Source organism: Perna viridis, chromosome 11, assembly GCF_037379345.1.
Source record: "Perna viridis isolate PV_CMFRI_1.1 ecotype Kerala chromosome 11, ASM3737934v1, whole genome shotgun sequence".
In the NCBI taxonomy this organism is placed as follows: Eukaryota; Metazoa; Mollusca; class Bivalvia; order Mytilida; family Mytilidae; genus Perna; species Perna viridis.
In genome coordinates this window covers 9,246,432-9,300,370 of record NC_142455.1, presented here as the reverse complement: position 1 = coordinate 9,300,370, position 53,939 = coordinate 9,246,432, and the positions used below count along the sequence as shown (strand labels likewise).

The 53,939-nt window shown below is 32.8% G+C and overlaps 3 protein-coding genes across 6 annotated transcripts; 1 reads left to right on the top strand and 2 right to left on the bottom strand.

Moving 5' to 3' along the window:
* Window positions 1-4,455: 4,455 nt before the first annotated feature.
* On the bottom strand, window positions 4,456-9,979 carry LOC148602896 (uncharacterized). Of its 3 annotated transcripts, none has more exons than XM_088551786.1 (4): window positions 9,837-9,976; window positions 8,822-8,887; window positions 7,745-7,915; window positions 4,456-4,573 (listed from the first exon to the last, which is right to left on the bottom strand). In XM_088551786.1, exons 2-4 carry the CDS (start codon window positions 8,883-8,885, stop codon window positions 4,506-4,508), a joined length of 303 nt encoding a protein of 100 aa, XP_088407912.1. In that variant the 5' UTR covers window positions 8,886-8,887; window positions 9,837-9,976; the 3' UTR covers window positions 4,456-4,505. The 3 variants fall into 3 exon arrangements, with proteins under 3 accessions (XP_088407912.1, XP_088407913.1, XP_088407914.1); XM_088551787.1 differs by lacking the exon at window positions 9,837-9,976 and adding an exon at window positions 9,693-9,832; XM_088551788.1 differs by lacking the exon at window positions 4,456-4,573 and adding an exon at window positions 6,093-6,160 and having other exon boundaries at window positions 9,837-9,979.
* A 4,764-nt stretch (window positions 9,980-14,743) lies between these two features.
* LOC148602895 (uncharacterized) lies at window positions 14,744-16,614 on the top strand. Of its 2 annotated transcripts, XM_088552368.1 has the most exons (2): window positions 14,744-15,266; window positions 15,333-16,614. In XM_088552368.1, exons 1-2 carry the CDS (start codon window positions 15,062-15,064, stop codon window positions 16,586-16,588), a joined length of 1,461 nt encoding a protein of 486 aa, XP_088408494.1. In that variant the 5' UTR covers window positions 14,744-15,061; the 3' UTR covers window positions 16,589-16,614. The 2 variants fall into 2 exon arrangements, with proteins under 2 accessions (XP_088408494.1, XP_088408492.1); XM_088552366.1 differs by having other exon boundaries at window positions 14,744-16,614.
* Window positions 16,615-23,761: 7,147 nt separating this feature from the next.
* On the bottom strand, window positions 23,762-30,994 carry LOC148602894 (uncharacterized). The gene is made up of 6 exons (XM_088551783.1): window positions 30,811-30,994; window positions 28,831-28,862; window positions 27,280-27,384; window positions 25,763-25,988; window positions 24,721-24,793; window positions 23,762-24,146 (listed from the first exon to the last, which is right to left on the bottom strand). The coding sequence occupies exons 1-6, from the start codon at window positions 30,871-30,873 to the stop codon at window positions 23,914-23,916; spliced, it is 732 nt and encodes a 243-aa protein (XP_088407909.1). The 5' UTR covers window positions 30,874-30,994; the 3' UTR covers window positions 23,762-23,913.
* Window positions 30,995-53,939: the final 22,945 nt, after the last annotated feature.

The window sequence follows — 53,939 nt, the reverse complement described above, 5'->3', positions numbered from 1 at the left end:
AGCCTGACAATCCCATCATGTAACATGCCAGGGGTACCCCGTTCCACCGCCTGGGCCACACATCCCATTTGCTCTGTTGGCAGAGTGCCTAGCCCCCGGTGCGGTTTCTGAGCACTATTTAGTCATCTTTTACAACAAGCTTAGTGCTGCTGCAGGCCTATTCGTTTAACATCCGGACCTGCATGGGGCCAAAAAAACACATGTAGGAGTAACTGTTTATTTAAAATTGGTGTATGTTTATTTCTCATTTACCATATATACTCCCCGATAGCTCATATTCTTTAACAGCTTGGAAGGGTTCCGACTTATAGGTGAGATCTAGCTTATGAACTAAGATTTTCAACTTGAAAATGTCAAAAGCTTGATAATTGATAGGAGTGTGCTGTCAAGATTGGACAGCCAGACCGGCGACGTTTACCCCAATGTTATAAATTGCAAACGTCAGTTTTTGGAAGATTGTCATTATCTTCTTCCTTTTACAACTAAAATATAGTGCAGTAAAAGAATATTTACTGTTTAGTCTATTTTGTAACAATACTGGCTTTTTATGATTTTTTTATTCGTATTTTCCACTCTTTTTTGTGTATTGATTTTCACCTGTGCTCACTCGAATAGCCAAACACCCAAAGGTGTTATAGAAACATGACCCAATAATGTACCCTAATTTGTGACGAAAAAGTTGTCAATATTTTAGTTGGTTATGACAATTATTGTTATAGAAATGCCGGGTGTCCGTCCCGCGTTTTCCGCACTTTTTTAAAATACTTTTACCAAATAAGTTTGTTTTTGGTGTGTGGCCTTATGAAGAGTTGCAGATTAATTTCGACTAGTATACGGATGAATGATTTTTACAGAAGTTATTGCCCTTGGACTTAGAAAATTTCAGTGAATTTACAGTTTTTAACACTTTTTTGTTATGCTTTCACCAATTGATTTTATATTTTGTATGTAGTTTTACTATGAGAAGTTACAGATTATGTTCGACTTGGTTAGGGTCAATTGATTTTTATGGAAGTTGTGGCCCTTGGACTTTTAAGTGAATTTACAGTTTTCCACACTTACTTTTCGCAGGGAAAATTGGAACGCTGTTCTTTTATTTCTATGAATTTCTCCAAGATGAAACCTATTAATTTACTGAAATATCTTCAAAAATGAGTTGTTAGAGTATCATTGACTTTCTGTTATATACTTTGTTCTATATATTTATGATTTTAATTTTCGGTTATTGGTCGTATCAAAATTAGAACGAATGAAAATAGCCGTATGAAAACGATTCATATGGTTTGTCAAGAATTTGATAACTTGCTACTATAAAAAACAACTCTGGCTTTTATTTCAACATTGATTGAAGTTATCAAAATAAACTGATATACTCCTTGTAATTAAGGAATGTTATCGATGCTGGTGTCAGAAGACGGACTTGTAAGCGGGTCAAGGCTAGGTTCCAGAATTTTTTTGGCGGATCGACTTTTACTAGAATATTTACGGTAATTTTGACAATCTTTTTTTTGAATATATTTTTTACCAATTTTGTTTCAAAAATATTTAACAGATTTAAATTTTTTGTCGGGGGGGGGGGGGTCTTAAGCTGGGCCACACCTAAATAGAAACTTATTCTGGTCTGTTTATGAACAAAAATTCATTGGATTCCTTTTGGAAATCCCTACCGCAATTTTTCAATCAGAATTTGAATATATCTCGCCGTTTTTTTTTTGTGTAACAATCGGTCAAAAGGGCCAAAAACATCTTTTTTAAAGGTTATTTGAAGAAATTTTCATCTGAGTTTAATTGATTTCTTTTGTAAACTGTTCCTCTTGGAAAGGGCTAGCATGTTTACTTTATTGTATTTTAGATAATGGGGTACAACGTGATCCACGGAAGCACACTGAAATCAAATGTAATAATTGTGCAATATTGTATCCAGATCAGTTGTGTCCATAATGAACTGTCAGCCCTTATGTTTAAGTGTGTCGAAACTAGAATTGTGTCTACACTTGCCCGAAGTGAAAAAGAGTTCAACTGGCTGCAATCATATTATGCTGCGTTCGGCAAAGCTTTTTATTAGTATATCTATTTGTTACTTACAATATATTGATAATGTATGCATAGAAATTGAGACGTGACTATTTCCGATTTCTGGAATACATATTGTTCCCAGGCCACTTTCTATTGTTTTTTCTAGATTTGCAGGTGCTGTCTGTGGTTGAACAAACTTATTTAGATCTAATGAGTCTGTCATCTATGTTGTCCTTATTGATAGACAATTTTCGATCAATACCTTGAGTAGAAGTTAATGGGTTATGGTGATTATTATAATTTTTTTTGAATAGCGGTATGGTGCTGTCGTTGTTATCTGTAGACACTCGGTTTTCAAACGATTAGTTGGATGGTCTTGATATATTTTATAACAAGGGTCCAAACCACAATGGGAAGGTTAATATTGATTTTGGGGATTATGGCCCAAAAGGAATTAGAAGCCAAAAACTATCATTTAAAAAAACTCCGTAAAAGTGTATGCATCTCTGTCGTACCACGCTCAGACTGATTGGAATGGCAAAAACAAAAAACGAAGCATTTTTTTCTGATTTCTAAGCTATAGAGAAGTAAAACTGCATGGATACAACGTTCCATAACAGAAAAGTCTTGATCTGTATTCGCCTTTCGTATTAGGGAATACTGTTTTCTGTCTATCCCACTTACATGTACAATAATTCAAAATTGGGTCCCTTTTGATTTTTATAAAAACCTGAACTTTCATTTTTTTGGAGTTTTGGGACTTTATTCATAAAAAGGGGGATTTCCTATATCTGCACTATAACCTTTTAAAAGGTTAATTTCATTTAGTGTAAGTTACCTTTTGATTTAGGTCTGTTTTTGATATAATTCATTTATACAAATACAGGACACTATCCTTATTTTGGGCATGAACTCGAAAACGCTTCCAATTTATGCCACGACATTGTGAAATGTTTATTTCTTTTGATCTAGAATTTTAATTTTTGAGTACCATACCTTACAAAAAAAATTCTAGTTTCTAGAAAGCACTTTGTCTGTTCATGTCATCTTTAAAAAAAAAAGTATTTCATTTATTTGACACTTCTATTCAGGTCACAATTTGATCTAAACCATGATAATCAAAATTGAGAGCTGTATCAAGCTTGAATTTTGCGTCCATATATGCCCTATCTGTTCAGGGTTCGACCTAAGCGGACGTATTTAGCTGCGTTCCGCGAATCATTTTATTGAGGTTACAACTATTTAGGAATAGTGTCCAGACACCAGCATTTTATTAAACTTTTCTCCATAACTTGGGATCTCTTTGAAATTGTATTGCAAGGTTCCATGCCACCAAAGTCGGGTTGTGATTGATTCCTTAGTGTAACCATAACGGGACCAATTTCTGGACAACAAAAGCGTATAGATCTGCATGGAACTGCACTTCTAGACTCCATATTATCGTCTTTCGTGTCGTCGCCCGTAGGTAGATGATTTCCGTTTATAGTTCTATTGAATATTAGTTGGTAGTTCTTGATGGAATTTTACAACAAGGCTCCAGACCACAAAAGAAGGTTGGTTTTAATTGAGTTTTTGTTTATTGCTCAAGATGTTTTGGAATTAGTCGCCTAAAAGTGCTCAAAACCAGGAAAGCTGCGAATGAATTTGGTACCAGGAAAAAGGGGCCAAGCATTTCATAAAACAAGTATACATTTATATAATTCATTATAATCTTGAATCGCATTGTTGTACCGTCCTATAATTCCAAAGTTGTTAGTAATGATTATTGGGGGTAATTATATTCATGAAGGAATTAAGGGTCCAAAGCTAGCATTTTTCTGGTTTCAGGCGTTTTAGTAAAATTGAATGAATCTCTTTAAAACAGTACCACAAAGCAATTTTTAGATGTTTTTACTCGCCGAAATGTTTGATGTTTCTTGTAATGAATTGTGAGAGTTGGCTTCATTGGTATGTTGCGGGTATTTGTTTTCGATGAATTAGTTATCTTTCTTGGTATACGAATAGGTGGATATCTTTGAAAAAAGCTGCTTTTAATCAGGTACATAAAATTTGAATTTTAAGTTTGATCTGTTTTTCCTGTGTGATGTTTGATAATTTAGTATGTGTTCATATTAAATACAACGCAACGTGGTTTGGGTATAAAAATGTAATACCCCATTAGATGCCCTAATTGAAAACCATAATGAAAAAAAAAACAACTTCCGACTGATGATTAGACAAAAATAAGATCAAACTGAAGTGTTGTACGAAAAAAACTCCTTTCCTGAGTTACTGCTATAAATGTAAAACAATAAACAATTAACATTTTTTTTGTAATTCAACGTAGACTGAACTTGTTTCGTTAGCAATATTTACCCCCTTTGAACCATTGTTTAGTGTTATGTCCTTGTATCAAATGAAAGACTAGGGACTTTGTGATAACATTCAAGTAAAAATGTCTTGATGTTGTAAAAAGATTTATTATAGTTAACAGATAGTCTTTATTATCACTATAAATCAGGTTTTGGCATCGTCTCATTAGGATTGAAGCCAACATCATACAGGTTTGGATCAGTGTCTACAAAGAATACAGAGATTTTAAGTGAGAGTTCAGCGAAGAATTAGCTCAAACTTTGTATATAAAATGTGATCGCGTGAAATTCGAATGTTTTCCCTCGCAACCTCTAAATTGATTTAAATTATTGGAAATAAAAAGACTGCATAATATTCACACGATGTAGCAATCATGTGTAGCATTTTTAGCTTTATTACATGTAACTTTCGTTATCCAGGGTACCTATAAAATCGAAACGAAATAAAACGAATCGAAATGAATCTATGAATTGCGAAACGAAACTGTAAAGTACGACGAAACGAAAAGAAGAAAAACGTCAGGAGGCATCAAGGCTGGATTATTTTTGTATTGTCCTTCGATTTGACTCAGTACGATACTGCTTGTAGCGTCGGGCAAAATAAATAAGCCAAAGTAAAAATCTTTAATCAATAACAGAAGACATTTTATTATTTTTTTTCAAGAATTTTGGTCACAGCATGAAACATAATACACAACTGAGGTTGATTAGTATCCATGGACGAAGTCACGAACGGACATACGGACGGCTACTAAAGAAAATACTGTGATAATTTTCATTCATTCAAAAAAACTTCAAAAGATATCTAATGACGACCTCAGAGAAATATTTTTGAAGGGTGTATCTTGTTATATTGCTATGTGTGAACTGTGAGTGGGTTCCTGGTGTAAAGAAACAATTTCAAATGAAATCAACTCCTGACCATTTAACCTGGGAAAATCTAAAGGCCGTCGGCATGATTTTATAGGGTTATTAAATGGTTATTTTCATATTAATCCTGTATTATGTCCAAGTACAATCGTATTGGGTTGAGATCACTTGTATTGGCCCCATTTTATGATCCCTTTATTAACTGACGACTTAAAATAACAGGAGTTATCTGTACAAACCTTTAAATACAGCTCAGTATGACATATTTCCTATAGTCTGTTTCAAACAAAATGGCGGACAAGTTACTTTTATACAGGGCCAGAATTAATACAGGGCATGTGCCCTGTATTAAATTATTACAGGGCAATTGCCCTGTATAAATTATGGTTGCTAAAACCTCCTGTTGTATTAAAGGGGCAATTTACATTGTATTTTAAGTCATCAGTTAATAAAAGACCATATAATATCTTAAAATGTCAACAGCGGGAAATTAGAATTTCGGTATTACACAGGTCGTTCTTTTGAAGCTTGAATGGTAGGTTTATTCAATGATGCGTTCATCGTGATTTTAATTTTTAATGAATGAAATGGTTTCGATTGGTCAGCTATTGACCAACGAAAAACATCACGTTTTATTCAAACATATAATATCCAAATACTTAACGTTCAAAAAAAGCTTTATCTATATCATATTCATTATCTTTGTAAAATGTACCATTTAGCAAGGTATTCGACATCCGTGCGTTAAAAATGACGCATAGTATATTATGAATTCATTATATTATAATTCAACAATATCAAATTGTTGTTTCTTACATCAACGTCATACCTAGATGAAGCATAAATAGGTGATGCAGAAGAAACCATTTTCTATGCATACAGTTCTGTAAGTATCTTAATAGATTTAAGAATCATTTCTGTGTCTGAAAAATAAACTCGATAGATAGCCTAAATACTTCTTTGTACTTTGCCCTACTGAAGCTTGTATAGGGTATATTGGGAGACTGAATATTTCAAGTGCCTTTTTTATTTGAGGGATATGGGATTTTAATAAAAAGATTACTGGGTATGGGATATTTCAACTTTGAAGAAGAAGGAGGCATTCACTCTGCTATGGACATGAATAAGAATAGTACATACTTACATACATACATACATATACATACGTTAATCTTGGTTAATCCTTTTTGAATATATTTATCGCTGTACACATATAAAGCTTGATTTCGTTTCTTTTCTATTTCGTTTCGCATTTAATAGTACCCTCGTTAATGTAATAATAATCAATATTAGTTAATATTAATTTCTTTTTAAAAAAATTTTTTAGCAAATAGTTCATATGGTACAATGTAATATATAGACCGGTTTGTCGCCTCTGAAAAAAAAATATAAGAACCAACCTTCGACCTATATCACCGACCCGTGCAGGTCCGGGTGTCAAAAGAATACGCCTGCAGCAGCGCTAAGCTTGTCGTAAAAGGCGACTAAATAGTGCTCAGAACCCTAGCCGGGGGCTAGGGCGCTCTGCCCACAGAGAAACTGGGATGTGTGCCCCAGGTGGCGGAATGGGGTCCCCCTGGCGTGTTACATGGCTATAATACGGAAAACCTTACCGCAAACCATAGTGGTGCACCGTGTTGGGAAAGGTGCCACGTTCCTCGCAGTTAAAAACCCTACTGTGGTATTATCCCGGAGTAGGAACCATAGGGCTCCGCCACAGGAGGCTAAATTGCCCGACCCTACCCACCTCTCCCTATTTCCAGTGGCAATCAAAATTTCTCGACCCCACTGTCCTTGTGTCCCGTTCCATTTTTCATTTCATCATCATTTCATGTTCATTTTATCATCCACTTCATGTTCATCGCCTTAATATAGCTGGAATATTGCTGTTCGGGCGTTAAACCCCAACAAACAAACCTATATCACCTCTCGGGTGATATAGGAGTGTCGGGTTGATGCAGATTTGTCATGTAAAATTCAGTATATATCGACCGGAAGCTATATCAAACTCGAAGCCATATGTCCCCCGCCGCCGCAAAAAAAAAATAGTTTCAAAAAGTGAATCTGTAGAATATGTCGATTCAAAATGGCGGCGCAACATGGGCAAACTACGTATGGTGACTAACAACCCTACAAAATTCTAACAAAATCTGTTGAGCGGAATCTGAGGAATTGTATCCACAAGTGTGAACGGACGGACGCACGGACACCAGTATTTCTATGTCCCTTTCTGCGTAGCGGCGGATGACGGAACTCTTAAAACTATAAGAAAGCTATATTTTCATATAGTCTAGCTGGCCCGAGTGGTCATAGATGTCACAGATGTATGAGTTCGAGTTCCGCGGTGGAAAAGACAAGAAATTTGTTAGCAAATTTGACAGTTGTAACATCGTAGAGAATTTTCAGACCCTTCTATGCTTACATTATCTTCCCTGTATAAATTTGATTCGCAAAAGTATTTGCTCATCGATTAAATTGAGCTCTTTTGACGGAATGCTTTTTCGTACCCTTTAGATATTTGATACATTTTCTCTCTTTTAGATCCATCGCTTTTTTTCCGTCTCTATATAGCTCTTCTCCTACTAGCTCCTCATCTCCTTCACATTCCTCCTCAGGGGAAATAACTTTTTCACAGTGATCTTGAACATGTTTCCAGCCTTCTTCACATTGCCCCGTAGCTATTTAATGAAAGAAATATTCTTAGATTGATGAAAATTCGTTACAGCGACAACTAACCACGTGTAATTAGGAGGAGGATAATGTAGTAATTCGAAAAGCGATTCAGGAATAGATGATAAACAGTATGAAAACGTGGACATAGTTGAAAACCATTAATATGGTTACACGAAAACTATACCAAATATTGGTTCTACGTGAAAGACAGACCAACATAAATGATAATAATATGGATTTATTTGAATAATAACACCATTGACACATCGGAATGATACAACCTGTAAAAATTCAATGTGACTGTTGCATTGTTGCGTGAAGTAAGCTGCGCGATGTGGAAACTGACATGGCACCTTACGATATAATGAAATCATCCAAAGATGTAAGTTGCAACGAATATTAATCAAAGTACCCAATCAAATGCCAGGATTTTATTATGTTGTGAGGTATATTTATAGTCGATCTTAGGTTCCAGGATGCACGATGTATGTTTCCAGTTATCTCATGCAACGATGCATCGGTAATAATGAATATCAGGTTTTAATAATATGGATATATCTGAATGATAATATGAACAATTCTGAACGATACGATATGAACATGATTATCTGAATGATAACAACATTGACGTAACTAAATAATAACGAAGTGGACAAGTCTGAATGAAATAACAATATGGGCACATTTGAGTTGTAACAAAATGGGCAAGTCTGAATGGTATTAATTAAATAGGGGCATGTATGAATGACAGCAATACGGACACATTTAAATAATAACAGAATGCACACATCTGAATAATACAACATGGATAATAATGATAAAAATATGAACATATATGAAAGATGGAAATATTGACAAATCTTAAAGCGATTACAGTAGAAATAACTATGGGAAAAGAATAATCGTGTTACCTTCAATCTCTACAAATGGGAACACGAGTATCAGGACACTCCATAACAAGATAGTGGTTCTCATATCTAAAATAGATACAATGTTATTAATATTCACCATCCCGTTTTGTTAAGTATTGGTTTTATTTTACCGCAATTTTCCTTCTAACTTTAGGCAAACCCGAGTACTTGGGGAAAAAGGACTTTGGCCAATATGCATAAGTTAATTCTGTATTTAGGATCTTTAAATACGTCACGAATCGAGTTGACATTTGGCCGATTGTAGAATCCCGGGACATTATGATAAAATAGACGAAAACAGTTACCGAAATTTATAAATACCCTTATTGTAATGACATTTTGATCAAAAATACAAAATGAAAATACCAAGCCCAGGGGCGGATCCAGGATTTTAGATTGGGGCGGGGGGGGGGGGGTAAGGGACACAGTTAAAATTTTTTTAAGTTAATTTTTTTAAATATTCTTCTAGAGTGGGTGCAATGTAGATATCTTTTGTGGTAAAATTAGCGAGAAATTAAAGTTTTAACCTAAAACCGCCTAAATTTACCCCTGACAACTCAATTTATATGTGTTTTGTCGCTGAAAAGATCATGTCGCTCAAATTAAAAAAATGCAAAATGTCGCTCAATTCATCATCTCCCTGTATCACCTTCTTTATCATGTTATCATCTTTACGTTTTTGCGTCAGAATAAAATTGAGTTCTAGTCAAAATGTATCATTTCCACCCATCCTGTGTGGCATTCTAAAATACTTGTCTTTTAAAACGTTTTTCTACGTGTAAAACTTTCGCTTATCTGCATGTCCAAATTTTAAAGATTTCTGATTAAGAACACTGTACTGACATGAGTATGGTTTGACTGAAACTCTTACTTGACCATGAGAAAAATTATTAAAAATCCACTTTCTAACACCCAAAAGTGAAGATAAATTTTATAATTCTAAATACAACACAAGCTTAAATTCCATAAAAGACCACCAACGGCCCGAAACGCGTGAAAAGACAAACATACATACCGTCAGGGCGTCAGATGATACCTCACATATGTGACAAAAACTCAGATATCACCTTCAATTCTTTTTTCATCTTTTTGTACAGTTGTTGTAAAGGCGCGGTCTATGACGTCCAAATCTAAAAACAAATCTATCGAACCTATAAGCTTTTTATTGTAAACAAATTGATATTATCATTACCGCCTTTTCTTTTCTTACTTTTATGTCATTGTGATGATATATCTGTGTTTAACTTATAGAGATACAGATGTTCTGTACTATTGTTACTGTGTGGATAAAGTGACATTCGAAATGTAATTAATAACGTCCTCAAAACTGAAAACCAGTATCAATAACATCATATAACAAATCCAACTACTTAATGTATTGATATGGTATGCAATATGATATAATAATATATCACAAGGAAAAACAAATTGATTAAAAAAGTATATGTTTAAGTGTCAGTTTTGTAAGTATCAGGCAGTGGGTGAAACATGGTATGAACAAACCCATCATTTTGATAAGTGTAATTTGACAATTTACATGATCAGAATCAAGGGAAAAAAACAAGATTTTCCATATCGTGTTGCTGCGTTGAAATTGAAATGCACTGTAAATGAACATTTAAAGGGCAGATAACTCTGTCAAAACCTCATTTTTTTCTAACATTTTATTGAAAAATTTACGAGCAAATCCAATGATGCAGAGATCAAATAATGGTCTTTTCAAAGAAAGAAAGCATCCTTGAGCGATATTTTATTGTTAGATCGGTGGGGTTTTGACATGCATGTTTTAGATCTTTCTCATTGTGCCTGATTCTCACAAATACTTACACTTAATAGACTCAGTACATTGAACAGCATCTTAAAGTATTGGTTGATCAACAGACCAGTTGTTTTTATAATTTCATTTTGATATCGACTTGAAGACGTTATACATGCAGTGTTTAAATACAGGAATCTGTAAGAATCAGGCAAGATCGAAAATTAAACGAACAAATTCGACAATTGTAGGCACATAGTTTATGGACTGTTGAAGACGATTTGACATTTCGTTGTCAATAAAGCGAGTTCAAAGTTGCAATAGAAGGGTATGGTAAAGTCAGTTATCTCCCTTTATTTGATGATGAACTTGCAATTCATTTACATGTAATTTATACTTTAATTTTACCAAATTTAGCCATTTTTTTTTTGTTTAGATATCACCACTTTACGATTAAAATACTAAATTTGTGAAAAGTCCGATTAAAATAATGTACTTTTTTAAAACTTAAAAACTGATATTTCTGTTAATCTACGAGATTATTTTCCAAGATTCAGACGTAGATCTTTTAAATGACGCTTTCCTGAAAAGAAGTCATCAGTTTTCCTTGTGATTGACCCCATGCTCAATGTGCTAATTTTCCAAAACTTTTCGATAAGCGCATTGGTAGCAACGGGTTTACCAAAATGGTCACACAATTTAGAGTGATCTCGATGATGTATAGGTTATACTATGCTTAATAATGGTATATGAAAGAGAATTATCGAGGCGAAGCCAAGGGATTTTTTTTTCATAATCATGGTTAACCATGGTATAAACACTTTAGCCTGTACTTCATTTTCGATTGGTTTTTGATGATCAGTGATTGGTGAGTAAATGGGACAGTGACATGTTGAAATAGTTCACTGTGGAAAACATTCATTTGAATGGGAAATATTGTTGTACATGTATTCTTGCATTGAGCATGAAGAGTTAGAGACGATCGTTTGATTGAGGTAAATTAAACGTTCTTTATGTAGGAAACTTACATTCCGATTACAGTATGCTTTGAAGATTTTTATTGAAACATTATAATTTGAGCTATTGCCATCACTTGGCGTCCATTGTCGTCCGTCGTCGTCGTTAACATTTTTATAAAAGCTCTTCTCGTCTGACACTGCTTGACCGATTGAAACCAAATTTGGTAGGAATGTTCTTTGGTGTATCCTGCATAATAACGATGTGAAGATTTTTTATTCGTCGAAAAACATGGCCGCCGTTACTAAAAATAGAACATAGTGGTCAGACAATAGTTTTTCGCATATATCTCCAAAACCGTTAGACAAATTCTGACATAGGGTAAAAGTGTTCAGCATGATGAGGTCTATATGTGGTCAAATTCGTTTTAATCATAGCATATCATAGCTGGGAAGGATCCAGGATTTCAGGATAGGGGGCGTGAATAAAACTGAGGGCCGGACGAAGCAAGGCAAGACAATCTTTCGGGTAGAAGTTGTGAAAAAATAAAGATTTCATTTTACCTCAATTTATAGTCGGGGTCGTCCCATTTGAAAGCTCACCCTAACAGGAGCGTAATCAAAGTTTTGAAAAGAAGGAGGGCAACATGTTTTTCATGCTTCTTCTGTCCAAATTTTGTTTGAAATTAGCAAAGTTTTCTAAATAGAGGGGGTTTAACACGGGACTCATCTGGATCTGCAACTGCGCATGAATTCATTTAAAATGGCGCTTTGATATAGTTGTATCACTTTCAGCTATATCAATGTGCATTTGATTGTTAGCATAAGTAAGTTATATTCCAGATTTGCCTTCATTACAGTCTGAAATCTATTTTTAATTCAAGAAAGTATCATCGGGTTGATGTGTAATTCAAGAAAGTATCATCGGGTTGATGTGTAATTCAAACATTGTATCATGCGGTAATATGAGTTATATCTCAGCTTTTAGATAAATTTCGAACATACTTATTCAGATTCCCCTCTCAAAATGATATTTAAAATACTCAAGAAAAAAAAAACTGAATAAAAACTTAAGTCAAATACCACTCTCCAGATCAAAAGCAAATGCAAATCAATTATTTCCTTTATGGCCAAAGTGTCATAGGATTGGGTGAAATCATATACAATTACAACAAAATGTAAAGCTTCAACACTTTCAAAACTGTATTGCTTTAATTTTAGGGGATTAGAGTTTTGTTTTTGTTTTTCTTGAAAAAGGAACTTATTTGATTTTCTCCATGTTGATTGTTATTCTGTGTTGCTACAACGGATCTACAAAAAGGTATCATTTATAACAGCGAAGTAAATCCGTTTGGACCGTTACGAGTCATTGGATCTTCTTGTGACTTCAGAAAAGCAGATATACAGTGACGGATCCAGATTTTTGAAAATTGGTTACAGATGAGTTCCAGGCTGTTGTTTGCGCACATTTGTCCCAATTTTTCGCAGAATTTTCCCAATAATAGGGGTTCCATCGCCGAATCCCCTGGATCCGTCACTGAAATAAATGTATGTCTAGGGAATTACATGCACATTTTTTCATGTAGAATCCGAAATTCTGGCTTTCCTTAAATTAACAGTCTCAGATTAGAATATTAGAGCTATCAATGAATTATATGCAGATACAGTTTTAACTTTGATAAAATTTTCTTTTTTTTTGTTCATTTTCATGTTCCAATTTTTTATACCTTTAGGCTTCAAAACGGCAATATCTGATTATTTCTGGCATCAATTTCACAAAAAGTCGTAAGTGCAAAGTTGGTAGTAAGTAATGACGTCATAACAGAAAATAGCATTGTTACGTCATAACTTACGATCAATTTTACACTTACGACTTTTTGTGAAATCGACGCCTGATTTAAATACAGGTTATGCTATGGTTAATCCATCCTCCCAAGTCAGGGTTTTGAGTTTACCTGACATGTTGAAACAGTACATTGTGAAAAACATCCATTTGAATGGGGAATGTTGTTGTATTATTGCAAATGTAGAGGCTCTACATTCCATTTTTTTTAAATTTGCGTTTGACCTAACCACAAAAACCACGAATATCGGTATCCCACGTACAGTAGATTTCTTGCAGTACGTATACAAGTATTGTTGAACTGAAAACGATGGTGTGGCATTGAACTAACTACAGATGATTGAGTGTAGGGTCAGTTATCTGGGTCTTTAATATAGGTCCAAATTGAAGGCCATTGAATGTCACAGTTTCGTGGCTAGTAGATAAGAAACATTTACAGACAGCATGGCGGTGTTCACAGTTCTCCTGCTGACATGTATTCTCCCTTGCATCGTAAAAGGTGATGGTAAGAACCTACTATACATGTACAAACTTCATAGGCGGACCCCCCCCCCAAAAAAAAAAAAAAAAAAATTGGGGGGGGGGGGGTAATTTGTTGTTAATAATATCGGAAATCAATTGATATCACTGAACCGGGCCAGTCTTTGTCCAATAAGCCTCTTACTAGCCTCTTTCCTGTCTGAAATTCTGGAACCGCCACTGAACCACTGAATTTTGTTTCAATTCAGAAATATTTATTAACTATTCCCATCAAATCACAACGTCATCATATCAATCACCACTACTTGTAATGGTGGATCCAGAGATTTTGGGGGTAGAAAAAGCGGTTCAAAGCTATTATTTGCTCACTTTTGCCCAAATTTTGCGAGAAATAAAAAAAATCCAACAAATAGAGGGGGAGTCCACGACCACCAGAGTCCTCCCCTTGGGTCTGCCAATAACGTAAATATGTTGAGAAATATAATCTTCATGCATAATAAACATAATACTTGTAAGTCGATATAAACCAGACATCTTGACAAGATAAATACTACTTCATCAATTTTAAGACAAACCACAATACGACTAAATGAACATTGACTAAAAATCCAATTACTTATAAAAATAAAATTCATCAATTCAGTCCATCTGTTAACTTAATTAATCTAATATAATATAACTGTAAACTAGTACAATCTCTATAAACAGACGAATTCTTCATTTTATATCATATCGACTTAATATCCATTTTAATCCATTCCCCATCACCATGCAAATAAAAATTCTCTAGAAACGCAGACGCGATCTGGTCCACGACTCCATAGCAATTGTAATGACGTAGCCGTCTTTCCGGTTCCTGTCAACGATTCTGTTGTTTTTACTTCGTGTAGCTTTGTGACATTGCTTTAGATGTTATTGTCGGTACCCTTCTTATTACTTTGCTATATAGAAAACGTTTAGCGAAAATAACTGGTCCTAGTCTTTGTAGAACAAAATAGAAACGATAAGTTTTTTGTTTTATCAAAAAAGCTGTTGATTGTTTAATATAACCGATAGTTCATTAAAATACATTTTGTCTGGTTTTAGGGGGCTTCGATCCAAACACGTTCGACCCAAACGGCGCTGGATTTGGTAGTAGCGGTTCCCAGTCTTCATCATCGTCTAACGGAGGATCTGGATTCGGAACAGGTTCAAACAGTGGTGGAATGACGGGTGGATTCGGCAGCGGTAGTTTTGGTTCGAATTCGGGAAGTGGTGACAATGGATCTGGTGGCTTTGGTGGCAGTGGTTTCGGAATGGGGAGCAGCAGTGGAAGCGGAAGTAAAAGTGATAGCTTGACTGGAGGCTTCGGTGGCAGTGGTTTCGGAATGGGATCAAGCAGCGGAAGTGGGAGTGGTGGGTCAAGTGGAGGTTTCGGTGGCAGTGGTTTCGGCATGGGTAGCAGCAGCGGAAGCGGAGGTGATAGTTCAGGTGGAGGTTTCGGTGGCAGTGGTTTCGGAATGGGATCAACTAGTGGAAGCGCAAATGGTGGATCAAATGGAGGCTTCGGTGGCAGTGGTTTCGGAATGGGAAGCAGCAGCGGAAGTGGAAGTGGGTCGAGTGGAGGGTTTGGTGGCAGTGGTTTTGGAATGGGATCAAGTAGTGGAAGCGGAAGTGATGGGACAAGTGGGGGCTTCGGAATGGGAAGCAGCAGTGGAAGCGGAAGTGGTGGGTCAAGTGGAGGCTTTGGGGGCAGTGGTTTTGGAATGGGATCAAGCAGCGGAGGCGGAAGTAGTGGATCAAGTGGTGGCTTCGGTGGAAGTGGTTTCGGAACGGGAAGCAGCAGTGGAAGCGGCAGTGGAGGTGGTGGATCAAGTGGAGGCTTCGGGGGTAGTGGTTTTGGAATGGGATCAAGCAGTGGAAGCGGAAGTGGAGGGTCAAGTGGAGGCTTCGGTGGCAGTGGTTTCGGAATGGGCAGCAGTGGAAGCGGCAGTGGAGGTGGTGGATCAAATGGAGGCTTCGGGGGCAGTGGTTTTGGAATGGGATCAAGCAGTGGAAGCGGAAGTGGAGGGTCAAGTGGAGGCTTCGGTGGCAGTGGTTTTGGAATGGGCAGCAGTGGAAGCGGTAGTGGAGGTGGTGGATCAAATGGAGGCTTCGGGGGCAGTGGTTTCGGAATGGGATCAAGCAGTGGAAGCGGAAGTGGAGGGTCAAGTGGAGGCTTCGGTGGCAGTGGTTTTGGAATGGGCAGCAGTGGAAGCGGCAGTGGAGGTGGTGGATCAAATGGAGGCTTCGGGGGCAGTGGTTTCGGAATGGGCAGCAGCAGCGGCGGCGGTGGTGGTGGCTCAAGTGGAGGTTTCGGTGGAAGTGGTTTTGGAATGGGAGCTAGTAGTGGAAGCGAGAGTGGTGGGTCAAGTGGAGGCTTCGGAATGGGATCAAGCAGTGGTAGCGGAAGTGGTGGGTCAAGTGGCAGCTTTGGTGGCAGTGGCTTTGGAATGGGATCCGGAAGTAGCAGTGGTAGTGGGACAGGAGGTTTTGGGAGCGGTTCAGGATTTGGAAGTGGATCTGGATCTACCAGCTTTGGAGATGGTAGTGGTTCTGGATCAGGTGGATTTGGAAATGGAGATCTTGGCAGTGGATTTAGTAGTTCAGGGTTCGGGTCTGGTACTGGATCAGGAAGTACAGGATCTGGTTCATCAGGAAGCGGATCCTTTGATCCAAATGCTATTAATGCTAACTTTAGAGGTAAAAAATAAAAACTTCGTATTTTCAAATATTTTGTTTTCAGTTTCGTTGTAGTAATCAATGGAATTGTGTTACATTTGTATCGGCGACTTACAGAAAAAAAAAACCGAATTGTCGTAGAATTATATATTACATATATAGCGATGATGTTTCACGCTACAAAGGCTTCCTTTAAAAAATTCAAAGATAAGTTAAATCTGGTAGGATGCGTTCTATACATGAAGTTTAAAGCTCGAGTAATATGTTGGAAACAATATATCACGATGCACTCATGCATTAAAAAACAAAACAAAACAAAACAAAACACTGTGATCTCTGGCTTAGTAATACATGTATATGTCAATATCAATATTTACCGTATTAGCCTTGTTAGCCGAGTAGTCTAGAGCGTCGGAGTTGGTGCAGGCGGTGTTGCCATTGATGTCAAAGAGAAGAGAAGGGGTTCGAATCCCGCTGAGGGAGGTTCAAATTTGCAACCTCGCATCGACCTACAGTTGGGGTGTAGCTTAGACTTGATTGTATATATGCATCCTTGTATTAACATTCTATGCTGATCCTCGCCTTGCATGTTCAGTATCTATATAGTAATACTAACAGGTAAGGTGGTAGAGTTCCCACACTCCATCTGACTTCTTATATGTATTATATACTTGGTGTGGCTGTATTTATATACCGTTGCATGCAAATCCTCTACTGCCTTACCTGATAAATCTATATTTTTTGGCCGAGTGGTCTAGAGCGTTGGACTCAGTGCAGGCGGTGTTGCCATAGGTGTCAGAGAAGAGACTATATGGAACGACCAAAAATTAGCATCGCAAATTTGACAGTTTTAATATAGTTGGGAATTTTTCAGACCTTTCTATATGTTTACATTATATTTCTCTGTATCAATTGATCCGAAGGAGCAGTGAAGCGAATAGAGTCGTCACATTCTGAAAAATTCCGAACGATATTAGAACTGTGAAATTTGCGATGCATGTCAGTCTATTTAAGAATCGGGCAGTTTACGAAACATGGTATAGAAAAACCACAATTTTGATTGTGTAATTTGACTATTTGCACCATCAGAATCGTGGAAAAAAGACAATCTTCCATATCATTTTGGAAAATTGAGTTATAATTTTATTGAAATGCACGGTAAACGAACATTTGAATGGCAGGTAACCCTATCAAAAACCTCATTTTTCTAACATTCTATTGAAAAAATTCTGAGCAAATCCAGGGATGCAGAGATCAAATAATGGTCTTTTCAAATAGAGAGAGTATCCTACAGTAATATTGCATTGTCAGATCGGTGAGGTTTTGACATGCATGTTTCTGATTTTTCCCATTTAGCCTGATTCTTACGAAGACTTACACTTAATGCATTGAATTTTGGTGGTATGTCTGTCCTGTGCTGCATTTAATTTATTACAATATTATTTAAAGTGGATTTTAATACCAAAATTGTTCTTGTATACAAACTTTGCATAATCAAAAATAGAAAATATATCTGATAATAAACATTGACTGGTAAAGTTTCTGCATAGGAAGTTTCATAATATCTGGTAATAAAAATTGACTGGTTGTAAAATTTTACCAACTGTTAAACATGGCAATCATAATAAGCACTCAGTATAAAGCAGGCTTACTTTTATTTTCAGAAAAATTACAACAAATAAGAAATACAAAACAAAACAAGTGATTGACCAGAAACAATCCTCTAGCCTAGGGCCTTTAACATTTCAGGATAATATTCCCCTTAAATGAATCAACCTTTTTTTGTTATGATACTAAATTTACTCTTTAAAATTTCAACCTATATATGTAATATCTAAATTTCCCCTTCAAAAATTCAACCTTTTTTGTGTTATAATATAACATCTAAATTTCCCCTTCAATGAATCAATCTATATATGTTATGCATCATTCCACATGAACATCAAACCGAAGGTGGCACATCATTAGTTCAGTCATTTATTTTTCACACCAAATACATTTAAGAGGGTGTCCATGCTAAAAGTTGGCAGTGGGAGGCACATGACAAATTTTTGTTTTAAAAATTTTTTCACATATTTCATATCACAAATGCATCCTTTTTCAAAGTCGAATGTAGGTTTTTGATTAAGTTCAGTGATGAGAAACAAATTACATAGAAAGCATTGAAATTCATTGAAGAAAGGGAGACAACTCTTTCATTTAAAAAAAAATGTAGCTCTATTAGAGAACTTTAAATGTATTTTCAGAGCAATCCATTGTTGATTTAAAACAAACTTTGTCCTATTTGACATACCTATGGTATATACATTACATGGCAACAAAAAAAATCAGCGATATAAAATTTACCCTGTGTCACCCATATTATAGGACCTGCCAGATTTTTACATGGACATCCTCTAAAACATAAAGATAATATTGGTCAAAGGATTAGTTTCCTCTCTTTTTTATAAGTTCCAAGTAAAAATAAGAGCAATGACTTCTGAATAGTAAATGAACCCACATCCCAACTCAACTTAATCTGTAATTTCATGTCTAAAACATTGTGTTAATGTTTGAAACATTAAACTGTGTTTGAACTATCAAAGGTATACTCAAGTATTTGAAAGACAAACAATTAGCCTACAATTAGGTTTTATATTATATAGATATCAGTGATTTATTGAATATACCATGTGTAAAAAATTTCGATAATTTATACTGTGAAATAAATTTGGTATTTTCACTCCTGGACTTTCTCCCACCACAACATGAATATCAACCTCCCGATCTAAAAATTTTAAATTTATGATATAAATAGCAAAGTATCATAACAAAAATCTATAGAAAGGATAATCAACTGGTTATTGTGAATAATCAAAATATTATCACTCATGCCAAGAATGCATTAAGATTTAAATCGAGCTCGGAACAAGTTCTGCACACTCGTTAAATCTTAAGCTTTTATCGGCGCTGGAGATCATACATGTATTTTGGTTATTCACACTCTTTATTCTAGACAATTCAGCAACAAAAGTCTCCTAACTTTGCCATATGATGGTATTTTATAGCACTCAATAACGCAATGATAAAAAAATTTCCTTCTTCAATTCAAGATGTGATAGTTTCCTGATAAATTGGTATAAAAAAATCCATTTTACATGTAACATCATGATCATGATGTGAGTTGCACTTCATATGCTTTGTTTGAACAGAGAAACCAACAAACCAAAATTTATATCTAGACATCCAACACATGGAACCCTGGGATGCTTACCCTCCTTGCTCTTTACTCAATTAAGCATACTTTTTGGGAATTTTGTATCTTGACATGTTGAAGAGCTCTGTCATACTACCGAAAAGGAATTTTTTTCAAATGATCAAAATTCTACTGTTATTAATATATTTAATATTTTGGGTGAATCCCTTGAGACTAATGAGAAAAAAATTCTTAATTAAAAAATGAATTTCACTTTGATAATAATGCTCATAATCAAAATGGTACTTCATATTTAGGATTTTGATATAATTCAAAATCTTCCCAAAAAACAGAATTCTGATTGTTTATGGTATTTTTATTAAACGATATGTAAAATGGCCAGCAGGCAACTGAGCCACTCTACATTTCCAATATTGATATTAAGAAAACTTCATGTGATTTTTGCAGATTAGAATTATATACATTGTAACAAAGACCAACAACTGTTTCTTACAAGAAATATACATACACTATCTCCTTAAACATTGGTTAGAATTTACATAAAATATCAATTTCACCACTGCTTAAAATAATAAAATATCAATTTAACCACTGGTTAAAATACATAAAATATCAATTTCACCACTGCTTAAAATAATAAAATATCAATTTAACCACTGGTTAAAATACATAAAATATCAATTTAACCACTGGTTAAAATATACATAAAGTCTGAATTTAAACATTGGTTTAAATTCAATATAAAAAAAAAACAACATTTAAGAAAAAAGTAAAAAACAAACAAAAATGAATTCTGTTTTAATTACACAAAGGTTTTGCTTTTAATGTATATAGTTCACTATTTGTGACAATAAAATCTTACATCCCCCCATTTGTAATTAAGAAAAAAAAACCTTGAAAAAATAGTTCTAAATTTGATGTCATACATACAGTAACACACAGAAATATTTACAAAATGGCAAGACAACTTCGTTGGAAATATTATGCATACAGACCAGAGAATGAAAAAAAAATTCCTAGATTCTCATTGAACATTTTTCAAAAATAAGGGTGATTTCATTTTAATTAGTTTAAGTGAAAAGTGCTGTCAATTTACAAGAAATCAACCTAAATTGGGAAAAAAATCAAAATAAAATTCTTTGGGGAGGGTGAAAAATTGGGTCGGGAGGGGATAAGAATCTGGGATATTTTTCATTTTGGCCTACATGAAAGCAAAATAAGGAAAAATTTACATGTAACTTCAGATAATTTTTTTAAATTTAAATTGTTTGAATTATCTATTATGGAGATATTCGATGAAATCATTCTTTGCATAAAAAAGACTTGAATAAATCAAAATTTAATGTGATAACACTAATTAGAGGTAAAAAAAAATCACTACAAATCTCCTAAAAACTCGGATAGCAGATTTACGTTTTGAACAATACATTTAATTTGTAGCTTCAAGTAAATACAGACATTCATTTAAGGAGGTAGACTTAGGGTAAGGGACATAACTCATAAAGTCAGTGATATGTTTGTATCATAATCAATTTCACCAAAGGCTATCAAGCTTTCATTTGACACAGAATGAAATCAGTCCAAGTTACTTTGATGCTTACATGAGATTGATGTAAAATGGTGAATATAAACGTTCAAATGATTTGTAAGAGTTGTGTCCCTTACCCTAGGTCTACCTCCTCAAACTAAAGGAAATGCACAAAACACCTTAATTTTCAAAAAAAAAAAATATAAACAAACAAAATCTTAAAACAAAGGATTAAAGCTATGGAGAGAAACAGCGACAAAGTCACAACAACCTTAACACATGTGTAACAGCAAAATTAGATGCTGACTAATTTCATATGAAGTATAACTTAACAAAAACACTTCTTTCAAAGCTGTTCTTTTCTGTACATAAGTGATAATATAGAATATCAGGATAGATGAAAGACATGCTTCACAATCATAGGTACTGGGAACAAGACTAAGCTTCTCACTCCCCCTTTTTATAAAAACCTAATTTAAAATTCTTTTCCGAAGATTTCAGTTATAATAGTGATAATTTCTGTTATGATATTAACACACATATACTGTAAATAACATTTTTTTACAATCTACTGCAATTTAACCATCCACGGTGGTTATTGAAAATATAGATAGTAAACTTGCAGCAGATAGTCAACAAATGTTATCTTGTAATAGAATTTAACACTAAGATAACTGAAATCAGTAGAAAATGAAAAAAAATCTGATTTTGAAAAAAAAGGGGGAGGGTCAAGAAATTTGGTCCTCTCCCCAAGTGCCTGTGTACACAATAGGTAAATATACCTCAACAATTTCACTGTAGGTATAATGTAATTATAAAATCAACAACATTCTATAGACAACTAAGAATCAGATAAATTTCATTTCCATACAACAGGAAAATTTCAACTCAAAACAGAAAGCTTGAAAAGAAAAGAGAAAAATAATTCATAATTTGATCTCCTTTTGCATCAATGAGTTTTTAAAACTTCTCTATGTCAAAAAATTAACAATAATATCTCTCTAAGGCTGCAATCTGTGCCTAAGGCTTTTTTTCTGCTACAAGCCTGTACTATATTTTACAAAAATCATTACATGTACTGCAAAATTTGTCATAATTAATGATGTCTCAAATGCTATTTTCAATCATGACACAATCAGTAACAACTATTTCTACACTTACAACTTTTTGGGAAGTTGAATTCTTAACCACGAAAAATTACCATTTCTTATTTGATGTTTCTAAATTTCAATACATTTCTACTTTTCTCTATCAATGCTTACTCAGACTAAAAACAACAGGCTTAAGGCACAGACTGAAACAGGGGTGGATCCAGGATTTCAGGTTAGGTGGGGCGTATGCCCTGCAAGCTTGTACTTGGATCCACGCCTGTGAGACAAATGCAAATCTTATGATTGTCAATGGTTATGTTATATCATTTTCATCAATTCCAACTAACAGTAACACTTTGTCACATCAAATGCTAATATCGGTAATAAACTATGTAAAAAAATCTCACAAAATCTCAAGGACCATGTGATGTTATCATAGATATATTTAACTTCTCTAACTCTTGTGTACATATGACAGAATTAAGATTAAAAACAAAAATGCAATGCAATCTAATTAAAATAAGAATTTTCTATTTAAGTTTTACTGCATACAAGACCCATCCATTACAGTCTGATTTAAGGTGGACCTAGGGTAAGGGACACAACTCTTAAAAATCATTGGAACATTTCTATTCAGCATTTTACATCAATTTTATGCAAGCATCTAATTAACTAGGATTCATTTTATTCTGCTTCAAAGGAAAGCTTGAGAGGCTTTGGTGAAATTAAATATGATGCAAACATATCACTGATTACATGAGTTATGTCCCTTACCCTAGGTCTACCTCCTGAAAGCGACTAATTACTCCTTAAGATAAGTCCATGTTACAACTTGTTACTCTTCAAGATATTTCCTTGTTACAGTTTTACATGACACACACAGAACATACATGTATATCTGGTCAGTTTCAGGTCTTTTATGCTGGGAACATTATCAAATATCTTATTTTTATCAAAGCGAAATGTAGACTATCTGTAAAAACATGTAGGAACGTGCTGTACACATTTAAGTAGCAGTCCTTATAAATATCTGACAGGAAGTGATATATATGTCAGAAACCAACATATTTGTTTTCATTTCTAATTCAGAAAGAGTTACAAGAGTACAGACCACATAACCAGTCTTAACTTTTCATTCTGTTTTTGCGCTGTTTAGATAAAAATAAAATTAATGTAAATTGTGCCTGAAATTGACAGTAAGCAAGGAATTTCATTTGTAATTTGGTAGATTGAAGAAGGAGACGAATACATGCTTTTCTCAAAAACACAGATCTGTATTCAGAAACTAACAAAAAATATGACGTATACAGACAGAAAAAACATTGCTACTTATCCGTTTTTCTGCAACTTGTATCACTTCTCCTTTTGGCAGCCTGAATTTTATATGTATTGGTGCTTCAGCATAACAAGAGTTCTTACAATCAGTGTATTATGAATATAAGTCTGTGATAATAAAGAATTTTGATTGGTTTACACAAAGTGGATTTCTCACTGTATACAAAATCAAAATAATATCAATCAAAAACAAAAATTTCATTGAGCTTAGGAAGCTGCATTCTGATTGGTCGATGCATTAGAGTCTGCTGACAGACTTGTTGTCTGCTGTAAGTCTGTTGTTGTATTTTGATACAGGGACTGAGGTGAGACTGTGTTTTGGTAGTCACGCAGTGCTGGATTCTGATTTGTTGATTGACTGTTACCAGTATTTTGATTGGCTATCTCAGTATAAGGAGGTGGCTGAGGAAGCCCTATATCTGTGTTGATAGGCACTGCATCTTCAAATAAAAAATACATTTAAGGAGGTAAACCAAGGGTAAATGACATAACTCTTGAAATCAGTGATATGTTTGTATCATATTCAATTTCACCAAAGCAAATCAAGGTTTCATGTAATACAGAATGAATCAGTCCAAGTAACTTTGATGCTTAAATGCAATCAATATAAAATGATAAATACAAACTTTCCAATGATTTGTAAGAGTTGTGTCCCTTACCCTAGGTCTACCTCCTTAATATAAACAAAGGGAACAGTACTGATCATAATGAACAAAGGCATAAAGTTAAATAAAAAATATTTTAAAGAGCAGTGTATTATAAGGCCTAAGTACAAACATGTATGAAAGGATTCATCATGATATAGATGCATCATGATACTTATTGGTCAAGATACAATATATATCTGACTGAGGTATTGATACGCTACTATAAAGTTCATGTTTACGTTTTTGACCTAATTTTTTTATTGGAATCGTTGGAAGGTAAAGCTTTCCTATTTCTGGCCTCTTTTTACTTGTATTAGAATAAATTGGGTCAGATTTTAAAGTTTCTCTATTTCTGCCCCATATATACCTGCATTTGAATAACCTGGATAAGGTGGTGCAGTTTCTTTATTCCCTGGGTACATTCCTGGTTGTAATACAACCTAAAATAGAAAAAATAATATAAATCTTTTTCTTTATGATCTGGTCTTTTTATCTACATCTTAGACAGCTAGAAATTTGTGGTATCATACCATGGATGATGTGATATAAACAAGTGATATACAAAAAATTGCCATTACCATTGGTTGTTGTGTGATAATGTCATGCAGTCTTTCAAATCTAATTGGTTGATAGAAACCTGACATTTCTTACGTTGTTCTAAAAAAAACAACTGATGATGTCATAGAAGAGTATCCCTGGAATTTCTGCAATGTCAAATTCAGAATGTTAAGTGGTTCAAATTTTCTGAAAGAATCATAAAGAAAAAAAGTTGGTATTTTGTGATATTCAACTTTAACTAATTATGAAATCTTTAATTTAAGGAGTTCAATGCCACCTTATGATAAATTATCTATTTATAGTAGCAAATGTCAATCACTTCCAAATTAAGTCGCAGATAGAACATCAAACTGACACATGTACATGTTTTTTTTTTCCAATCTATCAAGATAGTCCTAGTTTATGTGACGAAAACAAACTTTTCTTAAATAAATCTACATTTAGTAACAGCCCCCTTGCAGGCCATTGTCTTAAATTAAAGACAGCTTCATTCTTCTTTCCACGTCCCATGCACATGCAAATTGCATGTACACAGTATATTGAAATCTTACAAAGTGGACAGAGATCTGTTATGTTTGAAAAGACTTCCACATGGACTGAATTTTATAATACAAGCCAAATTTTAGTCTAAGAATCTTTTAAAAATGTCTGTAACTATACCTCTAAAAATAGTACCTATTAAAAACTTAAAATTTGGCATCTGCAAATTGACCTACCATATGATACTTGTACATATAAACAAAGAAACAAAAAAGTGTGAATGTAAAAGGTCAACATTGAAGATTTCTAGACTTGAAAATGTCAGCTTCTAAAGGTACAGGTGTATTGTACAACCATATAATTTTTCCTACCTCAGAATATGGAGGAGGTTGGTACACATTGGCATAGGGCTCAGCCCCAGGCCCTGAGTAGGCATATGGTGTTGTGTTAGGCTCCCCAGATGCAGTAAGTATAATTGTTCTGGATCGTCTTGTGCTGCGGGCAGGAGAACTTGTCCTTCCGTGGATTAACCTTTGGCGTTGTTTGTAATATCCACATCCTCCAAAACACGACATTAATACAAATAGTATGATAAACCTGAAAAACAATGACGTTGATTCAACATTTCTTTTACATGTATACAATTCAAGCTAGAATATGAAAATAAAAGGGAACAGGAGGAGGGTACTTTAGTTTGCAATGTGCTTGACGTACCACAGACTTTAAATTTGTTAAAAACTTGAAGCAAAAAAGAACTCATTTATAATATTTATTTCGTATTGAAATGGCTTAGTTGATATTGTTTATCAAAATCTCATCAAGACACTTTGAAATGAGTGACACAGGGACACTATGAGGGGGCAGAGTGGCACAGCATTCCAACATTTCTATCTAGTTAGAACATTGATATAGAAGTGCAACCTTAAAGCATACGAATGTAATAATAGGATTTTTTTTTAAACCTGTCAGTCCAAATGAAATATTGCTCTTTTCAAACATGATGTATATACAAATATATGGATAAAGCTATATTGTACAAGAAACAGTTAGGTTCTCTTAAATATTGAGGTCTAAGGGAAGTAACTCATTTCATTAATAATAATAATAATAAAAAAAAAAAAAACAATGTAAGGCATCTAACACCTAACATATGCCCTTATCTTCTAAAGATCTTCAATGATTACTGATAGGACAGCAACCATACACCTACCTCATGGTACAAAATAAATTGTGATACAAGTGTGATAATACGACACATTTCAATTTGATACAGCAAGCTGTCCTCTATACATGTATTTTCTTTAATTTGGAATAAGAAATATTCAAAAGATTTATTCAAATGATCAATTTTGTTGAGGCCAGGTTTCATTCTAGAACTTTGATCTTCACAAATATTAATGGATTTTTCCAACAAAGACATGTCCTACTTTACTACATGTATTTGCATAGTTATTTCATCAATTGTTCGAAAAAAAAGTTGTATTTTGACCTGTATCGCACTGTATCGAAACCTCAGTTGGATGTAATATATTGTATTGTGACGTAATATATTGTATTGTGACCAAAAGTATTATGATACATCGATATCATAATAAATCGTTTCATCCTTCATTACTGATCACCTTGTGGGGTAATAAACTACATGTACAATGTATGTCCAAAAACTCTTACGGTAATGATGGCAAAAGCTAAAAACAGGAATAACAAAAATAGGAATTGTGGTAAAAATTAATCTTGATCATGTTGATCAGTATAAAATATTTACATTTTTTTTTTACATCTACAGTGTAGTTAAAATAGACCAATTCAAATTTCACTACAAATCTAGGTAAGCTAATGAATATTTTAAACTGATATCAGACTGCAACACAAGAGGATTATGACCTACCAAAAGTACCAGAGATTCCAGAAGGACATCCTATAACCATAGATATAGTCATCATTGTTGTCATGACAACAGCTTCCATCACAACAGGTATATGGACTATGACAACTGTAAAATAAGACAGAAACTATAATTAATTGTCCTGACATGGAACTTATGACTATTTGACTATGGCCCAAAAAATGATCGTTTCCTGTTTCAATGCAAAAAAATTCAGGTCAGTAGGTCACCATTTATTTTTTATTTTTTAGATTTTTTTGTTTTGAAATTCCAAGGAGGTCCGATCAACAAAGCTAACATTGATCAGAATAAAAAGAAACTCAGAACTGGAAATGAAAAATTTCCTAAATTTTGGTTATGGAAATGACTTTTTTTTACACAAACTTCAGGTCGATAGGTTTCAGTCCAGGCCGGATCGGGAAACAGGAAACAACTACTACCTCCATCTATCTCAATTTTGAAGGAGTAACACAAGTACATGTACATGTATATGTACAAGTACAGATTTTCAAATTTAATTTCAAGAGTGATTTAGTTTATACACTTTTCAAATCAATGATCTACTTGAACAAAGTCAAAAGTTTGCAATAAATCGTCAATTAATAGGATTGAAGATCTAGGTTCATTTGTCAATGAAATTTCATGCAAGTCCTACAAAATTTAGGGTTCTAAACCTCTGACCACCCTTATTTTAACCCCAGTGGTCCTATTCACAAAAAATCATAACAGTAAAACTAGTCATAAGTTATGACGTCACAATACTTTGATTTACTATGACGTCATAACTTACGACTAATTTTACACTTACGACTTTTTGTGAAAAGAACCACAGAAATTGTTGAAATTGTTCATGCTGTCTTGAAACACAGAGGAGAGCTTTATAAAAGCAAAGAGGTACATGTACTGTGTTTATTTACAAATGTAATGTAATCTTACTTGACCATGGAAATACTACCCCTTGAGCATACCCTTGTCATTTTATCAAACTTCAGCAGACGTTTATGTTAGTCTTTTTACATGCTCAGATCAAGAATAAAATTAAAAAAAAAAAACCTTATTTGTAGTAATTTAAAGATAAATATTGGAATTTGTGTTATTTCATCAGATACTTCTTCTTTTAAGAAATATCTGAAAGAGTGAGCAAGTTCGGTTTTGATCACAGGTGGACTTTCTAACATGTCATTAAAACATCATATCTTTCTGAAAATTCTCTGAGTTACTTCAATTAATTTGTATACGTAATGGTGCTGCACGTGTACTGTTAATTTAATTATGCAATCAACAGATCATTTACAGGTAAGACACAGTCACAGATGGCTGCACATTGGCTACTAATATTGACACACACCTGTCAATTAATTTCCAATACACAATTAAGAGACAGGTAGATAGGATGTTTATACACTAAAAAAACCATGCAGACTGTACATGTTATTTATAAGGGTTAACAATTTTTATGTCAGATATTAGAAAATGGTCATTGGTCGTTAGCAAAATTTGTTGGTCAATAGCCCTTGAGTGTACTGTACAAATGTACTTGTTACATAAACTTACTCTTTATCTTTGGAGCATGTTACAGCTACAACCTGCAAAATTAAAACTTAAAATGATACAAATGTACATGTACAAATTAAATTCCAATAAAAACTGTACTACAATTTAAGCATTATAGATAATCAATTATCTTTTATATAATTGTAGTTCACATTTATTTAAGGATTGGTTATTAGTTTTTCAGTCTATGAAGATCAACAACAAAGTGGTACACTACTCTGACAGTGGTAGCCAATAACATCATTATTTCTTAAGATTTCTTATATTTTTTTTTCAGAAGTTGTTGCCATGTTGGGCATAAGCTACCATTCAAAGTTTTTTAACAAAATTGTGAATATCTCTTTCAATTAAAAAAAAAATAAAATGTGGATTACCAGTCACAAAGTGGTGTACCATTAGGTCAGTGATCAGCACCTAAAATAACCGAAAACCAGATGTAAATGTATGTACCCAAAAACCTCAATAAAATTTGTTTTTTGTTGTATGATTGCTTCCTACGTTATTTAAGTTTACAAACATTTTTTTAAAAATTTGTTTTATGCATCTTACAACACTTTCATTACCCAACAAAAGTCTGTAATAATCAATATGGCATCGGAAAGACAAATAACTGATTCTAAGTACATGTATGTATGCCATATTAATTTATATTATAGATTTAAATTGGGTAACTACATTTAGAATGTGGGTACACCCCGAAATGTATAACCTGTACCCATACTAAATTTACCGTACCCAAATAACTATACATTGCTGATTTTTCAGATATTATTAACAAGTTTAAACTAAAACTTGGTCCAAAAGTTTTGAGTGATCAATCAATTTAAGTTACAATATGTTGCAAACACTTATGATATTTAAAACTCAGTCAATTTCAAGTTTTCAAAAGTCCCAAAATGTGTTACCGGAAGTTACTGTACCTAACAAATAATTGATTATTCCTCACTTTCCTGTCCGAATTTTACATTTTCCTGAAAACATTCAGAAAACTTCAATTTAAGACTTTAAATAACCTTTTGAAAGATTTGATATTGTTTTAAAAAAGAACTGTTGGAGTTTGAATTCTGATACATGTAGCTTGAATCCCAGAACCAGCAAAGAACAGATATGATCTTATCCAGAATGAAAAATAAAGTCCCATAAATTGAATCTGATGCAATTTTAATTTATCGCCCTTGAATATACTTTTTAAAAATAATATTATGGTGTTCTGATGTGAAATACATTTGTATATGATAAAATTGTACAGATAACAAAAATACCAGACTTTGATTTTGGGTAAGGGAATTTGGGTTAAACATTTCAGTAAATCTGAAAACTGAAAATCGAATAAAAATCAAATTTTAGAAAACATATTCGAGATCATTGATTCTAGCACAGCCATCATGTCATTTTATAAAAGTACAAATTTTCAGCTGGAAATATCATGTAATAATGAGAAACTGGCAAAAGAGTGTTTGGTATGGGGAAAAGTTGGTACGAGTATGGGTACAGTTACACATTTCAGTATGTACATGTATCTAGAATGTGATGGAATATTCATAAAAAAAAATTATTATGGAAAACTTATTTCAAGTATGTTTAAATGGGTAAGTGGCTATTTATACATTTTTGTACTACCCAAAAAACATATTTTATTGAGGTTTTCTGATTTTTTACCTGGTTTTCCATTCATACTCAGGTTTTTGGCTATAAGCTACAAGTCAGTGATCAGTCATGGTACATCCTGTATTGTCTACATTTTTTGTAGCATACAATGTACAATTTTGACCCAATTTGAAGCAGATTAGATGACATTTTACCCTTGAACCATTAATATGACCCCTTTTCACTACTGTGACTATGGGTAACTCATTACAAAAAAAAAGGTCTCGGTGTAAGTAACATAAATTTCATAAGGAAGATATTTCGAATAAACGAATCTTCAACTTACTTAACTAAGGAAGTTAAATAGAAAAATCTTTTTGCGTTATAACTTACCTGAAAACAATAGTCTGTAATAAAAAGGAGTATTGTGATGTAAAAATCTTTACTCTTGATCATTCTGCTTCCCCCTAACGATCTTTAATGGGAACATATATATTAATGAGTAAATCTGTTACAAAACAACAGTTTACCAAACAATGGATTTTCGGAAACACATAAGTTGTATCCCTTGCCAGAGGTCGTTATTTCGCCACAATCGATCGACGCCCTCTAATCAAGTTAGCAATACTATTGTTATCGTTAATCATTTATGTATTTGGTAATTAGCAATCTGAAGTGTTCAAACATATACATATATTATTTTCCTGGTTCCGCTTTTAAATACCCCAATATCATCAATCAGTTATATAACACAAAATACTAACTGTTCACTGACCATGAAGTTGATCTGAAGTTCCCGACTCTGCTTTTTCTTAATTTTTTAAGGGAACATTTTTAAGAGCTATGTCAAGCCAAAGTGGACAAAAATGAGATTTTTCTAATACTAAAAGTTGATTTTTTTTAATATTACAAATTCATTTTCTAGAAAAGCAGAGGACGCTTACCCTACCGGTGCACCTGGTCCATGCTCCCAGTTTTTAGTGGAATCCGAGTTGCTCATTTACTTTTGTTACTTTGTATGTATGATTTTAGTTACTTTATGTTCTTAGGTGTGTATGTCTGTTATCCATGTCTGGTCTTTGTCCCTGGATTACATTGTTTCGATTACCGCTATAACATTGGTTCCCTTGATTACTCTAATATTACAAATTAGATTTGTTATATCACAAAACACTTTTTTAATCTAAAAAAAACCCAATTTTTTTAATATTAAAAATTCATTTGAATTTCTAATATTAAAAAACTATTTTTTAATGTTAGAAATTGATTTTCTAATATTAGAAAATGGATTTATCGTATTCTATTACGATTTTTTAATATCAGAAAAAATAATGTGACTGATTTTGCAATATTGCACAGTGACTTTCTGATATTACAAATTCATTTTCTAATATTCAATTTGTAATATTACAAAATGTATGATATTTTATAATATTACTAAATCAGGAATTTGTAATATTAGAAAAGAAGTGTTTTCTAATATTAAAAAAAATGATTTTTTTTTAATATAACAAATTCATTTTCTAATATTACAAATAGATTTCTAATATCACAAAACATTTTTTTTATATTAAAAATTCAATTGAATTTCTAACATTGAAAAACTATTTTTTAATATAAGAAATTGATTTTCTAATATTAGAAAATGGCTTTGTTGTAATCAGTTACGGTTTTTTATATTAGAAGTCATTTTGTAATATTAAAAATGTGATTGATTTTGCAATATTGCAAAGTGATTTTTTAATATCACAAATTCATTTACTAATATTACAAATTCAATTTGTAATATTATAAAATGTATGATATTTTATAATATTACTAAATCAGGAATTTGTAATATTAGAAAATGAATTTTTAATATTAAAAAATCTTTTCTAATATTAGAAAAAAAAATGATTTTGTAATATTAAAAATTCATTTTCTAATATTACAAAATATTGATTTTTGTCCACTTTGGCTTGCCATAGAGAGCTCTATTCAAGTTCTTAATCGGCTCTCATATTTCTTTTAAAGAATGACATTAATACTATTTTTTTATTGTATTATAATCTATGCATACATGTTTCATGATGTTGAGACGTAGATAATTATCTATCTAATCTACACAATTATGCTCAAATTTTATAAGTACATACAATGTATGTATTACAGTAAAAGTGTAATACAGGTCCGACGTATTGAACTCCTTTGGAATACAAGTTTTTTCTGTACTTCGATGAACTATACTGCAACAGTCCTGAAATTTTACTGTAGTGATGTAACCACATTTGCAATGGCGATGTTCTCATCGTTTCTATGTAATATGTGCTCAAATCTTATATTTGGAAAACTGCAGATTTATTTTTTATAGTTGACAACAGATTACTGATTTAATTTTTTTTCTTTTTATTTGTTCATTTATTCATTTTTTAAACCAGAATATATATATATACTGTTCACATTATGTCACTAATAAGCTTGGATACTGAACAATTTTATTTTTCAGATTGTTCATTAATTAACAAGTAATAATTACCCTATTAAACAATTAAAAAAGCTTTAAAAAATTTGTATCAGTTTAATTTGAAATTAAGCATATTTGATTAAATATGTTAAAGATATTTCCCAAATGTGTAAGTTTTTTTTGTCAAAACTGTATAGGTTTTATTTGAAAATTAAGCATATTTTGTTAAACATGTTAAGTAGTACTCCAGCTAAAGATCATGCAAAAAGAGATTCATGGGTAAAAAGCCTAAATATTTTTATGTTATATATTTTGTTTGAAATGTCATAGTAAACAGAAATTAACATGTGGTTTTTCATATAGGCTAAAAACCACTAATTCCACTTCCCATAGGCTTCTATGCTAATTTCACAATATTCAATGGCTTCTCTGGACTTTACCTTAACTTTAACCAGCAGAGGACTATATATCAGCATGATTCTACATATGTCAGCTCACAATCCTCAGAATGGCATGTGGGGTTAGCAGACTTGCAGTGCAGTACTGGTCACCGGAAGTGAAGTGTCTATAAATAGCATGGGAAATCCCAGTGTTTTCACAAGATAGGGGTATATTTAGAAATCATTATGGAGATTAGGTTTCACATCACAAGAAGCAAAATGCACCTATAAAATGTACAGAAATGGTTTTCCTTTCAGAAACTGTTTAAATTTTTTAAATGAGATGAGAACTTTTTTCACAGCACTATGAGGAACAGGGGTAATTCCTGCGTAGGACTATTTTTGCATACGTTCCAAATGCTCATTGGTTGAATTGGTGGTCTGTAACCTAAAGAGTCACTTTCTGTCTTAGAAAAAATAAATAACTATACAAGTATCTTCCTATACACATACTGAATGCATTTGCAAAGTTTCAGTGAAATGTGACAAGCACTTTTTTAAATATTTGATTTTTAAATATAGGGTAACCAAGTTGCGCGAGCAAAAAAGTGACAATATTCTACCATACTTAAATGCATTAAATATTTGCAAAGAACTTTTCCTGACTTTTCAAATAAAAAAAATCAATCACAACTTGTTTTTAACAATATTAATAAAGAGATAGCCTTTAAAAGTAGTCATTTTCTGAAAAATTGGTCTATTTTTAAAAATTTATGTCTGACATGCCTCCCCCTTTTTCTTGATCGCATGTCAAAAACCCTAAATCTTTAAATTTTTGCAAAAGGTGATATCTTTGGCTTTAAATTTGTAAATACAGTGTTTTCACAATAAAACATGACTAGTAAAGGGCACCTAAAGCAAAAAAAGTACTCAAAAATGCATTTTCCATGTTGCCATAGGGAAATGCTTATATGTCCTTAACCGCAGCAATGAAAGTGAGTTTTTCCTCATTTCTAATCAAATTTTTGCTCAAATTTACACAAAACTTGATTTCAAGTGCTGATTACCACAATATTTAAGTAAATATAGCCCTCAAAGTTAAATATTTGATATTTTTACTAAATTTTCTACACTTTTCACAAGATAGGACATACAATTCAGCCAAAAAGACCAATTTTCCATAATTTGGACCTATAACTTAAAAAAATGCATATTTTGAAGGATTTTTGTAGTGTATTCCTCTCATAGCAAAGTTTACAAGATCTTCAAGTAGTTTAAAGCTATTCTAAGAAACTTATCATTTTGCCATGGCCTCAGCTTAAAGAGTCACTTTCTGTCTTAGAAAAAATAAATAACTATACAAGTATCTTCCTATACACATACTGAATGCATTTGCAAAGTTTCAGTGAAATGTGACAAGCACTTTTTTAAATATTTGATTTTTAAATATAGGGTAACCAAGTTGCGCGAGCAAAAAAGTGACAATATTCTACCATACTTAAATGCATTAAATATTTGCAAAGAACTTTTTCTGACTTTTCAAATAAAAAAAATCAATCACAACTTGTTTTTAACAATATTAATAAAGAGATAGCCTTTAAAAGTAGTCATTTTCTGAAAAATTGGTCTATTTTTAAAAATTGATGTCTGACATGCCTCCCCCTTTTTCTTGATCGCATGTCAAAAACCCTAAATCTTTAAATTTTTGCAAAAGGTGATATCTTTGGCTTTAAATTTGTAAATACAGTGTTTTCACAATAAAACATGACTAGTAAAGGGCACCTAAAGCAAAAAAAGTACTCAAAAATGCATTTTCCACGTTGCCATAGGGAAATGCTTATATGTCCTTAACCGCAGCAATGAAAGTGAGTTTTTCCTCATTTCTAATCAAATTTTTGCTCAAATTTACACAAAACTTGATTTCAAGTGCTGATTACCACTATATTTAAGTAAATATAGCCCTCAAAGTTAAATATTTGATATTTTTACTAAATTTTCTACACTTTTCACAAGATAGGACATAAAATTCAGCCAAAAAGACCAATTTTCCATAATTTGGACCTATAACTTAAAAAAATGCATATTTTGAAGGATTTTTGTTGTGTATTCCTCTCATAGCAAAGTTTACAAGATCTTCAAGTAGTTTAAAGCTATTCTAAGAAACTTATCATTTTGCCATGGCCTCAGCTTAAGGCTAAAAACCACTAATTCCACTTCCCATAGGCTTCTATGCTAATTTCACAATATTCAATGGCTTCTCTGGACTTTACCTTAACTTTAACCTGCAGAGGACTATATATCAGCATGATTCTACATATGTCAGCTCACAATTCTCAGAATGGCATGTGGGGTTAGCAGACTTGCAGTGCAGTACTGGTCACCGGAAGTGAAGTGTCTATAAATAGCATGGGAAATCCCAGTGTTTTCACAAGATAGGGGTATATTTAGAAATCATTATGGAGATTAGGTTTCACATCACAAGAAGCAAAATGCACCTATAAAATGTACAGAAATGGTTTTCCTTTCAGAAACTGTTTAAATTTTTTAAATGAGATGAGAACTTTTTTCACAGCACTATGAGGAACAGGGGTAATTCCTGCGTAGGACTATTTTTGCATACGTTCCAAATGCTCATTGGTTGAATTGGTGGTCTGTAACCTAAAGAGTCACTTTCTGTCTTAGAAAAAATAAATAACTATACAAGTATCTTCCTATACACATACTGAATGCATTTGCAAAGTTTCAGTGAAATGTGACAAGCACTTTTTTAAATATTTGATTTTTAAATATAGGGTAACCAAGTTGCGCGAGCAAAAAAGTGACAATATTCTACCATACTTAAATGCATTAAATATTTGCAAAGAACTTTTTCTGACTTTTCAAATAAAAAAAATCAATCACAACTTGTTTTTAACAATATTAATAAAGAGATAGCCTTTAAAAGTAGTCATTTTCTGAAAAATTGGTCTATTTTTAAAAATTGATGTCTGACATGCCTCCCCCTTTTTCTTGATCGCATGTCAAAAACCCTAAATCTTTAAATTTTTGCAAAAGGTGATATCTTTGGCTTTAAATTTGTAAATACAGTGTTTTCACAATAAAACATGACTAGTAAAGGGCACCTAAAGCAAAAAAAGTACTCAAAAATGCATTTTCCACGTTGCCATAGGGAAATGCTTATATGTCCTTAACCGCAGCAATGAAAGTGAGTTTTTCCTCATTTCTAATCAAATTTTTGCTCAAATTTACACAAAACTTGATTTCAAGTGCTGATTACCACTATATTTAAGTAAATATAGCCCTCAAAGTTAAATATTTGATATTTTTACTAAATTTTCTACACTTTTCACAAGATAGGACATAAAATTCAGCCAAAAAGACCAATTTTCCATAATTTGGACCTATAACTTAAAAAAATGCATATTTTGAAGGATTTTTGTTGTGTATTCCTCTCATAGCAAAGTTTACAAGATCTTCAAGTAGTTTAAAGCTATTCTAAGAAACTTATCATTTTGCCATGGCCTCAGCTTAAGGCTAAAAACCACTAATTCCACTTCCCATAGGCTTCTATGCTAATTTCACAATATTCAATGGCTTCTCTGGACTTTACCTTAACTTTAACCTGCAGAGGACTATATATCAGCATGATTCTACATATGTCAGCTCACAATTCTCAGAATGGCATGTGGGGTTAGCAGACTTGCAGTGCAGTACTGGTCACCGGAAGTGAAGTGTCTATAAATAGCATGGGAAATCCCAGTGTTTTCACAAGATAGGGGTATATTTAGAAATCATTATGGAGATTAGGTTTCACATCACAAGAAGCAAAATGCACCTATAAAATGTACAGAAATGGTTTTCCTTTCAGAAACTGTTTAAATTTTTTAAATGAGATGAGAACTTTTTTCACAGCACTATGAGGAACAGGGGTAATTCCTGCGTAGGACTATTTTTGCATACGTTCCAAATGCTCATTGGTTGAATTGGTGGTCTGTAACCTAAAGAGTCACTTTCTGTCTTAGAAAAAATAAATAACTATACAAGTATCTTCCTATACACATACTGAATGCATTTGCAAAGTTTCAGTGAAATGTGACAAGCACTTTTTTAAATATTTGATTTTTAAATATAGGGTAACCAAGTTGCGCGAGCAAAAAAGTGACAATATTCTACCATACTTAAATGCATTAAATATTTGCAAAGAACTTTTTCTGACTTTTCAAATAAAAAAAATCAATCACAACTTGTTTTTAACAATATTAATAAAGAGATAGCCTTTAAAAGTAGTCATTTTCTGAAAAATTGGTCTATTTTTAAAAATTGATGTCTGACATGCCTCCCCCTTTTTCTTGATCGCATGTCAAAAACCCTAAATCTTTAAATTTTTGCAAAAGGTGATATCTTTGGCTTTAAATTTGTAAATACAGTGTTTTCACAATAAAACATGACTAGTAAAGGGCACCTAAAGCAAAAAAAGTACTCAAAAATGCATTTTCCACGTTGCCATAGGGAAATGCTTATATGTCCTTAACCGCAGCAATGAAAGTGAGTTTTTCCTCATTTCTAATCAAATTTTTGCTCAAATTTACACAAAACTTGATTTCAAGTGCTGATTACCACTATATTTAAGTAAATATAGCCCTCAAAGTTAAATATTTGATATTTTTACTAAATTTTCTACACTTTTCACAAGATAGGACATAAAATTCAGCCAAAAAGACCAATTTTCCATAATTTGGACCTATAACTTAAAAAAATGCATATTTTGAAGGATTTTTGTTGTGTATTCCTCTCATAGCAAAGTTTACAAGATCTTCAAGTAGTTTAAAGCTATTCTAAGAAACTTATCATTTTGCCATGGCCTCAGCTTAAGGCTAAAAACCACTAATTCCACTTCCCATAGGCTTCTATGCTAATTTCACAATATTCAATGGCTTCTCTGGACTTTACCTTAACTTTAACCTGCAGAGGACTATATATCAGCATGATTCTACATATGTCAGCTCACAATTCTCAGAATGGCATGTGGGGTTAGCAGACTTGCAGTGCAGTACTGGTCACCGGAAGTGAAGTGTCTATAAATAGCATGGGAAATCCCAGTGTTTTCACAAGATAGGGGTATATTTAGAAATCATTATGGAGATTAGGTTTCACATCACAAGAAGCAAAATGCACCTATAAAATGTACAGAAATGGTTTTCCTTTCAGAAACTGTTTAAATTTTTTAAATGAGATGAGAACTTTTTTCACAGCACTATGAGGAACAGGGGTAATTCCTGCGTAGGACTATTTTTGCATACGTTCCAAATGCTCATTGGTTGAATTGGTGGTCTGTAACCTAAAGAGTCACTTTCTGTCTTAGAAAAAATAAATAACTATACAAGTATCTTCCTATACACATACTGAATGCATTTGCAAAGTTTCAGTGAAATGTGACAAGCACTTTTTTTAAATATTTGATTTTTAAATATAGGGTAACCAAGTTGCGCGAGCAAAAAAGTGACAATATTCTACCATACTTAAATGCATTAAATATTTGCAAAGAACTTTTTCTGACTTTTCAAATAAAAAAAATCAATCACAACTTGTTTTTAACAATATTAATAAAGAGATAGCCTTTAAAAGTAGTCATTTTCTGAAAAATTGGTCTATTTTTAAAAATTGATGTCTGACATGCCTCCCCCTTTTTCTTGATCGCATGTCAAAAACCCTAAATCTTTAAATTTTTGCAAAAGGTGATATCTTTGGCTTTAAATTTGTAAATACAGTGTTTTCACAATAAAACATGACTAGTAAAGGGCACCTAAAGCAAAAAAAGTACTCAAAAATGCATTTTCCACGTTGCCATAGGGAAATGCTTATATGTCCTTAACCGCAGCAATGAAAGTGAGTTTTTCCTCATTTCTAATCAAATTTTTGCTCAAATTTACACAAAACTTGATTTCAAGTGCTGATTACCACTATATTTAAGTAAATATAGCCCTCAAAGTTAAATATTTGATATTTTTACTAAATTTTCTACACTTTTCACAAGATAGGACATAAAATTCAGCCAAAAAGACCAATTTTCCATAATTTGGACCTATAACTTAAAAAAATGCATATTTTGAAGGATTTTTGTTGTGTATTCCTCTCATAGCAAAGTTTACAAGATCTTCAAGTAGTTTAAAGCTATTCTAAGAAACTTATCATTTTGCCATGGCCTCAGCTTAAGGCTAAAAACCACTAATTCCACTTCCCATAGGCTTCTATGCTAATTTCACAATATTCAATGGCTTCTCTGGACTTTACCTTAACTTTAACCTGCAGAGGACTATATATCAGCATGATTCTACATATGTCAGCTCACAATTCTCAGAATGGCATGTGGGGTTAGCAGACTTGCAGTGCAGTACTGGTCACCGGAAGTGAAGTGTCTATAAATAGCATGGGAAATCCCAGTGTTTTCACAAGATAGGGGTATATTTAGAAATCATTATGGAGATTAGGTTTCACATCACAAGAAGCAAAATGCACCTATAAAATGTACAGAAATGGTTTTCCTTTCAGAAACTGTTTAAATTTTTTAAATGAGATGAGAACTTTTTTCACAGCACTATGAGGAACAGGGGTAATTCCTGCGTAGGACTATTTTTGCATACGTTCCAAATGCTCATTGGTTGAATTGGTGGTCTGTAACCTAAAGAGTCACTTTCTGTCTTAGAAAAAATAAATAACTATACAAGTATCTTCCTATACACATACTGAATGCATTTGCAAAGTTTCAGTGAAATGTGACAAGCACTTTTTTAAATATTTGATTTTTAAATATAGGGTAACCAAGTTGCGCGAGCAAAAAAGTGACAATATTCTACCATACTTAAATGCATTAAATATTTGCAAAGAACTTTTTCTGACTTTTCAAATAAAAAAAATCAATCACAACTTGTTTTTAACAATATTAATAAAGAGATAGCCTTTAAAAGTAGTCATTTTCTGAAAAATTGGTCTATTTTTAAAAATTGATGTCTGACATGCCTCCCCCTTTTTCTTGATCGCATGTCAAAAACCCTAAATCTTTAAATTTTTGCAAAAGGTGATATCTTTGGCTTTAAATTTGTAAATACAGTGTTTTCACAATAAAACATGACTAGTAAAGGGCACCTAAAGCAAAAAAAGTACTCAAAAATGCATTTTCCATGTTGCCATAGGGAAATGCTTATATGTCCTTAACCGCAGCAATGAAAGTGAGTTTTTCCTCATTTCTAATCAAATTTTTGCTCAAATTTACACAAAACTTGATTTCAAGTGCTGATTACCACTATATTTAAGTAAATATAGCCCTCAAAGTTAAATATTTGATATTTTTACTAAATTTTCTACACTTTTCACAAGATAGGACATAAAATTCAGCCAAAAAGACCAATTTTCCATAATTTGGACCTATAACTTAAAAAAATGCATATTTTGAAGGATTTTTGTTGTGTATTCCTCTCATAGCAAAGTTTACAAGATCTTCAAGTAGTTTAAAGCTATTCTAAGAAACTTATCATTTTGCCATGGCCTCAGCTTAAGGCTAAAAACCACTAATTCCACTTCCCATAGGCTTCTATGCTAATTTCACAATATTCAATGGCTTCTCTGGACTTTACCTTAACTTTAACCTGCAGAGGACTATATATCAGCATGATTCTACATATGTCAGCTCACAATTCTCAGAATGGCATGTGGGGTTAGCAGACTTGCAGTGCAGTACTGGTCACCGGAAGTGAAGTGTCTATAAATAGCATGGGAAATCCCAGTGTTTTCACAAGATAGGGGTATATTTAGAAATCATTATGGAGATTAGGTTTCACATCACAAGAAGCAAAATGCACCTATAAAATGTACAGAAATGGTTTTCCTTTCAGAAACTGTTTAAATTTTTTAAATGAGATGAGAACTTTTTTCACAGCACTATGAGGAACAGGGGTAATTCCTGCGTAGGACTATTTTTGCATACGTTCCAAATGCTCATTGGTTGAATTGGTGGTCTGTAACCTAAAGAGTCACTTTCTGTCTTAGAAAAAATAAATAACTATACAAGTATCTTCCTATACACATACTGAATGCATTTGCAAAGTTTCAGTGAAATGTGACAAGCACTTTTTTAAATATTTGATTTTTAAATATAGGGTAACCAAGTTGCGCGAGCAAAAAAGTGACAATATTCTACCATACTTAAATGCATTAAATATTTGCAAAGAACTTTTTCTGACTTTTCAAATAAAAAAAATCAATCACAACTTGTTTTTAACAATATTAATAAAGAGATAGCCTTTAAAAGTAGTCATTTTCTGAAAAATTGGTCTATTTTTAAAAATTGATGTCTGACATGCCTCCCCCTTTTTCTTGATCGCATGTCAAAAACCCTAAATCTTTAAATTTTTGCAAAAGGTGATATCTTTGGCTTTAAATTTGTAAATACAGTGTTTTCACAATAAAACATGACTAGTAAAGGGCACCTAAAGCAAAAAAAGTACTCAAAAATGCATTTTCCATGTTGCCATAGGGAAATGCTTATATGTCCTTAACCGCAGCAATGAAAGTGAGTTTTTCCTCATTTCTAATCAAATTTTTGCTCAAATTTACACAAAACTTGATTTCAAGTGCTGATTACCACTATATTTAAGTAAATATAGCCCTCAAAGTTAAATATTTGATATTTTTACTAAATTTTCTACACTTTTCACAAGATAGGACATAAAATTCAGCCAAAAAGACCAATTTTCCATAATTTGGACCTATAACTTAAAAAAATGCATATTTTGAAGGATTTTTGTTGTGTATTCCTCTCATAGCAAAGTTTACAAGATCTTCAAGTAGTTTAAAGCTATTCTAAGAAACTTATCATTTTGCCATGGCCTCAGCTTAAGGCTAAAAACCACTAATTCCACTTCCCATAGGCTTCTATGCTAATTTCACAATATTCAATGGCTTCTCTGGACTTTACCTTAACTTTAACCTGCAGAGGACTATATATCAGCATGATTCTACATATGTCAGCTCACAATTCTCAGAATGGCATGTGGGGTTAGCAGACTTGCAGTGCAGTACTGGTCACCGGAAGTGAAGTGTCTATAAATAGCATGGGAAATCCCAGTGTTTTCACAAGATAGGGGTATATTTAGAAATCATTATGGAGATTAGGTTTCACATCACAAGAAGCAAAATGCACCTATAAAATGTACAGAAATGGTTTTCCTTTCAGAAACTGTTTAAATTTTTTAAATGAGATGAGAACTTTTTTCACAGCACTATGAGGAACAGGGGTAATTCCTGCGTAGGACTATTTTTGCATACGTTCCAAATGCTCATTGGTTGAATTGGTGGTCTGTAACCTAAAGAGTCACTTTCTGTCTTAGAAAAAATAAATAACTATACAAGTATCTTCCTATACACATACTGAATGCATTTGCAAAGTTTCAGTGAAATGTGACAAGCACTTTTTTAAATATTTGATTTTTAAATATAGGGTAACCAAGTTGCGCGAGCAAAAAAGTGACAATATTCTACCATACTTAAATGCATTAAATATTTGCAAAGAACTTTTTCTGACTTTTCAAATAAAAAAAATCAATCACAACTTGTTTTTAACAATATTAATAAAGAGATAGCCTTTAAAAGTAGTCATTTTCTGAAAAATTGGTCTATTTTTAAAAATTGATGTCTGACATGCCTCCCCCTTTTTCTTGATCGCATGTCAAAAACCCTAAATCTTTAAATTTTTGCAAAAGGTGATATCTTTGGCTTTAAATTTGTAAATACAGTGTTTTCACAATAAAACATGACTAGTAAAGGGCACCTAAAGCAAAAATAGTACTCAAAAATGCATTTTCCATGTTGCCATAGGGAAATGCTTATATGTCCTTAACCGCAGCAATGAAAGTGAGTTTTTCCTCATTTCTAATCAAATTTTTGCTCAAATTTACACAAAACTTGATTTCAAGTGCTGATTACCACTATATTTAAGTAAATATAGCCCTCAAAGTTAAATATTTGATATTTTTACTAAATTTTCTACACTTTTCACAAGATAGGACATAAAATTCAGCCAAAAAGACCAATTTTCCATAATTTGGACCTATAACTTAAAAAAATGCATATTTTGAAGGATTTTTGTTGTGTATTCCTCTCATAGCAAAGTTTACAAGATCTTCAAGTAGTTTAAAGCTATTCTAAGAAACTTATCATTTTGCCATGGCCTCAGCTTAAGGCTAAAAACCACTAATTCCACTTCCCATAGGCTTCTATGCTAATTTCACAATATTCAATGGCTTCTCTGGACTTTACCTTAACTTTAACCTGCAGAGGACTATATATCAGCATGATTCTACATATGTCAGCTCACAATTCTCAGAATGGCATGTGGGGTTAGCAGACTTGCAGTGCAGTACTGGTCACCGGAAGTGAAGTGTCTATAAATAGCATGGGAAATCCCAGTGTTTTCACAAGATAGGGGTATATTTAGAAATCATTATGGAGATTAGGTTTCACATCACAAGAAGCAAAATGCACCTATAAAATGTACAGAAATGGTTTTCCTTTCAGAAACTGTTTAAATTTTTTAAATGAGATGAGAACTTTTTTCACAGCACTATGAGGAACAGGGGTAATTCCTGCGTAGGACTATTTTTGCATACGTTCCAAATGCTCATTGGTTGAATTGGTGGTCTGTAACCTAAAGAGTCACTTTCTGTCTTAGAAAAAATAAATAACTATACAAGTATCTTCCTATACACATACTGAATGCATTTGCAAAGTTTCAGTGAAATGTGACAAGCACTTTTTTAAATATTTGATTTTTAAATATAGGGTAACCAAGTTGCGCGAGCAAAAAAGTGACAATATTCTACCATACTTAAATGCATTAAATATTTGCAAAGAACTTTTTCTGACTTTTCAAATAAAAAAAATCAATCACAACTTGTTTTTAACAATATTAATAAAGAGATAGCCTTTAAAAGTAGTCATTTTCTGAAAAATTGGTCTATTTTTAAAAATTGATGTCTGACATGCCTCCCCCTTTTTCTTGATCGCATGTCAAAAACCCTAAATCTTTAAATTTTTGCAAAAGGTGATATCTTTGGCTTTAAATTTGTAAATACAGTGTTTTCACAATAAAACATGACTAGTAAAGGGCACCTAAAGCAAAAAAAGTACTCAAAAATGCATTTTCCATGTTGCCATAGGGAAATGCTTATATGTCCTTAACCGCAGCAATGAAAGTGAGTTTTTCCTCATTTCTAATCAAATTTTTGCTCAAATTTACACAAAACTTGATTTCAAGTGCTGATTACCACTATATTTAAGTAAATATAGCCCTCAAAGTTAAATATTTGATATTTTTACTAAATTTTCTACACTTTTCACAAGATAGGACATAAAATTCAGCCAAAAAGACCAATTTTCCATAATTTGGACCTATAACTTAAAAAAATGCATATTTTGAAGGATTTTTGTTGTGTATTCCTCTCATAGCAAAGTTTACAAGATCTTCAAGTAGTTTAAAGCTATTCTAAGAAACTTATCATTTTGCCATGGCCTCAGCTTAAGGCTAAAAACCACTAATTCCACTTCCCATAGGCTTCTATGCTAATTTCACAATATTCAATGGCTTCTCTGGACTTTACCTTAACTTTAACCTGCAGAGGACTATATATCAGCATGATTCTACATATGTCAGCTCACAATTCTCAGAATGGCATGTGGGGTTAGCAGACTTGCAGTGCAGTACTGGTCACCGGAAGTGAAGTGTCTATAAATAGCATGGGAAATCCCAGTGTTTTCACAAGATAGGGGTATATTTAGAAATCATTATGGAGATTAGGTTTCACATCACAAGAAGCAAAATGCACCTATAAAATGTACAGAAATGGTTTTCCTTTCAGAAACTGTTTAAATTTTTTAAATGAGATGAGAACTTTTTTCACAGCACTATGAGGAACAGGGGTAATTCCTGCGTAGGACTATTTTTGCATACGTTCCAAATGCTCATTGGTTGAATTGGTGGTCTGTAACCTAAAGAGTCACTTTCTGTCTTAGAAAAAATAAATAACTATACAAGTATCTTCCTATACACATACTGAATGCATTTGCAAAGTTTCAGTGAAATGTGACAAGCACTTTTTTAAATATTTGATTTTTAAATATAGGGTAACCAAGTTGCGCGAGCAAAAAAGTGACAATATTCTACCATACTTAAATGCATTAAATATTTGCAAAGAACTTTTTCTGACTTTTCAAATAAAAAAAATCAATCACAACTTGTTTTTAACAATATTAATAAAGAGATAGCCTTTAAAAGTAGTCATTTTCTGAAAAATTGGTCTATTTTTAAAAATTGATGTCTGACATGCCTCCCCCTTTTTCTTGATCGCATGTCAAAAACCCTAAATCTTTAAATTTTTGCAAAAGGTGATATCTTTGGCTTTAAATTTGTAAATACAGTGTTTTCACAATAAAACATGACTAGTAAAGGGCACCTAAAGCAAAAAAAGTACTCAAAAATGCATTTTCCATGTTGCCATAGGGAAATGCTTATATGTCCTTAACCGCAGCAATGAAAGTGAGTTTTTCCTCATTTCTAATCAAATTTTTGCTCAAATTTACACAAAACTTGATTTCAAGTGCTGATTACCACTATATTTAAGTAAATATAGCCCTCAAAGTTAAATATTTGATATTTTTACTAAATTTTCTACACTTTTCACAAGATAGGACATAAAATTCAGCCAAAAAGACCAATTTTCCATAATTTGGACCTATAACTTAAAAAAATGCATATTTTGAAGGATTTTTGTTGTGTATTCCTCTCATAGCAAAGTTTACAAGATCTTCAAGTAGTTTAAAGCTATTCTAAGAAACTTATCATTTTGCCATGGCCTCAGCTTAAGGCTAAAAACCACTAATTCCACTTCCCATAGGCTTCTATGCTAATTTCACAATATTCAATGGCTTCTCTGGACTTTACCTTAACTTTAACCTGCAGAGGACTATATATCAGCATGATTCTACATATGTCAGCTCACAATTCTCAGAATGGCATGTGGGGTTAGCAGACTTGCAGTGCAGTACTGGTCACCGGAAGTGAAGTGTCTATAAATAGCATGGGAAATCCCAGTGTTTTCACAAGATAGGGGTATATTTAGAAATCATTATGGAGATTAGGTTTCACATCACAAGAAGCAAAATGCACCTATAAAATGTACAGAAATGGTTTTCCTTTCAGAAACTGTTTAAATTTTTTAAATGAGATGAGAACTTTTTTCACAGCACTATGAGGAACAGGGGTAATTCCTGCGTAGGACTATTTTTGCATACGTTCCAAATGCTCATTGGTTGAATTGGTGGTCTGTAACCTAAAGAGTCACTTTCTGTCTTAGAAAAAATAAATAACTATACAAGTATCTTCCTATACACATACTGAATGCATTTGCAAAGTTTCAGTGAAATGTGACAAGCACTTTTTTAAATATTTGATTTTTAAATATAGGGTAACCAAGTTGCGCGAGCAAAAAAGTGACAATATTCTACCATACTTAAATGCATTAAATATTTGCAAAGAACTTTTTCTGACTTTTCAAATAAAAAAAATCAATCACAACTTGTTTTTAACAATATTAATAAAGAGATAGCCTTTAAAAGTAGTCATTTTCTGAAAAATTGGTCTATTTTTAAAAATTGATGTCTGACATGCCTCCCCCTTTTTCTTGATCGCATGTCAAAAACCCTAAATCTTTAAATTTTTGCAAAAGGTGATATCTTTGGCTTTAAATTTGTAAATACAGTGTTTTCACAATAAAACATGACTAGTAAAGGGCACCTAAAGCAAAAAAAGTACTCAAAAATGCATTTTCCATGTTGCCATAGGGAAATGCTTATATGTCCTTAACCGCAGCAATGAAAGTGAGTTTTTCCTCATTTCTAATCAAATTTTTGCTCAAATTTACACAAAACTTGATTTCAAGTGCTGATTACCACTATATTTAAGTAAATATAGCCCTCAAAGTTAAATATTTGATATTTTTACTAAATTTTCTACACTTTTCACAAGATAGGACATAAAATTCAGCCAAAAAGACCAATTTTCCATAATTTGGACCTATAACTTAAAAAAATGCATATTTTGAAGGATTTTTGTTGTGTATTCCTCTCATAGCAAAGTTTACAAGATCTTCAAGTAGTTTAAAGCTATTCTAAGAAACTTATCATTTTGCCATGGCCTCAGCTTAAGGCTAAAAACCACTAATTCCACTTCCCATAGGCTTCTATGCAAATTTCACAATATTCAATGGCTTCTCTGGACTTTACCTTAACTTTAACCTGCAGAGGACTATATATCAGCATGATTCTACATATGTCAGCTCACAATTCTCAGAATGGCATGTGGGGTTAGCAGACTTGCAGTGCAGTACTGGTCACCGGAAGTGAAGTGTCTATAAATAGCATGGGAAATCCCAGTGTTTTCACAAGATAGGGGTATATTTAGAAATCATTATGGAGATTAGGTTTCACATCACAAGAAGCAAAATGCACCTATAAAATGTACAGAAATGGTTTTCCTTTCAGAAACTGTTTAAATTTTTTAAATGAGATGAGAACTTTTTTCACAGCACTATGAGGAACAGGGGTAATTCCTGCGTAGGACTATTTTTGCATACGTTCCAAATGCTCATTGGTTGAATTGGTGGTCTGTAACCTAAAGAGTCACTTTCTGTCTTAGAAAAAATAAATAACTATACAAGTATCTTCCTATACACATACTGAATGCATTTGCAAAGTTTCAGTGAAATGTGACAAGCACTTTTTTAAATATTTGATTTTTAAATATAGGGTAACCAAGTTGCGCGAGCAAAAAAGTGACAATATTCTACCATACTTAAATGCATTAAATATTTGCAAAGAACTTTTTCTGACTTTTCAAATAAAAAAAATCAATCACAACTTGTTTTTAACAATATTAATAAAGAGATAGCCTTTAAAAGTAGTCATTTTCTGAAAAATTGGTCTATTTTTAAAAATTGATGTCTGACATGCCTCCCCCTTTTTCTTGATCGCATGTCAAAAACCCTAAATCTTTAAATTTTTGCAAAAGGTGATATCTTTGGCTTTAAATTTGTAAATACAGTGTTTTCACAATAAAACATGACTAGTAAAGGGCACCTAAAGCAAAAATAGTACTCAAAAATGCATTTTCCATGTTGCCATAGGGAAATGCTTATATGTCCTTAACCGCAGCAATGAAAGTGAGTTTTTCCTCATTTCTAATCAAATTTTTGCTCAAATTTACACAAAACTTGATTTCAAGTGCTGATTACCACTATATTTAAGTAAATATAGCCCTCAAAGTTAAATATTTGATATTTTTACTAAATTTTCTACACTTTTCACAAGATAGGACATAAAATTCAGCCAAAAAGACCAATTTTCCATAATTTGGACCTATAACTTAAAAAAATGCATATTTTGAAGGATTTTTGTTGTGTATTCCTCTCATAGCAAAGTTTACAAGATCTTCAAGTAGTTTAAAGCTATTCTAAGAAACTTATCATTTTGCCATGGCCTCAGCTTAAGGCTAAAAACCACTAATTCCACTTCCCATAGGCTTCTATGCTAATTTCACAATATTCAATGGCTTCTCTGGACTTTACCTTAACTTTAACCTGCAGAGGACTATATATCAGCATGATTCTACATATGTCAGCTCACAATTCTCAGAATGGCATGTGGGGTTAGCAGACTTGCAGTGCAGTACTGGTCACCGGAAGTGAAGTGTCTATAAATAGCATGGGAAATCCCAGTGTTTTCACAAGATAGGGGTATATTTAGAAATCATTATGGAGATTAGGTTTCACATCACAAGAAGCAAAATGCACCTATAAAATGTACAGAAATGGTTTTCCTTTCAGAAACTGTTTAAATTTTTTAAATGAGATGAGAACTTTTTTCACAGCACTATGAGGAACAGGGGTAATTCCTGCGTAGGACTATTTTTGCATACGTTCCAAATGCTCATTGGTTGAATTGGTGGTCTGTAACCTAAAGAGTCACTTTCTGTCTTAGAAAAAATAAATAACTATACAAGTATCTTCCTATACACATACTGAATGCATTTGCAAAGTTTCAGTGAAATGTGACAAGCACTTTTTTAAATATTTGATTTTTAAATATAGGGTAACCAAGTTGCGCGAGCAAAAAAGTGACAATATTCTACCATACTTAAATGCATTAAATATTTGCAAAGAACTTTTTCTGACTTTTCAAATAAAAAAAATCAATCACAACTTGTTTTTAACAATATTAATAAAGAGATAGCCTTTAAAAGTAGTCATTTTCTGAAAAATTGGTCTATTTTTAAAAATTGATGTCTGACATGCCTCCCCCTTTTTCTTGATCGCATGTCAAAAACCCTAAATCTTTAAATTTTTGCAAAAGGTGATATCTTTGGCTTTAAATTTGTAAATACAGTGTTTTCACAATAAAACATGACTAGTAAAGGGCACCTAAAGCAAAAAAAGTACTCAAAAATGCATTTTCCATGTTGCCATAGGGAAATGCTTATATGTCCTTAACCGCAGCAATGAAAGTGAGTTTTTCCTCATTTCTAATCAAATTTTTGCTCAAATTTACACAAAACTTGATTTCAAGTGCTGATTACCACTATATTTAAGTAAATATAGCCCTCAAAGTTAAATATTTGATATTTTTACTAAATTTTCTACACTTTTCACAAGATAGGACATAAAATTCAGCCAAAAAGACCAATTTTCCATAATTTGGACCTATAACTTAAAAAAATGCATATTTTGAAGGATTTTTGTTGTGTATTCCTCTCATAGCAAAGTTTACAAGATCTTCAAGTAGTTTAAAGCTATTCTAAGAAACTTATCATTTTGCCATGGCCTCAGCTTAAGGCTAAAAACCACTAATTCCACTTCCCATAGGCTTCTATGCAAATTTCACAATATTCAATGGCTTCTCTGGACTTTACCTTAACTTTAACCTGCAGAGGACTATATATCAGCATGATTCTACATATGTCAGCTCACAATTCTCAGAATGGCATGTGGGGTTAGCAGACTTGCAGTGCAGTACTGGTCACCGGAAGTGAAGTGTCTATAAATAGCATGGGAAATCCCAGTGTTTTCACAAGATAGGGGTATATTTAGAAATCATTATGGAGATTAGGTTTCACATCACAAGAAGCAAAATGCACCTATAAAATGTACAGAAATGGTTTTCCTTTCAGAAACTGTTTAAATTTTTTAAATGAGATGAGAACTTTTTTCACAGCACTATGAGGAACAGGGGTAATTCCTGCGTAGGACTATTTTTGCATACGTTCCAAATGCTCATTGGTTGAATTGGTGGTCTGTAACCTAAAGAGTCACTTTCTGTCTTAGAAAAAATAAATAACTATACAAGTATCTTCCTATACACATACTGAATGCATTTGCAAAGTTTCAGTGAAATGTGACAAGCACTTTTTTAAATATTTGATTTTTAAATATAGGGTAACCAAGTTGCGCGAGCAAAAAAGTGACAATATTCTACCATACTTAAATGCATTAAATATTTGCAAAGAACTTTTTCTGACTTTTCAAATAAAAAAAATCAATCACAACTTGTTTTTAACAATATTAATAAAGAGATAGCCTTTAAAAGTAGTCATTTTCTGAAAAATTGGTCTATTTTTAAAAATTGATGTCTGACATGCCTCCCCCTTTTTCTTGATCGCATGTCAAAAACCCTAAATCTTTAAATTTTTGCAAAAGGTGATATCTTTGGCTTTAAATTTGTAAATACAGTGTTTTCACAATAAAACATGACTAGTAAAGGGCACCTAAAGCAAAAATAGTACTCAAAAATGCATTTTCCATGTTGCCATAGGGAAATGCTTATATGTCCTTAACCGCAGCAATGAAAGTGAGTTTTTCCTCATTTCTAATCAAATTTTTGCTCAAATTTACACAAAACTTGATTTCAAGTGCTGATTACCACTATATTTAAGTAAATATAGCCCTCAAAGTTAAATATTTGATATTTTTACTAAATTTTCTACACTTTTCACAAGATAGGACATAAAATTCAGCCAAAAAGACCAATTTTCCATAATTTGGACCTATAACTTAAAAAAATGCATATTTTGAAGGATTTTTGTTGTGTATTCCTCTCATAGCAAAGTTTACAAGATCTTCAAGTAGTTTAAAGCTATTCTAAGAAACTTATCATTTTGCCATGGCCTCAGCTTAAGGCTAAAAACCACTAATTCCACTTCCCATAGGCTTCTATGCTAATTTCACAATATTCAATGGCTTCTCTGGACTTTACCTTAACTTTAACCTGCAGAGGACTATATATCAGCATGATTCTACATATGTCAGCTCACAATTCTCAGAATGGCATGTGGGGTTAGCAGACTTGCAGTGCAGTACTGGTCACCGGAAGTGAAGTGTCTATAAATAGCATGGGAAATCCCAGTGTTTTCACAAGATAGGGGTATATTTAGAAATCATTATGGAGATTAGGTTTCACATCACAAGAAGCAAAATGCACCTATAAAATGTACAGAAATGGTTTTCCTTTCAGAAACTGTTTAAATTTTTTAAATGAGATGAGAACTTTTTTCACAGCACTATGAGGAACAGGGGTAATTCCTGCGTAGGACTATTTTTGCATACGTTCCAAATGCTCATTGGTTGAATTGGTGGTCTGTAACCTAAAGAGTCACTTTCTGTCTTAGAAAAAATAAATAACTATACAAGTATCTTCCTATACACATACTGAATGCATTTGCAAAGTTTCAGTGAAATGTGACAAGCACTTTTTTAAATATTTGATTTTTAAATATAGGGTAACCAAGTTGCGCGAGCAAAAAAGTGACAATATTCTACCATACTTAAATGCATTAAATATTTGCAAAGAACTTTTTCTGACTTTTCAAATAAAAAAAATCAATCACAACTTGTTTTTAACAATATTAATAAAGAGATAGCCTTTAAAAGTAGTCATTTTCTGAAAAATTGGTCTATTTTTAAAAATTGATGTCTGACATGCCTCCCCCTTTTTCTTGATCGCATGTCAAAAACCCTAAATCTTTAAATTTTTGCAAAAGGTGATATCTTTGGCTTTAAATTTGTAAATACAGTGTTTTCACAATAAAACATGACTAGTAAAGGGCACCTAAAGCAAAAAAAGTACTCAAAAATGCATTTTCCATGTTGCCATAGGGAAATGCTTATATGTCCTTAACCGCAGCAATGAAAGTGAGTTTTTCCTCATTTCTAATCAAATTTTTGCTCAAATTTACACAAAACTTGATTTCAAGTGCTGATTACCACTATATTTAAGTAAATATAGCCCTCAAAGTTAAATATTTGATATTTTTACTAAATTTTCTACACTTTTCACAAGATAGGACATAAAATTCAGCCAAAAAGACCAATTTTCCATAATTTGGACCTATAACTTAAAAAAATGCATATTTTGAAGGATTTTTGTTGTGTATTCCTCTCATAGCAAAGTTTACAAGATCTTCAAGTAGTTTAAAGCTATTCTAAGAAACTTATCATTTTGCCATGGCCTCAGCTTAAGGCTAAAAACCACTAATTCCACTTCCCATAGGCTTCTATGCTAATTTCACAATATTCAATGGCTTCTCTGGACTTTACCTTAACTTTAACCTGCAGAGGACTATATATCAGCATGATTCTACATATGTCAGCTCACAATTCTCAGAATGGCATGTGGGGTTAGCAGACTTGCAGTGCAGTACTGGTCACCGGAAGTGAAGTGTCTATAAATAGCATGGGAAATCCCAGTGTTTTCACAAGATAGGGGTATATTTAGAAATCATTATGGAGATTAGGTTTCACATCACAAGAAGCAAAATGCACCTATAAAATGTACAGAAATGGTTTTCCTTTCAGAAACTGTTTAAATTTTTTAAATGAGATGAGAACTTTTTTCACAGCACTATGAGGAACAGGGGTAATTCCTGCGTAGGACTATTTTTGCATACGTTCCAAATGCTCATTGGTTGAATTGGTGGTCTGTAACCTAAAGAGTCACTTTCTGTCTTAGAAAAAATAAATAACTATACAAGTATCTTCCTATACACATACTGAATGCATTTGCAAAGTTTCAGTGAAATGTGACAAGCACTTTTTTAAATATTTGATTTTTAAATATAGGGTAACCAAGTTGCGCGAGCAAAAAAGTGACAATATTCTACCATACTTAAATGCATTAAATATTTGCAAAGAACTTTTTCTGACTTTTCAAATAAAAAAAATCAATCACAACTTGTTTTTAACAATATTAATAAAGAGATAGCCTTTAAAAGTAGTCATTTTCTGAAAAATTGGTCTATTTTTAAAAATTGATGTCTGACATGCCTCCCCCTTTTTCTTGATCGCATGTCAAAAACCCTAAATCTTTAAATTTTTGCAAAAGGTGATATCTTTGGCTTTAAATTTGTAAATACAGTGTTTTCACAATAAAACATGACTAGTAAAGGGCACCTAAAGCAAAAATAGTACTCAAAAATGCATTTTCCATGTTGCCATAGGGAAATGCTTATATGTCCTTAACCGCAGCAATGAAAGTGAGTTTTTCCTCATTTCTAATCAAATTTTTGCTCAAATTTACACAAAACTTGATTTCAAGTGCTGATTACC

Excerpts from the sequence above, each read along its gene's own strand:
- LOC148602895 (XM_088552366.1), top strand. The coding sequence starts at position 15,062 with ATGACGGGTGGATTCGGCAGCGGTAGTTTTGGTTCGAATTCGGGAAGT.
- LOC148602896 (XM_088551786.1), bottom strand. The coding sequence starts at position 8,885 with ATGAGAACCACTATCTTGTTATGGAGTGTCCTGATACTCGTGTTCCCA. Across the intron at positions 7,916-8,821 it reads CCCATTTGTAGAGATTGAAG|CTACGGGGCAATGTGAAGAA; the intron begins GTAACACGATTA and ends TTCATTAAATAG. Across the intron at positions 4,574-7,744 it reads ATGTATCAAATATCTAAAGG|ACACTGATCCAAACCTGTAT; the intron begins GTACGAAAAAGC and ends TATTCTTTGTAG.
- LOC148602894 (XM_088551783.1), bottom strand. The coding sequence starts at position 30,873 with ATGATCAAGAGTAAAGATTTTTACATCACAATACTCCTTTTTATTACA. Across the intron at positions 27,385-28,830 it reads ACATGCTCCAAAGATAAAGA|TTGTCATAGTCCATATACCT; the intron begins GTAAGTTTATGT and ends CTTATTTTACAG. Across the intron at positions 25,989-27,279 it reads TGGAATCTCTGGTACTTTTG|GTTTATCATACTATTTGTAT; the intron begins GTAGGTCATAAT and ends ATTGTTTTTCAG.